At 46.2% G+C, this 72,089-nt stretch overlaps 1 long non-coding RNA gene across 1 annotated transcript; it reads left to right on the plus strand.

Annotated features, from left to right (window-relative positions):
* Positions 1–6,458: 6,458 nt before the first annotated feature.
* On the plus strand, positions 6,459–37,703 carry LOC144605994 (uncharacterized). The gene is made up of 3 exons (XR_013548902.1): positions 6,459–6,544; positions 33,619–33,677; positions 37,671–37,703. It is a non-coding gene; the product is annotated as an uncharacterized LOC144605994 (long non-coding RNA).
* The last annotated feature ends 34,386 nt before the right edge of the window (positions 37,704–72,089 follow it).

Here is a 72,089-nt window from a genome sequence, read left to right on the forward strand (position 1 = left end):
CTCATCAATAACGTAATGCAGTAACAGATTGCTCGATTCAGACACTAAGTGGCATTTCTGGTCGCTGTCTAGGTCGTACCATTCATCCCAGCATCCCAGCAGTAAGGCGCAAAACCGACAGACATCTCCCTGTCTCCCGGTTGCCAAACACTTTAACTCCCCTTTCCCTTCCCATTCCCACACTGATCTTTCTGTCCTGGGCCTGCTCCACTGTCAGAGTGAGGCCAAACGCTAATTGGAGGAACAGCAACTCATATTTCGCTTGGGCAGCTTAATTCAGTGGTATGAATATTCAGTGGTATGAATATTGATTTCTCTAACTTCAAGTAACCCCTGCATTCCCTCTCTCTCCGTACCTCCCCCACCCTAGTCGTACTAGTTTCACTGTCGTCCTGTTGAGTTTCACTGTTTTTGTATAATTTGTGTCACTGTTTGTATCACCTTCCTCCCATGGAGAAAGACCATGTGGGTTTGTGCTCCGTTTTCCTCCCATATTCCAAAGACGTGCGGGTTTTGTAGGTTAATTGGCCGCTGTCAATTGCCCCCAAGTGTGCAGACAGTGGGTGCAGAAGTGGGGTAACAGAGAACTAGTGTGAACGGGTTATCGAGGTTTGGCATGGACCTGGTGGGCCGAAGAGCCTGTTTCCATGCTGTGTCTCTAACCTCAGTTAACCTGGGTTCAACAGTACTGATCTCTCTGTCTGTGCTGAGTTTCCACGTTCACTGCGTGACCTCGATCATTTCTCCGGGGCACTCTGGGTTTCATCCCTCTTCTGGTTGGTAGATTGAGCAAAGCACAAAGTGCTGGAGGAACTCAGCAGGTCAGGCAGCTTCTGTGGAAGGATTGGAAAGACAACGTTTCAACTTTTCAATTGATAGATTAAGTGGGTACTGTTATCTATCGGTAGGGTACATAAAGCATCAGGTGGTTAATGGCCATGTGAAAGGAATTAGGTTATAGGGAAATCAACACTCAAAACAGTCAAGTCAAGAGTGTTTTATTGTCATATGTCCCAAATGGAACATTCTTACTTGCAGCAGCACAACAGAATATGTAAACATCGTACACTGTAAACAATATTAGAAATGAGAAAAAAAGTTCAGTGTGTGTGTGTGTATATGTATATATATATGTACATACATACGCAGCAAATACACACAATATATATATATACAATATATATATATATATATATACAATATATATATATATATACACACACACACATATGTATATATATACACACACACACACATATATATATATATATATATGATATACACACACACATATATATAGATGTATATATATGTACACCCCCCCCCCCCCACACACACACACACGCATATGTATATCTATATATATATATATACCCACACACAGTGCAAAAAGACAATGCCAATGCCCCCAAGTCTATGTAGTTCAGAGCTTATTTGGAGGTTGTAGTGTTTAATACTACAACCTCCAAATACACCCTGATGGTTGTAGGGAATACGCTGCACCTGAACCTGGGCGGTACAGTTTTTGGGTTCCTGTACCGTCTTCCCAATGACAGGTGTGAAATGAGTGTGGCCAGGGTGGTGTGGGTCTCTGATGATGCTGGCTGCCTTTTTGAGGCAGCGACTCCGGTAAATCCCTTCGATGATGGGGTCAGAACCTGTGATGGACTGGCCAGTGTTCACACAAATAAGAGCATTGTTGGGATTGCTCTGCGAGCTGCCATAGACTCGATGGGCTGAAGGGCCTCCTTCTTTATCATCAGAGAACATGGGAAGAGTTTATACGATTCAGCTGCAGGATTCGCAACAGAAATTAAATCACATTGCAACATCAGTTCAAATAATTTGAAAATAACATTTAAAATCACCACCCCACCCTGCCTCGAGGACATAGTCACCTCTCTAAAAATGATGATCACATTCAGAGGAGGGTTTCATAGGTATCTTAGTTCCCTTGTTGATTTTCACACGCAATCACAAGATAAATAGTGTTAGAAAGATGTTCAACTCTAGGGTTAAGCAACTTCCCGTTCTTGTCTGATATTCCCAGCTGGCGTTACTGGGCGACATTCGGGAGGGGATGATTAATAATAATAGTAATAATAATAATAATAATAATAATAATAATAATAATAATAAACATTTATTTTATATAGCGCTTTTCCAAGTGCTCAAAGACGCTTTACAAAACAGTCATGACATAAAAACAAACAGACGAACTGTCCTGACGGAGAAGTGGCGAACAAACAGCGCCAGCGTCCTCTCACGTCAGGGTCCGGCAGTAGACAATAAAGAACACAAGACACACAATTACAATTTTAACACAAACAGCCATCACAGTGATTGCTCCAGGCACTGTGATTGGAAGGCAAAGAAAAGTCTTATCTCCTCCTCATTCTTCTCCCATGGTGCCACGAGGCGATCGAGGCTCCCGACTTTTGAAGCCCCCACCGGGCGATGGTAAGTCCCAGGGCCGAGCCGAGCAGGCCGATGAAGGTCCTGAGCCCCCACCGGGCGATGGAAAGTGCCGCGGCCGAGCCACGCAGGGCGATGAGGGGCCTGCGAGCGGGTCAGTCAAACCTCGCGCTCCGGGGCGGTCGAAGCTGCTACGGCTGGAGCTCCCGAAAGCCGGTCGCCAGCCAGGGACCTGCGAGCTCCCGATGTTGCGGTCTGCAGGGCCCACGGCCGAAGCCTCCGAGATGGTAAGTCCAGGTCCTGCGACCGGAGTCTTCAAGGTCGATCCCAGCTGGAGGCCGCCGACTCCACAGTGTTAGGCCGTAGCACGAACGGAGACACAACACGGTAAAGGTCGCATCTCCGTTGAGGAGGAGATTAGAAAAAAAGGTTTCCCCCACCCTGCACATATACAGAGCTAAAAATAGATCAAAACGTACATTTAAACGATGACAATAGACAAAAAAAAAAAAAAAAGACAGAGAGACTGCCGGTGAGCCACAGCTGCAGAACGCAGCCACGCCCCTCGAATGAAACATTTCCATCCCTGTCTCAGTATGACTGCTGTTATTCAAATTCAAAATTGTGGTCAGAGTCAGTCTAACATCATATAGTTTGGCTTATTATCATCACGTATACCAAAATACAATGAAAATCTTTGTTTCTCGTGTTCTCCTCGCAAATCATAACATGCACGTGGATAGCAGAGACAGGGAGGGTCAAGGGAAGAGCGTTAACGTCGCGGCCCAGTTTCCACCAATATTTCCACCACCACCACGCACAAGAAGCGCAAGACGCCATTGTACGCAGATGCCGAGAAGTATGATCAGCTCTGGCTGAATAATTTCTAATCTTGTGATTATGGACTCAATAAGATGCAGAGAAAGGAAACAGAGTGCAACGTGTAGTGATAAGGCTGTAAAGAAAGTCCAGCCAAATGAAAAGTGCAAGGGGCACAGCAAGGTAGATTGGAAGATCAGGAATTCATCGCTAGCATAAGAGATGTGTGCTCAAAGGTCTGATAACAGCAGGGAAGAAGCGGGGAATTTTATCTGGTGGTACAGGTCCTCTTCTGCCCGATGGGAATGGAAAGAAGGTGGACTGATTGGGGTGTGTGTGGTCCTTGATTGTTTGGGCTGGTTTCCACAGCAGGGTAGTGTGGATGTAGTTTGTGCGTGGGGGGAAGGTGGGGCGAGGTTGCTTTGCATGACATGCAGTGGGATGGGACATGGGAAACTGGAGGAACTTGATCTGTTTTTATTGTGCAGTGCAAATCGAAAGTACTAGATAATAAGTAAGTATAGTCATTAAATTGGATGCCTTCAAGTACAATCATTATCATCACAGCCTCTGCTTTGGCAGAGAGACCTTGGCATGTACTGAACTTGATCATTGTAACACATCCCCCATCTTCTTAACACAAAACACAAAGTGCTGGAGGAACTTAGCAGGTCAGGCAGCATTGAGGAGGAAATGTACAGGTGATGTTTTGGGTCGGGACCCTTCCTCAGTCTGATTGTAGTAGGGGTAGGGGAGAAAGCTGGAAAAGCAAGGTGGGGGCGGGACAAAGCCCGGCAAGTGATAGAAGTGGAGCGAGGAACGACAGATGCTGGTTTACACAAAAGGACACAAAGTGCAGGAGTAACTCAGCAGGTCAGGCAGCATCTCTGGAGAACGTGGATAGGTGACGTTTCGGGTCAGGCGGCATCTTCAGAAGTGTTGATGGAGAATTAAGGTGAACCTCGCGTGGTGAGGAGGTGGAGGGGGTTGGCAACGGTGGCCGATGCTAGACAAAGAACGGTAGAAAGAACTGGGGGTGTCTTGCCATCCGCGCCCTCGAGGTCGGCTGTGGGAGGCACCCCAGGGCACGAAGGTTGAAGATGGCCGGGCAAGGAGAGAAAGGACAGTTTGCCAGACCACCAGATGGAGGCTAGGGGCTGCAATGGACCTTTATGGGCAGTTGGGACTGTGAAATGGTGGCAAAACCTGGCCACTCTTGCAGATGGACTCAGCTGGCTGTTTCTACACATTCTGTACCTAACCGCGGATTGTACATATGTATGGCAATAATCGTACTGATCTGTGTGTAAACTTTGCACACACGGTTATAAAGAAACCATTGAACCATTGAACCATTGAACCATTGAACCATTGAACCATTGAACCAGGAGCTAAATCGGGGACTTCAGTCCCATGGGAGAGGGAAGAATCCTGATTAAGCATGATTAGGATATATTCATGGTCCCTAGCGCTGGTAAATATCATTGACAAATGTTCTCGCTGCCCAACAGTGGAATAGGTAATGTGGGCAAATGTCATTGTGGAGTTGCTGAAACCACATATGAAATGATTTTAACCATTCTGGATTTATCGAGATCAATCATTGATGTCAACATTGAAGCAGACCTAACACCATTCATGTAACTGGGGATTAAGCAAGGGTATTGGTGCAGGAGTAACCCAATGGGTCAGGCAGCAACTCTGGAGAACATGGATAGGGGATTTTTCGTGTCAGGGCCCTTCTTCAGACTGATTGTGATGGGGGTGGGTCATACGGTCATATGGGCTAGGAGTAAAATAAGGCCAATTGGCCCATCATGTCTAGTCCGCCATTCAATCATGGTTGATCTATCTCTCGCTCCTAACCCCAGCCTCCTGCCTTCTCCCCATAACCTCTGACACCCGTACTAATCAAAGGTTGATGAAGGGGATGAAAGTTGGAGGAGGGGCATGGAGAGTGATAGGTGGATACAGGTGGGGGGGGGGGGTTGATAGGCAGATGGTTGGACAAAGTTCAGATCAAAAGCCAATAGGCATGAGATAAGGATAGAAGAAGTGCAAATTGTGAAGCTAGAGGAAGGAATTTAGGTGAAAAGGAAGGGGGAGGGGAGAAATAGGTTAATGTCAAGGTGGAGCATAGAGAAGGGAGGGGAAGAAAGGTGGGGGCAGATGAGGTGGGGGGGGGGGGGGGTGGGGGTGGGGATAGTTTGTAGGTTAATAACCTAAAATTGGAGAATTTGATGCTTATACCATTAGGTTGTAAGCTACCCAAGCAGAATTGGCTAACATACATTCTGCATAAGCAGACCGCTCTGAGTTTATTTACTTTAGTTTAGAGATATAGCATGGAAACAGGCCCTTCGGCCCACCGAGTCCACGCCACCCAACGATCCCCGCAAGTTAACACTATCCTACACACACTGGGGACAATTTACAATTATACCAAGCCAATTAACCTACAAACCTGTCCGTCTTTGGAGTGTGGGAGGAAACCGAAGCTCCTGGAGAAAACCCATGCAGGTCACGGGGAAAACGTACAAACTCCGCACAGACAGCACCGGTTGTCAGAATCGAACCCTGGTCTCTGGCGCTGTGAGGCTGCAACTCTACCACTGCGCCACCCTGCTGCCCCTTGATGTGTTGCCTGTGTAGGTTGCAGCAGCCTTGGTTACCTCATGACGCCTGAAATTCCTTTGGTGTTTTTCCCAATACATTCCATTTTATGTCCTCTAGCCTTAGAAAGAACCACAATTGTTTATCTCTTCGCTTAAGCTATCTTCTTAATGTCACATTTCATGACATAGCTGCATTTTGTTGTGCTTTAAAGAGAAGGAACTTTTGTGCTCCTTGAATCAGTGAGAATCTGTTGCTGTGTGGTAAAGATTTGTGGATTCAGTCTCAGGTCCCCATCTATTTCTGTTTTTCATTAGTGATCTGCTGTGAATCTTACTCTTCCCATTTTTTTCCCCCTGACTAACTCTTGTTTCCCTGCATTTCATTCAATGATCAAGAATACTAATCTGAAACTTACTATTGCAGGGCTTATCTAATTCACACGCGTGGAAACATCCTCGGCTTCACTTGCAGGCACCTCTCTCAGTTGTTAATGGCCACCTATCTGGAATTCCTGCCTTCCAGATGTGCAAAGCGTAACTTTTCATTTGTTCAATAGTGCTGTAATAGTCACATGCAACTGCACACTGAAACTCTTTTTGCATATTTACAGGGGCAGTCGCCACCATGTTTTGGCGCCATTTCCACAGTCCGGTCTGCCCGCACGCTCGATGTACTGGAGTGGCTCCTGATCCAGGTAAACCCCAGGCTGCTGCAGGGCCTCCTCCATCGCCCTTGACCGGCTCAGCCTGCGTACTGACTGACGTTCCTCTCCCCTTTCTCTGTTGCTGTAACTTGCCACTGAAAGCTGCCTTGTGAGGGCTTTCCTAAAAGTGTACATGCTTTGACTCCTTCCCTTAATATCATTGATTTTCTTGATATTATTTGTTAGACCTAAGAGGTCTCTGTCTCAAAACAGTTGACCAGCCCTTAGTTACTTAGACGACCAAATATGGCATTTCTCCGACATCATTAAGGGGCAGCACAGTGGCGCAGCGGTAGAGTTGCTGCCTTACAGTGCTTGAGGCCTGTGTTTGACCCTGACTGTGGGTGCTGTTTTTACTGAGTTTGTACGTTCTCCCCGTGAGCCTCTGGGTTTTATCCGGGTGCTGCGGTTTCCTCCCACACTCCAAAAATGTACAGGTTTGTAGGTTAATTGGCCAGGTTCAGGAACAGCTTCTTCCCTACAGCTATTAGGCTATTAAACACTACGCCCTCAAATAAGCTCTGAACTACATAAACTATTATTGTTACGGGCAGACGAATCAAGGCCTTCTACGCCTGCTCCTCCAGACTCAGGAACAGCTTCATCCCCAGGGCCATAGCTGCTATGAACCGGTCCTGCTGAGCCGGATGGTCACATCGCACAGCGATCCGGCACAGATCTACTTGCAGTTTATTCTGTCTGAAAACTGTTACAATTTGTTTCGTTGGGTTGTTGTTGTCTAAATTAATACTGACTAGCTAATTAAATTATTGCATCGTATGGGAGGCGCATTCCCAATCTCGTTGTACCCCTGTACAATGACAATAAAGATATATTGTATTGTATTGTATTGTATATGTGTGTGTGATATGTTTATATATGTGCATGTGAATGTGTGTGTGTGTGTGTATATATATATGATCTGTATATATGTGTATATGTGAGCATATGTATATATACACACACTGAACATTTTTTTTCTTGTTTTAGCATATTGTTTTCAGTGTGCTGTGTTTACATATTCTGTTGTGCTGCTGCAAGTAAGAATGTCACTGTTTTGCCATTCTCTGTGTGAATCATCTCGGTCCTAAAAGACTTCCCCCGTATCCTTAAACTGTGGGCCTTTCTTCTGGACTTCCCCAACATCGGGAACAATCTTCCTGCATCTAGCCTGTCCAACCCCTTAAGAATTTTGGAGTGAAGGAGAAAGAAGATGGCCGCTGGAAGGATGGGTGTCAGTTGCTCCCTCTCCCCGTTCCCCTCCCCCACCCCATTCCCCCCTCCTCACCGACACCACCCCTCTCCACCCCCCTGTCCTCTCAACCACCACCCCCTCCTCTCCGCCCCCCCTCCTCCTCTCCCCCTCCCCTCAACTGAGATTGATTTTGTTTTAACAGAAAATTTATTTTAAAGAAAAAAGCAATTTCCCCAGGTTACAATGGAAACCCTACGAGGACGGGCCCACTTGGTGTAGTATGACAATAAAACACTCTTGACTCTCTTGAATCTCGAATATGATTTCTCATCAACAAAAAAACATCCCTGGAACCTTTCTACCAAATGGAGCCGTCACCCTGGACCTGCTGGTCTGGGTTGTGCTGCAGGCCTGTAGAGATCAAAGTAAACACCAAGTGATGGGAGTGGGTCTGGATTCTGGGCTTCTGGAATGCTAATAAAAAGTGATTAATTAAATTGAGAGTGAGTGGAAAGCTATTCTTTGAGTTGCAAATGGTGTTGCAGTTTCCAGTTTGCAGCAGAGTCACTTTGAAAGGCAAAAAAAATGCCTCTCCTAGTGTGAACTTTCTGCCTGAAAGCAAATAGCCCATAACCCCACACGTCGTTCACCAACACCTAACATAACAAACGCTGTTGTTAAATTTAATCCCAAGCAAATGCTTTTAACTTGAGGCAGTGTGAAACAATGCAGAGTGCCTGTTCACCGGGCAGGATGATAATGTTGTTTTAAGTGCAAAACAGGGAATTCAGGGGGAAATTCAATCCCCTTGCTGATTTACACCGAGGTGAAATATTTTTGTCACCAGTCACTGTGTGTGACAGTGGGATCAGCTCCCTCTTGTAAGCTGATACTGAGCCACTTGGAAAACCAGACAACTGTGTCCTCGGGGGCATGTACAACGTGACACGTTGTGGGGGGCAGGTTGTGGTGGAGACGCCCCCCAAACAAGGCAAGGGATATCACCCCGGGGGCCACATGAGTGGCAAGGGTGCCTGGTATAATGATAGTTTTTGTGAAGGCTAGCAAATACAACACTAATGAATGTATGTATAGCCACAGAGAATGTCTGCACAGTTCTTGCTTTGTATGTATTTTTTATTCTGAGTGAAGTTTATTTTTCGGAAAAAAACAACGCATTTTGCTTTTTGGTGTGTTAACTGGCCACACATCTGAATCACAACGGGCGGTCACGGTGGCGCAGCGGTAGAGTTGCTGCCTTACAGCGAATGCAGCGCCGGAGACCCGGGTTCGATCCTGACTAAGGGGGCCGTCTGTACGGAGTTTGTACGTTCACCCCGTGATCTGCATGGGTTTTCTCCGAGATCTTCAGTTTCCTCGCACACTCCAAAGACATACAGGTTTGTAGGTTAATTGGCTGGGCAAATGTAATAATTGTAGTGGTTGTAGGATAGTGTTAATGTGCGGGGATCGCTGGTCGGCGCGGACCCGGTGGGCCGAAGGGCCTGTTTCCGCGCTGTATCTCTAAACTAAACTAAACTAAACAACCAATCACAAGTGGCCGCACGGTGGCATAGCGGTAGAGTTGCTGCATCACCGCGCCAGAGACCCGGGTTCGATCCCGACCACGGATGCTGTCTGGACGGAGTTTGTCCGTTTTCTCTGTGACCACGTGGGTTTTCTCTGGGGGCTTCGGTTTCCTCCATCACTCCAAGGATGTACAAGTTTGTAGGTTAATTGGCTTTGTAAATTATCCCTCGTGTGTAGGATAGTGCTAGTGTATGGGGTGATTGCTGGTTGGCGCGGACAAGATATGCCGAAGGGCCTGTTTCTGCACTGTATCTCTGAAGTCTAAAGTCTAAAGCATGTGCATGCAATTGGACAAAATCTACAGGCAAAAGGAACTGCAGATGTTGGTTTACCTAAAAAGACACAAAGCACTGGAGTAACTCAGCAGGTCAGGCAGCATCACTGGAGAATATGGATAGGTGACGTTTCGGGTCTTGACTATATTATCCCACAAACATTCCAATGTACAGCGAATTACAGCACAGGGATAGGGGTATCATTTACAGACCTGAATCAAATGCCTTTCAGGTAGTAGTAAAACTGTGGGCGTCTTTCCTAATTGGAAAGAAAGCTGGAGAAAGGACTTATTCACCATGACTAATGATCAACAAGCATGATTGTATGGTCTGAAAATCACACGCCATTAATTACAGAGTCAGGCAGACATTCCCCTAGTCTTTGTTAACAGAGGAATTTCACTCTCTTGAGATGAACGGTGTTAGTTTGAGAGTGAAGCAAAGAAGCTATCCACACTTTCCAGATAAAATCGAAGAATGGGAACCAAACAGTGGACCTGCTTACAGATATGCCCATGTGGCCAAGAGAATGGGAACCAAACAGTGACCTGCTTACAGATATGCCCATGTGGCCAAGAGAATGGGAACCAAACAGTGACCTGCTTACAGATATGCCCATGTGGCCAAGAGAATGGGAACCAAACAGTGATCTGCTTACAGATATGCCCATGTGGCCAAGAGGAATGTCTTGAAGCTGCCGACTTTTTCTTTGCTCCACGAAGGGGTGAAAGCATCTGGGTTCTGAACGGTCCTTTGGTTGGATGAAGGTTTTGGAGAGATTCCAGAGTAGGATTATGAGAATGATCCCGGGGATGATTGGGTTCCAGAGATTCCAGAGGAGGATTATGGGAATGATCCCAGGGATGATTGGGGTCAGGTATGAGGAGCGCTTGATGGCTCTGGGCCTGTGCTCGCTGGAGTTTAGAAGGATGAGGGGGGGATCTCAATGAAACCGAACAGATAATGAAAGGCCCAGATAGATTGGATGTGGAAAGGATGTTCCAGGGTGGCACAGTGGTAGAGCTGCTGCCACACAGTGCCAGAGACCCGGGTTCGATCAGGTGCTGCCTGTATAGGGTTTTCCATGTCCTCTCTGTGAGGTTTCCTCTGGGTACTCCGGTTTCCTCCCACATTCCAAAGGTGTGCAGGTTATGGGTTAATTGGCTTTGTCCCTCGTGTGTGGGATAGAACGAGTTTACGCTCAACTAGGGGGATCGTTGGTTGCCATGGACCTCATGGACAACAGAGCCTGTTTCCACGCTGCATCTCTAAACTAAACTAGACTAAACTGATGTGAGAGACTAGAATCTGAGAGCACAGCCTCAAAATAAAAGGACGTGCCTTCAAATTGGAGGAGATAAGGAATTTCTCTAGCCAGTGGGTGGTGAATCTATGGAACTCATTGCCATGGACGGCTGTGGAGACCAAGATATTGGGGGATTTTTAAGGCAGAGATTAATAGGTTCTTGATTGGGAAGAGCATCAAAGGTTACGGGGGGAAGGCAGGAGAATGGGAAAAAATAGATCAGCCTTGATTGAATGGCGGAGTAGACTCAATGGGTTGAATTCTTCTCCTATGTCTTATGGTTTCCTGGTCTTATGGTCCTTCCATACGGTTGGGTACTGTTCAATTCATAAGTTTGGGTGAGAAAGGCTTCTCCCAATTAGTACTGGAGCTTCCAAAATACATCACGACTCAATGCAGAATGAAGCCACGCAGTGCTGAATTGCTTTGAGTGTTTTGCAAGCGCTCCTACACAAATATCTTACTGATGATGCATCCAAATAACATTGCTGTTTGTCAACACACGCAGCTCTGGGAGAGGACAACCCCACACACTGCGCTCCAGTGGCACGTACCCACACTGCGCTCCACTGGCACGTCAACCCACACTGCGCTCCACTGGCACGTCAACCCACACTGCGCTCCAGTGGCATGTACCCACACTGCGCTCCAGTGGCATGTACCCACACTGCGCTCCAGTGGCATGTACCCACACTGCGCTCCACTGGCACGTACCCACACACTGCCCTCCAGTGGCACGTCGACACACACTGCGCTCCAGTGGCATGTACCCACACTGCGCTCCACTGGCACGTTGACCCACACTGCGCTCCAGTGGCATGTACTCACACTGCGCTCCGGTGGCACGTCGACCTACACTGCGCTCCACTGGCACGTCGACCCACACTGCGCTCCAGTGGCATGTACCCACACTGCGCTCCAGTGGCATGTACCCACACTGCGCTCCAGTGGCATGTACCAACACTGCGCTCCACTGGCACGTTGACCCACACTGCGCTCCAGTGGCATGTACCCACACTGCGCTCCAGTGGCATGTACCCACACTGCGCTCCAGTGGCATGTACCCACACTGGGCTCCAGTGGCATGTACCCACACACCGCACTCCAGTGGCACATACCCACACACTGCGCTCCAGTGGCACGTACCCACACACTGCGCTCCAGTGGCACGTACCCACACTGCGCTCCAGTGGCACGTACCCACACACTGCGCTCCAGTGGCACGTACCCACACTGCGCTCCAGTGGCACATACCCACACACTGCGCTCCAGTGGCACGTACCCACACACTGCGCTCCAGTGGCATGTACCCACACTGCGCTCCAGTGGCACGTACCCACACTGCGCTCCAGTGGCACTTGTACACATTATCTCCATGCGAGGGAACCAGTTCCTGAAGGAGGTGGTGTGTGGGAAGGAACTGCAGGCACTGGTTTAGACTGGAGTCTGAAGAAGGGCCTCGACCCGAAACGTCACCCATTTCTTCTCTGCAGAGATGCTGCCTGTCCCGCTGAGTTACTCCAGCTTTTTGTGTCTGTCCCGAAGGAACTGGTTTTCATTTGGTCGAGAAGCGTAAGGTCACAATTGAACTGCAAAGCTTTCATGCAAGGCCGCTGTGATTTATAGATTCTCTCCTTGCCAAAGTAAACAGGATACCAGAGGATAGGATCGGAATCTGCTCTGTTTTATCTTTTAATTGTGATATTCCCATTTTTATCCAGGGATAAAAAGCTTTACAACTTCCAGCTAACGACCAGGAACATGCATCATTAGAACTGTTACGTTTTTGAGCATTAAGTGACACTGAGGTGAAGTTATATCGGGGAGTGAGCTGAATTAGTCCATGCCCTTTGGTTAAAGAAAAGAACACAAAGTGCTGGAGTAACTCAGTGGGGCAGGCAGGTTCTGTGGAGAACATGGATAGGTGAAGTTTCAGATCGGGACTCTTCTTCATACTGTTCGGTTGCTACTTTAGGTTTAGGTTTATTATTGTCCCATACTTTGGTGCATTGACAAGCTTTAGTGTGTAAGAAGGAACTGCAGATGTTGCACTATACCGAAGATAGACACAAAATGCTGGAGTAACTCAATGGGCAAGGCAGCATCTCTGGAGAAAAGGAATAGGCGACGTTTCAGGTCGGAAATGTGCGAAGAAGGGTTCTGACATGAAACGTCACCAATTCCTTTTCTCCAGAGATGCTGCCTTACCAGCTGAGTTACTCCAGTGTTTTATGTCTATTTGCAGTGAAAAGCTTTGTTTTGAATGCTATCCAAAAATATCACATGTAGTCGAGAGTCGGCTGAGAAGCTTTACGAAGATGTTGCGAGGTCTTGAGGGCCTGTTATAGGAAGATGTTAAGCAGGCTAGGACTTTATTCCTTGGAGTGCAGGAGGATGAGGGGTGATAGAGATAGATTCATGATTAGTTCAGGTGTCAGAGGCTATGGGGAGAAGGCAGGAGAATGGGGTTAGGAGGGAGAGATAGATCAGCCATGATTGAATGGCGGAGTAGACTTGATGGGCCGAATGGCCTAATTCTATTCCCATCATTTATGAGCTTATGATCTTATAGAGATGCATAGGATCATGAGAGGGATAACATAAAACTAGTGGGATAAGCATAGAGTCATAGATGCATGTTTCCTGCATCTAGCCTGTCCGACCCCTTAAGAATTTTATCTGTTTCCATAAGATCCCCTCTTATCCTTCTAAATTCCGGTGAATATAAGCCCAGTCGATCCATTCTTTCTTCACCATTATCCTGGACAATGCAACTTTGGTCACAATCAACTGTTCCTTTGACTATCCCATCATTTAAGAAACAGTTGGACAGGTACATGGATAGGACAGGTTTGGAGGATTATGGGCCTAGCACAGGCAAGTGGGACGAGGGTAGCTGGGACATTATTGGCCGGTGTGGACGAGTTGGGCTAAAGAGCCTGTTTCCACACTGTATCACTCTATGACTCTGTGACTTAAAGATTGGAAGCAGGTGTAGGCCATTCTGCCTCTCACGTTATTTCTATCGTTCATTAGAATCATGGCTGCTCTTCCTTCTGGCCTGATCACACCTCTTGATGGATTGATTGAAAGATACAGCATGGAAAGAGGCCCATTGGCCCACTGAGTCCACACTGACCATCGATCACTCGTTCACACTAGTTCTATGTTATCCCACTTTCGCATCCACTCCCTACACACTAGGGGCAACTTAAGGGCCTGTCCCACTTAGGCATTTTTAAGGCGACTGCCGGTGACTAGGCTGTCGCCGACAGTTCGCCGGGGTGTCGCGGGCATGATCGTGAGGAGTTTTCAAAGAACCGTAGTGGCTCTCGGCGCGTCGCTGAGAAATCATCCGAAGTGAAATTTCTCGGCGACAGCTGGCTTGTCGCCAGGTATCGTTGCTTATTGCGGACGCTGTCGCATGCTGTCCCCAGGTTTGCTAGGTTCTCTTGGATGCATTTAGAAGCACATTATATTAAAATAAGTAAAGTCATTTCAAGATACCATAAAATACTTGTGTTTAACCAATTTATTTACCGTTAGGACATTTGACAGGTAGATTGGAGGCGACAGTTTGACGGTCAGGTAAGCGTGGGAATTTTTGCGATGTTTATGGCCATCAGCGATCACATTTAAAGTGGGCTCCCAACCCAGATATACAACCCAGAAACCAGATATGCATCTCCCGTACATTTTCAAAGAATGCCCACACACTTTTCACAAAAATCCATTTAACCACTTTTTAAATTAAATTTCTTACTACTGCCATTAGTAAACTGGAAGTCAATGCAGTTTATGCCTTGTTACCGTGAAGCTTGGTCTTTAAGTAACCCATACAAGATGTTATAGTTCAAAACTCTCGAGTACTTACCGACTTGTCAGTGATTTCAGCGAAAATTAGGACGCCGGAGAAGCATTGACAGCGTGGGAATTTCGCGATGTTTCCGAAGACGGTGTCATCTCGACCTGACTCGGCATTGTCGTGGTCATTGTCGTCGGGTAAAAGAAAATTTTGCCGATCTGCTACAACTCTGACAGTCGCCTAAAAAATCGCCTAAGTGGAACAGGCCCTTTACAGAGGCTGATTAACCTACAAACCTGCACAACTTTGGGATGTGGGAGGAAACCAGAGCACCCGGAGGAAACCCAGGTGGTCACAGGGAGAATGTGCAAACTCCACACAGACAGCACCCGAGGTCAAGATGGAACTCGGGTCTCTGGCGCTGGGAGGCAGGGGCTCTACCAGCTATGCCACTGTGCCACTTCTGGTCATACACCAACAGTTTACAAGTTTCTCGTTGACTGAACCAAGAATTAGTTTATCTTAATAACAAGGCAAAGGACCTCATACTTTCCCATAATATACTTGGTCTGCCACTTTCCTCCCTATTTAATTAAATTCCTCAGATCCTACATCATGGTCCATATTCACTTTAGATGTAGGATGTGAAAGTGGGATTACTTAGAACTAGTATATACAGGTTGTGTAGGAAAATAACTGCAGATGCTGGTACAAATCGAAGGTATCACAAAATGCTGGAGTAACTCAGCAGGACAGGCAGCATCTCAGGAGAGAAGGAATGGTGACGTTTCGGGTCGAGACCCTTCTTCAGACATAGTATATACAGGTGATGGATGGTCGGCATGGACTCGGTGGGCCAAAGGGCCTGTTTCATGCTATCTGCAATACAATGCTGAGAACTATATTGTACATTCTGTATCTTCCCCTTTTCACTACCTATTGCACTTAATTTTGACTTGATTGGGTTTATGTATAGTATTATCTGATCTGACTGGATAGCATGAAAAACAAAACTTTTTTCAAGTATACGTGACAATAATAAATCTAGAACTAAATCTATCAAATGTCAACTCTTGGTACCTCTCCATGGGAAAACATCCCGGCTTCCTCTGCAAGTTTTTTACAATGAAATCCATTCCCATCCCACCAACTCACACCAGATCTTTCCTATTGTAGGTGCCCATTATACACTGAGTGTGCAAATGATCCCGTAAGTGTGCAAATTACACACTAAAGCATCCCTCATTTGAATAAATGATGTATAAGAAACTTCAAACCACCTATATTTTGCACTGCTAGAATAGATGAATAATTCACACACAGAAGGTTTCTCTAAGGGTTGAAATCAAATTGACTTTTGCTGAATAAACACTGGATTCAGCAGTACTTTTGGCAACAAAAAGCCTGGTCCTGGTCTGAAATTGCCAGATATCCCAGCTACGTATTAGCAGTTGGACACATTGCAGTACACGCGCACACATACATCCACGAATACACACACACATGCATAAACACACACACATGCACATGCATACCACGCACACACACTCACACACAGACACAAATACATATGTGCGTGTACACACACATACACAAGCACTCACACACACACACATAAAAACAAACACACACGCACACACTGGGACGCATGGACACACTTACACACAAACACACACACACACACACACACCCACAAGCACTCACACACACAAAAACAAACACACGCATGCACACACACACACGGACATACAGGCACCGACACACACACACACACACACACACACACACACACACACACACACACACACACACACACACACACACACACACACACACACACACACACACACACACACACACACACACAGTGTAATGCCTTCAGGCTCTGAGACAGAATGAGAGTGGGTGGAAGCGGAGTCCTTGGAGAGCAGTATAGAAAGAAGAATCTCTGCTTGATGTGAGGGCTAGCTGATCCCGAGAAAAAGGCATCAAAAGGCATCCTACTGAATCAAAGGCTTTTAATCGGAAGTAGCTGAAGGAAATTCCATGCCTGTTTTAAGGAGGAAACTGAAAAACAAAGAGCACTTTACAGAAACAAGAAACTGCAGATGCAGGTCCACAAAAAAGACACCAAGTGCTGAAGTCACACAGCAGATCAGGCAGCATCGCTAGAGAACATGGATACGTGACTTTTAGACTTTTGACTTCAGAGATACAGCGCGGAACCAGGTCATTCGACAACTGAGTCCAACTGTAAGGCAGCAACTCTACCGCTGTGCCACTGTGCCGCCCTAAATATAAATGCAATCATGCCAAATGTCAGTACAACAGCGGAGAAAAGAGATTTAAGAGTGGAGCAATTGTATTGGATGGTCGTAGATGCATCTCTGGGAAGGGCACTCAGAGTCGCCATCTTGCAGGTACATCCTGCTGCTCAATAACCTTTTCAGTAGTTCCACCTAATTTCTCCCCTCCAGCCTCAAGATCAATTTCCCTCATTTATTTCAATATTTTGGGCTGTTTGCATTTTAACGACACAGTGTAAAGGGGAGATCCCGTTAGTGCGTGCTTGTAAGGGCAGCGCAGTGGCACAGCGGTAGAGTTGTTGCCTTAAACCGCCAGAGACACGGGTACAATCCCGACTATGACTTTGCACGTTCTCCCCGTGACCTGCGTGGGTTTTCTCCGGGTGCTCCGGTTTCCTCCCACACTCCAAAGACGTTCAGGTTTGTAGGCTAATTGGCTTTGGTAAAATTGTAAATTATCCCCAGTGTGTGTAGAATAGTGCTTGTGTGCTGTGCGCAGACCTGGTTAGCCCAAGGGCCTGTTTCTGCACTGTATCTCTAAACTAAACTAAAACTATTCTTCGAAGCACAAGGCACAGTGTGCAAGCTCTGGTTTTCTCACTGCATCCAGCTTAGCTGTGAGGCGATCTGAAGAAGGGTCTCGACCCGAAAAAGTCACCTATTCCTTCTCTCCAGAGATGCTGCCTGACCCGCTGAGTTACTCCAGCTTTTTGCGTCTATCTTAGGAAGCTTGTTAAAGGCTACTCCATTCGATAGGCAGCCACCCTGAGATTTGTCCTCCCTGCAGCACACAAATAATTGTCATCTCGAAGAGAGTTCCGCGATATTGCTTAGAGCCACAATTTTCCCTTTTAAACTGAGTTAAGTCCAGAGATGAACACTCCCAACCTAATTGATTAATGGGCATGTGTTACAGGCATCTCACACGGCACCAGTAAGTGATCTGTGGAGGAACTTGCCTATTGTTATTGATGGAGAAGTTTGAATCCTGACCGGATATTGAGTGGGGATCTGGGTGTGTGGTGCTCCTCACTATTGTAAACAAATCTTTTTTATTTATTCACACAAGGATACAGCTTTGCATCTTGGCCATGGAATGTTAAACATCCTAACTAAATTAGGCTATAGAAAAGATGGCTTTCTTGCCTATAATAGTCTTAGAGTCGTGCAGCAGGGAAACAGGCCCTTCGGCCCAACTCGTCCATGACCCATCTACACTAGGCCCCATTTGCCTGCGTTTGGCCCAAATCCCTCTGGACTTTTCCTATCCATGTAACTGTCTTTTTGGCCTCCCAGCAGAGTGAGATGTCCGTCGGGGAATGTTACCGACCGGCCCGCTGCAGACTGCAGGAGTACGTGCTGAGGGACGCACTGAAGCTCAGTGCAGCCAACGCCAAGGCTCTGTGGGGGAGGACGGTCTCGGGTCCTTCTGCTGCTCAATAGTGAGGGGCAGAGTCCAGCGGGGACACCCCTCAAACTGGGGGAGGGATATCACCCCAGGGGCCACATGAGGGGCAAGGGTGCCTGGTTTAAAAATAGGTGCGAACACTGCTGAGTATGACACTATTGAATGTGTGGACTCTGGCAATGTTTGAAGACTTTTTGCACAGTTTTGTTTTATAATTATTTTTTATTCTGAATAAGGTTTATCTTTGGGAAAAATAACTTTAAAAAAATGCTGCTATAGCACTATCCTTAACTACCTCCCCTGGCAGCTCATTCCATGCCCCCACCACCCTCTGAGTGAAAGGCCAAATATTTTGCATTTCAATGTTTTATTATATAAGAGCGAAACTCAGAAATTTCCTTTGAAAAGTGAAGACCCACTATTCACTAATCCCACACTGCCACTCGTGGTCAACTAGTACATCTACATTATATATATATATGTGTGTGTATGTGTATATAATGTAGATGTACCAGTTGATATATATATATATATATATATATATATATATATATGTGTGTGTGTGTGTGTGTGTGTGTATATATGTATATATGTATATATACACACACATATATATATATATCGACCCAAAACGTCACCTGCCTGTCCTGTTGAGTTACTCCAGCATTTTGTGTCTATCTTCGGTTTAGTCCCCTTAGTCCCCATCTGTAATTGAAACCATCATTCAGTTTCTATGGAATAACTCAGTGGGACAGGCAGCATCAGCATCTCAGGAGAGAAGGAATGGGTGATGTTTCGGGTCGAGACCCTTCTTCAGTCTGAAGGTTTTCCCCCGGTGCTCCAGTTTTCTCCCGGATCCCGAAGACTTGCGGGTTTGTAGGTCAATTGGCGCCCTGTAAATTGCCCATACTGTGTAGGGAGTGGATGAGAAAGTGGGATAACATAGAACTGGTTTGAACCGGTGATCGCTGGTCAGCATGGACTCGATGGGCTGAAGGGCCTGTTTTCATGTGAGATCTCTAAAACTAAAACTGAAACCAAAGATCATTGGCTGTTGTGATCACGGACTGCAATTATTGTCAGTCAGAATGGGTGATTGTTGTCGGGGACTGTGATCATCAGTCAGAATGAGTGTCTGTTCAGTTTAGTTTAGAGATACAGAGCGGAAGCAGGCCCTTCAGCCCACCAAGTCTGTGCCGACCAGCGATCCCCACACACTAGCATTATCCTACACACACTGGGGACAATTTACAATTTTACCCAGCCAATTAACCCTACAAACCTGTATGTCTTTGGAGTGTGGGAGGAAACTGGAGCACCCGGAGAAAACCCACGCAGTCACAGGGAGAACATACAAACTCCGTACAGACAGCATCCGTAAGCAGCCCATAAGTTGCCCATCTGCGGTTGAGTGTGAGCATTAGTGTGTAATCGGAGCTGTGATCATTGGTGGGGATGGGTGAACACAGAAGCACCTCCCATCCTTGTTGATATGTCGTGTTTAGGACAGGCAGGAAATCAGATCTCTTACACACTACCAATCACTCACTAAGAATTCGACTTGCAATGAAACAAAACCAGTTTGTAACTTCTCAACCTTCCAAACGAGGCCACATTGAAGTTCTTCCAAACTCATCAATGAATGCGGAAACATTAACATAAACAAAGCATCTCAGTATGAAAGGTTCAGGAACAGTTTCTTCCATACAGCCATCAGGCTGTTAAACACTACAACTTCCAAATAGGCTCGCAGCTACATAAACTTGGGGGCATTGGTTTTGTGTTTATTTGTTTGTCTGATGTATGTGTATGTATGTATATATATTGGCCAGGTGAGCTGAGGAATGGTTGATGGAATTTAATACAAAGAAATGTGAGGTGTTGCAATTTGGGAAGTCTAATATGGACAGAACTACACAGTAAATGGTAGGGCTCTGGGGAGTGTTGTGGACCAGAGGGACCTAGGAATGCAGGTGCATGGTTCCTTGGGAGTGGGTCACAGGTCGATTGGGTGGTCTAGAATGCTTTTGGCACATTGGTCTTCATCAGTCAGAGTAATGAGTATAGAAGTAGGGAGGTCATGTTACAGTTGTATAAGACAACTGAGGTAGCTGAGGCAGGTATTATCGCAACATTTAAGAAAGATTTAGGCAGGAACATGGATATTGTAGTTTTAGAGGGGTAGTGGCAGGTGGGACTAGTGTAGATGGGACATGAATAGGAAGATGTTTGTCCCTGTTCTCAGGAGGTTCTGCCTGACCCGCTGAGTTGGCTCCAGCACTTTGTGTCCTTTTGTGCATTAACTCACAGATGCTGTTCTCTATTTCTTCACTCCTCGACCACTTCAAGAAGAGCTGATGGACGAGATCTCGTTGAAGTCCCAGCAAACTTTCAGACCACATTTGCTGGCTCACATTTGGTCTTAAATTCAAATGATCGGGAAAGGGGCTGATGCAAAGCCACCAAGTGAGTGATGTTTCCTGCCGACTGAAGTGGCTACACACTGTGCCGTCAACCCTCTCTCTGTACTTCTTTATAGACAATGATCTCATTTCCCTGAGTACGCCACTTTATTGTTCTCCCCTTTGTTTCTATACTGGGATGCAAATAGTTTTATACTCAAGCTTCACACGCCGTCCAAAGAAGAATATTTACATTCAGACTGGTGTAACATTTCTAAAGTTTGCTTTTGATTTAGAAAAATGTAAAATAGGGTTTTTAATAGTCAAGAATCAAGAGGGTTTAATTGTCATATGTACCGATAAAATGTGGCAGCGTAACAGGCGCGGTGGCACGGTGGCACGGTGGCGCGGTGGCACGGTGGTATGGTGGCACGGTGGCACGGTGGCGCGGTGGCACAGTGGTATTGTGGCATGGTGGCGCAGTGGCATGGTGGTGTGGTGGCACGGTGGCACAGTGGCACGGTGGCATGGTGGTATGGTGGCGCAGTGGCACAGTGGCATGGTGGCGCGGTGGTGCAGTGGCACGGTGGCACGGTGGCGCAGTGGCACGGTGGCGCGGTGGCATGGTGGCACGGTGGTATGGTGGCATGGTGGCATGGTGGTATGGTGGCACGGTGGTATGGTGGCACGGTGGCACGGTGGCACGGTGGTATGGTGGCACGGTGGCACAGTGGCACGGTGGTATGGTGGCATGGTGGCACAGTGGCACAGTGCGCTGTGGCGCGGTGGCGCAGTGGTAGAGGTGCTGCCTTACAGCGCCAGAGGCCCGGGTTCCATCCTGACCACAGGTATTGTCTGTACAGTGTTTGTACGTTCTCCCCATAATCTGCCTGGGTTTTCTCCGGGTGCTCCGGTTTCCTCCAACTACAGGTTTGTAGGTTAATTGGCTTCGGTAAAATTGTAAATTGCCCCTAGTGTGTGTAGGATAGTGTTAGTGTAAGGGGTGATCGCTGGTCAGCACAGCTCGATGGGCTGAAGGGACTGCTAGATTTTTTTACCTGTTCTGCTGCATACAAACTCTGGCGCCATTTCAGAACAAAAATATGATTATGTAAATGTTATGGTTTCTTTTAATGACAGATGATTTCAATAGGCTCAAGTTAATTATTTTGAAAATGGAAACTATTGGTACATATATTGTTTTTTTTTCTTTACCTCAAATCCAAACACGAAGTTGTTCAAGGTTGCCTTCCTTGATCTCTATTAGGAAATCCCTTCTTACACTTAACAACGTGTTTACACTGTGACATGCTGATGGATCAGACAAAGCAAAGTACAGAGAGCACATAAAATCACAAAAAAACTCGTGTGAGGTTGAGCCTCTGTTCCATTATCTAAGGGAGCTGCTCCTTGCCTTTTGGCTGCATTTCACACCAACCATCCTCATCTTTGGACACTCTGTGCGTGGGGGAGAGGGTAGGGCTGAAAATTATTATGAAGATTACTATTGCATCCGCTGCTCTAGATGTCAACTTATTTACATCGGCGAAACCAAGCGCAGGCTTGGCGATCGCTTCGCTGAACACCTGCGCTCGGTCCGCATTAACGAAACTGATCTCACGGTGGCCGAGCACTTCAACTCCCCCTCCCATTCCCAGTCTGACCTTTCTGTCATGGGCCTCCTCCAGTGCCATAGTGAGGCCCACCGGAAATTGGAGGAACAGCACCTCATATTTTGCCTGGGCAGTTTGCAGCCCAGTGGTATGAACATCGACTTCTCCAACTTTAGATAGTTCCTCTGTCCCTCCTTCCCAGATCTCCCTCTATCTTCCTGTCTCCACCTATATCCTTCCTTTGACCCGCCCCCCCGACATCAGTCTGAAGAAGGGTCTCGACCCGAAACGTCACCCATTCCTTCTCTCCCGAGATGCTGCCTGACCTGCTGAGTTACTCCAGCATTTTGTGAATAAATCGTAGGGCTGAAGATGTTCTGGTTGTGTTGCTACTAGGCTTGGCCAAGCTGGCCATCCGTGAGTCACGGCGCCAGGCGGAAGAGGGCTCTGCCTGAGCCGGCTGCCTGCCCCTTTACCGGGGTCACGTCCATGCCCGGGTGGTACTAGAGAGAGACCACGTGCTGTCCACGGGCACCCTGGGCAGTTTCCGGGACCACTGGGCACCGCTGGGGGTTGGATGAATCCTTAATAAGGATGGAGAAATAGTTGCTTAAGGAAAATGTGTTTTACTTGTATTGTGGTGGTGGGTTGGTTTTGAATAATTTCATATTGTAAATAGTATCGTAAATACTTGAATAAATCTATTTCTGGTTTTTAAAAAAAGCTCAAGGTGCCCGTTTGCTAGAAGCCACCAAATTAATGCCACCATATTTCCATTATTTAAACCACCGCAGAACCAGGATATCCTGGAATTTAACATACTTGAGAACAATTAACTATCTCGATGGTTTACAACAGCTTCTTACCAGCATCCACAGAGATTACAGAATGTGGTGAACACTGCCCGGTCCATCACGGGTACTGACCTCCCCACCACCGATGGGTCCTATAGGAATCGCTGCCTCAAAAATGCAGCCAGCATCATCAGAGACTCACACCACCCTGGCCACGCTCTCATTTTCACTCCTGCCATCGGGAAGAAGGTACAGGAGCCTGAAAACTGTAACGTTCAGGTTCAGGAACAGCTTCTTCCTAACAAGGCAGGGCGGCACAGTGGCGCAGTGGTAGAGTTGCTGTCTCACAGCGCTAGATCATATCATATCATATCATATCATATATATACAGCCGGAAACAGGCCTTTTCGGCCCTCCAAGTCCGTGCCGCCCAGTGATCCCCGTACATTAACACTATCCTACACCCACTAGGGACAATTTTTACATTTACCCAGCCAATTAACCTACATACCTGTACGTCTTTGGAGTGTGGGAGGAAACCGAAGATCTCAGAGAAAACCCACGCAGGTCACGGGGAGAACGTACAAACTCTTTACAGTGCAGCACCCGTAGTCAGGATCGAACCTGAGTCTCCGGCGCTGCATTCGCTGTAAAGCAGCAACTCTACCGCTGCGCTACCGTGCCGTCCAAGACCCGGGTTCGACCATGACCATGTGTGCTGACTGTACGGAGTTTGTATGTTCTCCCTGTGAGGTTTGCAGATTAATTGGCTTTGGTAAAATAAAAATAAAAATTGTCCTAGGGCTGGAATACAGGGCTCACTGGAAGGCCCGGACTCGATGGGCTGAAGGGCCTGTTTTCACACCGTAACTCTAAACTAAACTAGACCATCAAGGCTATTGAACACAACAAACTCCAACTAAGTCAAGTCAAGTCAAGTCAATTTTATTTGTATAGCACATTTAAAAACAACCCACGTTGACCAAAGTGCTGCACATCTGATTAGGAAAAAAAAAAGAAACATACAGTGGAACTCCGAACTCCAAACTGTCTTGTTGCCCCAGGGACTTTGGGCTTTATTTTGTTTTGCACGATATTGGTTGTTTCATTATTGAACCTTTTATGTTTATTATATTATCTATTGGTACTGTGTTGATAAACCAGTTACGCTGCTACGAGTAAGAATTTAATTGTTCCGTTTCAGTACGTATGACAAGTAAACACTCTTGACTCTCAATCTTGTTCAGACTTATTTCCCAAAATTATTTCTGCAGAGAAGGATGAAAAGTGTATGAAAAGATCTAGTTCTGCTGCACTTCTTTTGTGATGGTCTGGCCAAGTTTGAAAGTCAATCCCACCTTAACATCGACACGGAAAGTTATTTTTGTATCTTTAGCACCAGTCAATCTTGACGAAGTGTGCTTGGGAGAGGAGAGGGTGCTTTGCTGAAGTATACAAGTAGATACCTGATCCTCTCTCTCTCTCTCTCTCTCTCTCTCTCTCTCTCTCTCTCTCTCTCTCTCTCTCTCTCTCTCTCTCTCTCTCTCTCTCTCTCTCTCTCTCTCTCTCTCTCTCTCTCTCTCTCTCTCTCTCTCTCTCTCTCTCTCTCTCCCTCTCTCCCTCTCTCCCTCTCTCCCTCTCTCCCTCTCCCTCTCCCTCTCCCTCTCCCTCTCCCTCTCCCTCTCCCTCTCCCTCTCCCTCTCCCTCTCCCTCTCCCTCTCCCTCTCCCTCTCCCTCTCCCTCTCCCTCTCCCTCTCCCTCTCCTCTGTCTCTCCCTCTCCCTCCCCCTCTCCTGTCTTCCTGTCCCTCTCTCTCCTCCCACCTCCCTCTCTCCCCCTCCTTTCCTCCCCTCTCTCCATCTCTCTCCCCTCCCTCCTTTCTCTCTTCCCCTCTCGTCTCTCTCTCCCTCTCTCCCCCTCCCTCCTTTCTCTCTCCCCCTCTCCCCGTCTCTCTCCGCAGCAGGAGGTGCTGACAGTCGGCTGTGTGAAGCGGTTCAGTGTGACAGCCAAGGCTTGTGTGGCTCAGCCCAGCTGGACGGGGTGTGACAGATGCGAGGATGGCTGCTTTCAGTGGGGCGGCTGCTGTCCACTTTGATCTCGCTCGGGAGGGAAATGATGGGGTGCCCCGGCAAATCCTGCCAGCTTATCTTGATAGGGTGTGAGCACGAAGAACAGAAGAGAGACACAAAGTGTTTAAAAAGCCTTGCAGAGATTAAGTGGGTTCGAAAGGCAGCGATTTTGCAGGCGGGATGTATGGTTGACTCAACATGAATAATTCACTCCTAATTCACTCCTACACTAAACATAAATGTAAAGACATAGGCAGTTATCAGATTCATTTCAATTACAACAGCATTATCATAAAATGAATGAAAATCGAAATCTTTAAACCGCTTTAATGATGCAGTAAAATAATAAATCCAGACATTAAAGACAACTGAGGCGGAGAAAAATTACAGTGACTTAGGAAGTGCCTCGTCATTATGTCTTGAATAAACCTAGGATTACTTTGACTCTAAATTAACAACCACCATACTTGTTATTTAAACCCACGTTTCAGGTCTCGATTATTGAGTGCGTGTGAAATCCAAAGGAAGCTTCGAATTTTATCTGATTTTGCATCATTTTTGCTCCTTGCTACGTCAAGTGTCCATCACAAAACAGCAGAGAAAAGTTTTGCAAAACTTTTTTTTCCAACATGTTCACATCGTTTCAATGAACAAAATGTACACCACCCTGGGCGATTTCTGGGACCTCTGGGCACCACGGGGGGTGGGATGTCTCCTCAATAAGGATGGGGAGATAGTGATTTAAGAAGGTATTTATTCACAAAATGCTGGAGTAACTCAGCAGGTCAGGCAGCATCTCAGGAGAGTAGGAATGGGTGACGTTTCGGGTCGAGACCCTTCTTCAGACTCGACCCCAAACGTCACCCATTCCTTCTCTCCTGAGATGCTGCCTGACCTGCTGAGGTTTGGGGTCAGCAAATACTCCAGCAAACCTCCAGCTGAGGTTTGGAAATACCTCCAGCAAATACTCCAGCATTTTGTGAATAAATACCTTCGATTTGTACCAGCATCTGCAGTTATTTTCGTTATACCACTGATTTAAGAATATTTGTTTTACTTGTACTCTGGTGGTGGGTCTTGTTTTGAACCATTTAGTACACTACATATTATTGTAAATAATTGAATAAGTTATTTTGGGTTAAAAAAAAATCCCATTGCTTACCGCTCAAAATGAACAGTGATGCACTTTCTGCTGCAGATGTACGCAGTGAGAAAGCGACACAACTTTGTACACTACGACTAAATCATGAGAGGTAATGTCAAAGATTAGAGGGCATAACTTTAAGGTGAGAGGGGAAATATTTAAAGGTGACTTGACCAAGTGGACCCGTTGGGCCCAAACCTCTTCTGCATTGGTGCAGCACCTTGTGCTCCCCCCCTCCCCTCCCCCACCCCCCCTCCCTTCCCCCTCCCTCTCCCCTCCCTCTCCCCTCCCCTCCCCCACTCCCCCTCCCTTCCCCCTCCCTCTCCCCTCCCTCTCCCCTCCCCTCCCCCACTCCCCCTCCCTTCCCCCTCCCTCTCCCCTCCCTCTCCCCTCCCTTCCCCCTCCCCCCTCACCCCCTCCCTCCCTCCCCTCTCCCTCCCCCTCCCCTCCCCCCCACTGCAGCCCCCTCAAACCCCCTTTTCCTCCCTCCTCCCCCCTCCCCCGCTATGAGGCAGATTTAGACTTAAAAATGTGAATAACTTTTAAAATATCACACCGATTTCAATGAAACTTCTTCCATTGGCACCAAAGGGGACGACGGTGAGTAAGGTGGGTCTAAAATTGTTGCGCTATCGTGTACCGTTTTGGCTGTAGTTCAGGAACAAATAAACAAACAAACGAGAGTTTTAGTATATAGATGTGCGGAGCAAGTCTTTTACACAGAGAGTGGTGGGGGCCTGGAATGCGCTGCCAAGGGTGATGGTGGAGATGTATATGTTAGTGGCATCACAGAGGCTTTTAGACAGGCACGCGGGTATGCAGGGAATGGAGGGATATGGATCATTGGCAAGCAGAGAAGATTAGTTTAACCTGGCGTTGGGGGTGACACAATGGCGCAGCGGTAGAGTTGCCGCCTCGCAGCGTCAGGTTCCCGGGTTCGATCATGACTATGCTGTCTGTACGGAGTTTGTACGTTCTCCCTGTGACCACGTGGGTTTTCTCCGGGTGCCCCAGTTTCCTCCCACACTCCAAGGACATACAAGTCGCAGCCTCTAAAAGGCAGCCAGCATCATCAGAGACACACACCACCCTGGCCACACATTCATTTCACCCCTGCCATCAGGAAGGAGGTACAGGAGCCTGAAAACTACAACGACCAGGTTCAGGAACAGCTTCTTCCCTACAGCCATCAGGCTGTTAACCACTACAACCTCAAATAAGCTCTGAACTACGAAGACTGTTATTGTTATTATTGCACACACACCTATGTGTGCATGCACATAAAACGTTTTGCAACCAAACTTTTTTTCCTCATTGATCATATTGTTTACAGTGTGCTGCTATGTTTACACATTCCATTGTTCTGCCTGAGACATATGACAATAAAAAACTCTCTTGGCTCTTGAAGTTTGCAGATTAATTGGCTTCAGTAAAAATTGTGAAAATTGTAGCCTGACGCTGGAACAGAGGTGTGCTCCTGCAAACAGCTGCCAGGATGTTGAGTTATTCCCCATTCACGCTTGCATGCCTGGGAATCTCAAACTTGCTGGAAAGTGCCGGGCAATTATTTGAAAAGGTGTTGCTCAGTGTCAAATTCTGTTTGCTGTTGCTCCTGTGAAGTGCTTTGGGATTGTTCTCACGCTGAAAGCCCAACACAAACACAAGTTCTTTATTGTTGCTTTATAAAACACACTCCTCTTCTTTAGCTTATGATGTCATCCAAAGAAATCATTAGATCTCCTGCCAACCGCATGCGACTAGAATTTTTCCGGGAATTAAGTTTGTGTTGTTTCAGTTAAATTTACCCGTTTGATGTTGCTGCACATTTGCACTTCAACTCGTGGTAACTTGGAAACATGGAAAATAGGTGCAGGAGGAGGCCATTCAGCCCTTCGAGCCAGCACCGCCATTCATTGTGATCATGGCTGATCGTCCCCAATCAATATGTTCCCAAAGTTGGGGGAGTCCAGAACCAAGGACCACAGTTTAAGAATAAGGGGTAGGCCATTTAGAACGGAGATGAGGAAAAACCTTTTCAGTCAGAGAGTTGTGAATCTGTGGAATTCTCTGCCTCAGAAGGCATAGAAACATAGAAACATAGAAAATAGGTGCAGGAGTAGGCCATTCGGCCCTTCGAGCCTGCACCACCATTCAATATGATCATGGCTGATCATCCAGCTCAGTACCTGCCTTCTCTCCATACCCCCTGATCCCTTTAGCAAAAAGGGCCAGATCTAACTCCCTCTTAAATATAGCCAATGAACTGGCCTCAACTACCTTCTGTGGCAGAGAATTCCACAGACTCACCACTCTCTGTGTGAAGAAATGTTTTCTCATCTCGGTCCTAAAAGACTTCCCCCTTATCCTTAAGCTGTGACCCCTGGTTCTGGACTCCCCCAACATCGGGAACAATCTTCCCGCATCTAGCCTCTCCAACCCCTTAAGAATTTTATATGTTTCTATAAGATCCCCCCTCAGTCTTCTAAATTCCAGCGAGTACAAGCCCAGTCTATCCAGTCTTTCCTCATATGCAAGTCCCGCCATCCCAGGGATTAATCTGGTGAACCTTCTCTGTACTCCCTCTAAGGCAAGAACGTCTTTCCTCAGGTTAGGAGACCAAAACTGCACACAATACTCCAGGTGCGGTCTCACCATGGCCCTGTACAACTGCAGCAGAACCTCCCTGCTCCTAAACTCAAATCCTCTTGCTATGCATGCCAACATACCATTCGCTTTCTTCACTGCCTGCTGCACCTGCATGCTTGCTTTCAATGACTGGTGCACCATGACACCCAGGTCACGTTGCATCTCCCCTTCTCCCAATCGGTCACCATTCAGGTAATACTCTGCTTTCCTGTTCTTGCCGCCAAAGTGGATAACCTCACATTTATCCACATTATGTTGCATCTGCCATGCATTTGCCCACTCGCCTAATCTATCCAAGTCACTCTGCAGCCTCCTAGCATCCTCCTCGCAGCTAACACTGCCACCCAGCTTCGTGTCATCCGCAAACTTAGAGATGTTGCATTCAATTCCCTCGTCCAAATCATTAATATACACTGTAAATAACTGGGGTCCCAGCACTGAGCCTTGCGGTACCCCACTAGTCACTGCCTGCCATTCCGAAAAGGACCCGTTTATTCCTACTCTTTGCTTCCTGTCCGCCAACCAATTTTCTATCCACCTCAACACTGAACCCTCAATACCGTGTGCTTTAAGTTTGTACACCAATCTCCTATGTGGGACCTTGTCGAAGGCCTTCTGAAAGTCCAGATATAACACATCGACTGGTTCTCCCTTATCCACTCTACTAGTTACATCCTCGAAAAATTCTATAAGATTCGTCAGACATGATTTGCCTTTGGTAAATCCATGCTGACTTTGTCCGATGATTTCACCACTTTACAAATGTAATGCTATCACATCTTTAATAACTGACTCTAGCATTTTCCCCACTACCGATGTTAGGCTAACTGGTCTATAATTCCCCGTTTTCTCTCTCCTTCCCTTTTTAAAAAGTGGGGTTACATTAGCTACCCTCCAGTCCTCAGGAACTACTCCAGAATCTAAAGGGTTTTGAAAAATTATCACTAATGCATCCACTATTTCTGAGGCTACTTCCTTAAGCACTCTGGGATGCAGCCTATCTGGCCCTGGGGATTTATCTGCCTTTAATCCATTTAATTTACCTAACACCACTTCCCGACTAACCTGGATTTCCCTCAGTTCCTCCATCTCATTAGACCACCGGTCCCCCGCTATTTCCGGCAGACGGTTTATAGACAATAGACAATAGACAATAGGTGCAGGAGTAGGCCATTCAGCCCTTCGAGCCAGCACCGCCATTCAATGCGATCATGGCTGATCACTATCAATCAGTACCCCGTTCCTGCCTTCTCCCCATACCCCCTCACTCCGCTATCCTTAAGAGCTCTATCCAGCTCTCTCTTGAAAGCATCCAACGAACTGGCCTCCACTGCCTTCTGAGGCAGAGAATTCCACACCTTCACCACCCTCTGACTGAAAAAGTTCTTCCTCATCTCCGTTCTAAATGGCCTACCCCTTATTCTCAAACTGTGGCCCCTTGTTCTGGACTCCCCCAACATTGGGAACATGTTATCTGCCTCTAATGTGTCCAATCCCCTAATTATCTTATATGTTTCAATAAGATCCCCCCTCATCCTTCTAAATTCCAGTGTATACAAGCCCAATCGCTCCAGCCTTTCAACATACGACAGTCCCGCCATTCCGGGAATTAATCTAGTGAACCTACGCTGCACGCCCTCCATAGCAAGAATATCCTTCCTCAAATTTGGAGACCAAAACTGCACACAGTACTCCAGGTGCGGTCTCACCAGGGCCCGGTACAACTGTAGAAGGACCTCTTTGCTCCTATACTCAACTCCTCTTGTTACGAAGGCCAACATTCCATTGGCTTTCTTCACTGCCTGCTGAACCTGCATGCTTCCTTTCATTGACTGATGCACTAGGACACCCAGATCTCGTTGAACCCCCCCTCCTCCTAACTTGACACCATTCAGATAATAATCTGCCTTTCTATTCTTACTTCCAAAGTGAATAACCTCACACTTATCTACATTAAACTGCATCTGCCATGTATCCGCCCACTCACACAACCTGTCCAGGTCACCCTGCAGCCTTATTGCATCTTCCTCACAATTCACACTACCCCCCAACTTAGTATCATCTGCAAATTTGCTAATGGTACTTTTAATCCCTTCGTCTAAGTCATTAATGTATATCGTAAATAGCTGGGGTCCCAGCACCGAACCTTGCGGTACCCCACTGGTCACTGCCTGCCATTCCGAAAGGGACCCATTTATCCCCACTCTTTGCTTTCTTCGTGAAGACAGAACCAAAGTATTTGTTCAATTGGTCTGCCATCTCCTTGTTCCCTATGATCAATTCACCTGTTTCCGACTGCAAGGGACCTACATTTGCCTTAACTAATCTTTTTCTCTTGACATATCTATAAAAGCTTTTGCAGTCTGTTTTTATGTTCCTTGCCAGTTTATGTTCCTTGCCAGTTTTCCCTCATAGTCTATTTTCCCTTTCCTAATTAAGCCCTTTGTCCTCCTCTGCTGGACTCTGAATTTCTCCCAGTCCTCTGGTATGCTAATTTTTCTGGCTAATCTGTATGCTTCATCTTTTGTTTTAATACTATCCTTGATTTCCCTTGTTAGCCACGGATGCACTACCTTTCCTGGTTTGTTCTTTTGCCAAACTGGGATGAACATTTGTTGTAGTTCATCCATGCGACCTTTAAATGCCTTCCATTTCATGTCCACCGTCAACCCTTTCAGCATCAATCGCCAGTCTATCTTGGACAATTCACGCCTCATACCCTCAAAGGCAGTGGAGGCCAATTCTCTGAATGCATTCAAGAGAGAGCTAGATAGAGCTCTTAAAGATAGCGGAGTCAGGGGATATGGGGAGAAGGCAGGAACAGGGTACTGATTGAGAATGATCAGCCATGATCACATTGAATGGCGGTGCTGGTTCGAAGGGCCGAATGGCCTACTCCTGCACCTATTGTCTATTGTCTAATAACCCGTGCCTGCCTTCTCCCCTTATCCCTCGATTCCACTAGCCCCGAGAGCTCTATCTCACTCTCTCTTAAATCCATCCAGTGATTTGGCTTCCACTGCCCTCTGTGGCAGAGAATTCCACAAATTCACAACTCTCTGGGTGAAAACTTCAACTATTACAACACCTCAAACGTCACCTGCTCGATCAAAATGGCCAGAAGGTCACAACCACTTTAGTTTGGTTTTGGGACACAGCGCGGAAACAGTCCCTTTGGCTCAACGAGTCCGCACCGACCTGCGATCCCCACACATTAACACTATCCTACACACACTGGGGACAATTTAGAATTATACCAAGCCAATTAGCCTACATATCTGCACGTCCTTGGAGTATGAGAGGAAACCGGAGATACCGGAGAAAACCCACACAGGTCACGGGGAGAACGTACAAACTCCATACAGACAGCACCCGTAGTCAGGATCGAACCCGGGTTTCTGGCGCTGTGTGCAGTGCCTTGCTATCACATGGATGTCAGTGTGACTTCTGTTCCATATCAGGTGTATTTGTTACAGAGTTTTTACAACATTTTCAACTTCTGAATATTAAGAAACCAGAGCAGTCAATTGAAACTCAAGGCTGCAGAATAACATTGATTCTACATTTAATATCTGGCATATTTAGTGTGATAGACATAAATAACTTGGATGTGAATGTAGATGGGTTTGTGAGTAAGTTTGCTGCTGACATAAAAATTGAAGGAGTTGCAGACAGTGAAGAGGCCATCAGAAGATACAGTGGTATAAGATCAGCCTCAGAAATGGGCAGAGACATGACAGATGGAGTTGAGTCCGAGCAAGTGGGAGGTGTTGCACTTTGCAAAGAGTGAGTATACAGTTAATGGCAAGCTGTACAGAGGGATCTTGGAGTCCAAATTCATGGCTCACTGAAGGTGGCAGTACAAATAGATAGGGTGGTAGAGCAGGAGTATGGTGTGCTTGCCTTCATTGCTAGGGGCATTGAGTATCAGAGTCAGGATGTCATGATGCAGGTCGAAAAGACTTTGGTTAGGGCACATTTGGAGTTGTGCATGCAGTCCTGGTCACCTCATTGCTGGAAGGATGTGCATGTTTTGGAGAGGAGGTTTACCAGAGTGCTGCCTGGACCAGAGGGTTTCAGCTGCAGGGAGAGGCTGGATAAACGGACTGCTTTCTCTGGAACGTTGGTGGTTGAGGGGAGACTCGATAGAAGTGTATAAAATTATCAAGAGACATAGATAGGGTAGACAATCAGAACCTTTTTCCCAAGGTGGAAGTGTCTAACAGCAGAGTGCACAGCCATAAGGTGAGAGGGGCGAAGTTTAATGGAGTTCTGCGGGGCATGTTATTTTGCACAGAGAGTAGTGGGGGCCTGGAACGCATTGCTAGGGGGGTGGCGGTGAAGGCAGATATGATAGTGGCCTGTAAGAGGCTTTTAGCAAGGCACATAGAACAGTGTCAAGGGTGATCAATGTTCAGCATGAACTCGGTGGGCCGAAGGGCCTGTTTCCAAGTTGTATCTCTAAACTAAACATATCTAATTCTAACCATCCCCATTATTTGCCCTTTGACAGCCTGTTTCCAAGGGGAAATCACAATGGGAGCTTATGATGTGATAAAGCACTTCATAAATGTGAGTATCACTTCCAATCTTCTCTTTGATCGTGATGAACTTGTTATTGTGTTATCAGAAGGACAATGTTAGAACTGATTTTCCAGTTAGAAGCTAGAATAGAATCATTTTAGTGTCTGTTATTTTGCTAGGTAGTTTAGAAACACAGCATGGAAACAGGCCCTTCGGCCCACCTAGTCCACACCGACCATCGATCACCCGTTCACACTCGTTCTATGTTATCCCACTTTCGAGTCCATTCCATAGACATTTTGTTTTACAGAAGCCAATTAACCTACAAACCTGCATGTCTTTGGGAGGTGGCAGGAAACCAGAGCACCCGGAGGAAACCCATGCGGCCACTGGGAGAACGTGCAAACTCCACAAAGAGAGTATCCGAAGTTAGGATCAAACCTGGGTCTGTGGCGCAGTGCGGCAGCGGCTCTACCCGCTGCACCACTGTTTGGGGCAATTTACAGAAGCCAATTAACCTACAAACGTGCACGTCTTTGGGATATGAGAGGAAACCAGGCGAAAACCCATGCGCTCACAGGGAGAAGGTACGAACTCCGTACACACAGCACCCATAGTCAGGATCGAACCCGGGCCTCTGGGGCTGTAAGGCAGCAACTCTACCGCTGCATCACCATGCCACCCTGGGTGACGTTTCGGGACCCTTCTTCAGACTTCGAAAAGCGGGACAATAGCAGGAATCGCAGGGGAGGAGCAGAGAGGGTTTCACAGAACTCCCATCGGAGAGAGGAGGGGAACTTCTTCAAAGTCAACATATGTTGAGGAATATTCGCAGTGGAGCGGTACAAAAGAGAAACTAGGAACTGTAGATACTGGTTTACAAAAAAAGATGCAAAATGCTGGAACAACTCAATGGGTCAGGCAGCATCTCTGGATAAGTGAGGTTTCGAGTCGGGACCCTTCTTCAGACTAACACACCAAACGTTTGTTGTTCCAATGTACCTGCCACAGAACAAAGACATCCTTACTTGTTGCAGCTTAACAGGCCTGTTAATGCAAAAACAAATAGATAAATAAACAATAACCAATAATACAATAAATTGGTATTGTATTAATAGTGCAAAACTGAGGTACGTAGTGTAACTAAATAGTGCAAAACTGAGGTACGTCGTGTAACCAAAGACAGTCCATGGTAGATCATAGTTGCTGAGGTAGCAGTTAGTGTTGTGTGGTGTTTAAGAGCCTGATAGTTGTTGGGAAGAAGCTGTTCTTGAATGTTAATGGTCATGGTTCTCGGGCTCCTGCACCTTCTTGAAACTGTAGGAAGGAACTGCAGATGCTGCTTTACACCGAAGATAGACACAAAATGCTGGAGTAACTCAGCGGGCCAGGCAGCATCGCTGGAGGGAAGGAATAGGTGACGTTTCAGGTCGAGACCCTTCTTCAGTCTGAAGGGACAGTCAGGGACAGGCATGGTTCTTTCTCTTCTTCCTTCTCACAGGGTGGTTCTGTTGAGTCCAGCGTTAGTACTCTGCCTGACACCTCTGGTGATGGTTCCTCATTAGTTGCTGCATTAAAGCTCTTTGCACGGTGCAGCCTGACGTAGATACTGATTATAAAAATACCCCATTCAGTCGAGCAGGTAAATCTTGTCATGATTATATTTCCCCGAAACAAAATCGAGGCTGTCGTGAGGAGAGACGCACGAATTCCAACTTAATTAGTACATCTGCCAAACCCAAACTGCCGAGCCTTAGCAACCTGCAGGAATGCACAAGAGATACGTGGAACCACAGATACTGACATTTTATTCAGCCCGTCTTTCACAAACTGCATTCAAAAGTGCAAATCTCAAACTTCTTTGTACTTTCATTTCTTAGGAAAAGGGGTGCTTTTCAGATCTCACGATAATTCAGCAGCCCAGCTTGCTGAACCTTTTGTCCATGAGCCCATAACGTGCTATTTTGCGAACGTTTGAAGCTTTAATCTTAACGCACAGAACCATCGCCTGGTGAAAAGATTTAGCACAGAAGAGGCCACAATAGGAATGACAGGATTATAGGGTGGCAAGGTGGCGCAGCTGGTAGAGCTGCTGCCTCACAGTGTTGGAGACCAGGTTCGATCCTAACCTTGGGTGCTGGATGTATGGAGTTTGCACGTTCTCACTGTGACCACATGGGTTTCCTCCGGGTGCTCCAGCTTCCTCCACATCCCAAAGACGTACAGGCTTGTAGGTTAATTGGCTCTTTGTAAATTGCCCCTTGTGTGTAACAAAAGTGTTCTAACATAGAACTAGTGTGATCGATGGTCGGTGTGGACTCGGTGTGCCGAAGGGCCTGTTTCTATGCTGTATCTTTTAATTGGTTCAATCAATATTGACATTTCTGACACAGAATGAAAGTAATTTGGCCTATCAAGTCCATACTGGTCAATTATTGATCTATTCAAGCTAACTTCTAACCTTCTTCTAACTTGACTTCTCATTGGCTATCTATGCAAGTGGCTGCCCAATTTGCTATTCAAATGTTCATTATTGTTTAGTTTAGTTTATTATTTCCACATGTACCGAGGTGCAGTGAAAGCTTTTTGGTATTTATGCAGTCAGCAAATTGACCTTACATGATTATAATCATGTTGTCCACAGTGGACAGATACAGGATCAAGGATATAATGTTTATTGCAAGATAAAAGTCCAATATAATTTAGTTTAGTTTTGTGATGTTTATTGCCACATGTACAGTGAAAAGCTTTTTTGTTGCGAGCTATCCAGTCAGCGGAAAGACTGTACATGATTATAATCCAGCCTTACACAGTGTACAGATACAGGGTAAAGGGAATAACGTTTAGTGCAAGATAAAGTCCAGTAAAGTCTGATTAAAGATAGACTGGGGGGTCTCCCATGAAATCTGAGGGTCTCCAATGATTAAAGGCTGATTAAAGATAGTCTGAAGAACACCACTGAGGTAGATGGGAGGTCAGAGCCACAATCTAGTTGGTGAGAGGACGGTTCAGTTGCTGATAACAGCTGGGAAGGAACTGTCCCTGAATCTGGAGGTGTGTATTTTCAAACTTCTATACCTCTTGCGTGAGGGGGGAAAAGGGAGTGAACGGGGTGAGACATCCTTGATTATGCTGGTGGCCTCATTGAGGCAGCGTGAAGTGTGGATGGAGTCAATGGAAGGTAGGTTGGTTTAGATTTAGATTTAGAGATACAACGCGGAAACAGGCCCTTCGGCCCACCGAGTCCGCGCCGCCCAGCGATCCCCGCACATTAACACTATCCTACACACACTAGGGACAATTTTTACATTTACCCAGTCAATTTGGAGTGTGGGAGGAAACCGAAGATCTCGGAGAAAACCCACGCTGGTCACGGGGAGAACGTACAAACTCCGTGCAGACGGAGCCCGTAGTCAGGATCGAACCTGAGTCTCCGGCGCTGCATTCGCTGTAAGGCAGCAACTCTACCGCTGCGCCACCGTGCCGCCCTTTGTGCGATGGTCTGGGCTGCGTCCACAACACTTTGCATTTTGTTGCGGTCTTGGATGGAGCTGTTCCCAAATGAGGCTGGAGGCATCCTGATAGAATGCTTTCCACTGCGCATCTGTAGAACGTGGTGAGAGTTGTTGGGGACATGCCGAACTTCCTAAGCCTTCTGAGGAAGTAGAGATGTGATGTGATGGGATGTTCATTCACACGTGTTGGCTATATCTGCAGTGTTCCATACCGTCGTTACCACTCATTCTTATTTCTTTCTACCTTAACTTCATCTGCTTCTCTGCTAACTCGTTTATTAAAAATATATATTATTGCATTCAGTGCTCACAAGGTAATCTACTCTACACTGGAGAAACCAAATGCCTGCAAGTTAAATCCAAGGTCTAAGGTGCTTTTCTCACTATCTACAACACTGCCAAGTTTGGAACCATTGGCAAACTGTTCCCACGAGAGTTCATTAATACATCCCCCACGAGAGGCAAGTTCCAACACCTCAGTCCCAAAGTCACTAAAGAGTCTTCAAACATTTGCTTTCTCTCACAGCAGGACTCTCTGCAGAGGGCTCTCTGATTTACGGGCTGTTCCCGGGGACACATTTGGAGACGGACATCAAGTGCTGCTGGAAGGTCATCAACTCGTTGGAAGCCACTCTTCGGTCTGCCCGAAACCCGTGGGTCTCCCAGCAGAGCGAGATGTTGCCGACTAGCCCGTTCCAGACTGCAGAAGTACGCGCTGAGGGCCGCACTGAAGCTCGGTGCCGCCAACGCCAAGGCTCTGTGGGGGAGGACCGCAGTCTAGGGTCCTTCCGCCGCTGGACACTGAGGGGCAGCGTCCGATGGGGACACCCTACAAGCAAGGGGAGGGATATCGCCCCAGGGGACCACATGAGTGGCGAGTGTTTCTTCAAAGATAGATGTAAACACTGCTGAGATTGACACTATTGAATGTATTGACATTAAGAATATGTGAAGTTTTGGCATGATTATTGTTTTGTATTTACTTTAGATTTTAGAGATTCACCTTTGGCCCACCGAGCCCGCACCGACCAGCGATCACCTCATACACCACACACTAGGGACAATTTACAATTTTACCAAAGCCAAATAACCTACAAACGTGTACATCTTTGGAGTGTGGGAGGAAACCGGAGCACCCAGAGAAAACCCACGTGGTCCCCACTCCGTACAGATAACTCTCATAGTCAGGATTGAACCCGGGTCTCTGGCGCTGTGAGGCAGCAACTCTACCGCTAAACTAAACTAAACTAAACTAAACTAAACTAAACTAAACTAAACTAAACTAAACTAAACTAAACTAAACTAAACTAAACTAAACTAAACTAAACTAAACTAAACATGTGGGTCGGTGGGTTGATTGGCTTCTGTAAAAGAATTGCCCCCAATGTGTAGGATGCGAAACTGGGATAATAGAACTAGTGTGAACGAGTATAGATACAAAAAGCTGGAGTAACTCAGCGGGACAGGCAGCATCTCTGGGGAGAAGGAATGGGTGACGTTTCGGGTCGAGACCCTTCTTCAGACTGACAAGTGATCGATAGTTGGGGTGGACTCGGTTGGCCGAAGGGCCTGTTTCAATGCTGTATCTCAAAACTAAAGGAGAGCCAATTGTCTCCGTTTTTGAGCACAAAGAAAATGATAAACTTTGCAAGTACAGGTTTGGCAACCCACCCCACTTTGCCCCGGTAGTTCTCTCGTTTATTCGCGAGGTAGCTTAATGTCAATGATACTATCAGTAAATTCCATAAACAATGGACGGCTCTTGATAAAACGCTTTAGCTGTTATTTGAAACCTTAGAAGCTGAAAAGAAAACAAAGGTTATTGAATATCTGTTTGCATTTCCAGAAGGGCAGCAAGCGTGGAAAAACAGAAGCCGTCATTAACAAGTTTATTGCATCTTATCACACTTCAGGCTTCAGTGACACCATCACAGACACAAAGACTCAAGGGGAAAAATAGATTAAACTCTGCACCTTGTGTATTAAATGGAGGTGAACTACAAGCTGTGGACTTGTCTGGCATTGGCTGTCATAAAGAATGTCACACTGTTCGTAGGACAGGTGTGGCAGCTTCACCCGTAGGCGTGTCCTCTCAGCTTTCTGTCACGTTTCCAGAGCATGGAGGCTTTCTGGATTAAATTCTTCAGAAGGGGACTCTCTCTTCATTTTCTACTTATTAAATGCTGTGTTAACCTGGGTCTGATTTCACAGCTGGCAACTGGATCGGGTTTGCTTGCTCTGCATCCAGTTGCAGTGCAAGAGTGTTTTTGAGGTCATCCGTTCAACAACCTTGTCCAGTGGATTTATTCACAAAATGCTGGAGTAACTCAGCAGGTCAGGCAGCATCTCGGGAGAGAAGGAATGGGTGACGTTTCGGGTCACCCGTTCCTTCTCTCCCGAGATGCTGCCTGACCTGCTGAGTTACTCCAGCATTTTGTGAATAAATCGATTTGTACCAGCATTTGCAGTTATTTTCTTATATAACCTTGTCCAGTGGTGCCAATGTGTTAAAGGTGAAAGGCTGCAGGGGTTTCCCTCCTTGGTCACTTCAACGCCCAGCTGGTGCCCACCTTGACAGGTCGACATAGTGGGATGGTGAGCTCCCTGTACATTTAGGCTTTAGACCTGAGAGGTACAGCGTGGAAACAGTCCCTTCAGCCCACCGAGCCCACGCTGACCAGCGATCACCCCGCACACTAACACTATCCTTCGCACCCAGGGGCATTTTACAATTTTACCAAATCCAATTAAACTACAGCGTGGGAGGAAAACCCTCGCACCCGGAGAAAACCCTCGCGGTCACAGGGAGAATGTACAAACTCCGTAGAGACGGCACCTGCTGTCAGGATCGAACCCAGGTCTGTGGCGCTGTAAGGCAGCAACTCTAGTGCTGCACCACTGTGCCACCCACAAAAGTACCTGTTAAAAGGCAGGTAGAATGGTGACTGCAGCACCTGCTTGCAGGCCCTCCATAATGAAAGAAATTGCAGAGAGTTGTAGTGGTAACCCAGTCCATCGCACAGAACAGACTTCCCACCATTGACTCCATCTACACCTCACACTTCCTTGGCAAAGCTGCCGACGGAAAGTCTGAAAGAAATGTCTCGACCTGAAACGCAGCCTATCCATGTTCTCCAGAGATGCTGCTTAACCCGCTGAGGTGCTCCAGCATTTTGTGTCTATCCTTAACATAATCAAAGGCTTGTCTCACTCTGGGCATTCCTTCTTCTCCTTGCTCCCATCCAGAGGAAGGTACAGAAGCTTGAAAGCGCGCACCACCAGACAAAGGGAACAGCTTCTTTCCTTCTGCCATCAGGCTTCTGAACGGTCCTTCCATGAGCGTGGGCACTGTCCGATTCACCTCCACCCCATCCTGGACATTTGACGTTGTCTCTGGAACTGATGCAGTACAACGCTAAGTACAACGCTAAGAACTACATAGTGCACTCTGTCTCTGCCCCTTTGCTCCATCTATTGACCTTGAGCTTGATCTGATTGCACTTATGTACATTATATATGATCTGTTTAGATGGCATACAAAACAAAGCTTTTCGCTATACCTCAGTACACACTACAATAATAAAACTAGACCCAAACCTAAAGGTGACCTGGGGAAGCAACACAGTGCAGTGGCACAAACACGCGGAAAGCATTCTTCAAGAAACTGGGCTGTTGTAATAGATAGTGCAAAGAAGGAACCGTGCCTGGTGTTGAGATGCATTGGAGGAGGTCCTGCTCTACGTATACACTGCAGGGGGAGCAGTCAGCCCTGGTGGTCATTGTTGAGATTGATGAGCGAAGGACCAAGGCTCGCAGCCAAAAGACGTTTAACAACCTCACACAAATGGTGAAGCAAAATGAATGGGGCGGCATAGTGGCGCAGCCGTAGAGTTGCTGCCTCACAGCGCCAGTGACCCGTGTACGTTCCTGACTACAGGTGCTGTCCGTATGGAGTTTGTACGTTCTCCCTGTAATGGCCAGGGTTTTCCCCGGGTGCTCCAGTTTTCTCCCACACTCCAAAGACGTGCAGGTGTGTAGGTTGATTGGCTTCGGTAAAATTGTAAATTGTCCTACTGTGTAGGACAGTGCTAGTTTAGTTTAGTTTGGAGATGCAGCGCAGAAACAGGCCCTTCGGCCCACCGAGTCTGTGCCGACCAGCGATAACCCCATACACTAGCACTATCACACTAGAGATAATTTACAATCTTTACAGGTACAGTGCACAGGGATCGCTGGTTAGCACGGACGCGATGGGCCGAAAGACCTGTTTCCACACTGTATCTCTAAAACCTAAAGAATGCATCGTCAAATGCAAAATTCTACGAAATACACCACTAGCCTCTGGCAAAGCTTGGATCACCCCGCCCGATTACTCATCTGCCAACAATCTTTAACAGGGCCAATACCTCAAGTGTCACTACACCCAAATATTACTGCACAACTCAAACCCATCGCATGCACACCGCACGCTAGTCAACCCTGTTCCGGGCACTCACCACCCTCTGACTGCCACATCACCTAAACCGATGAACAGGGATGGAGTGGGTTAACATATGAAGAGCGTTTGATAGCACCGGGCCTGTACTCGCTGGAGTTTAGAAGGATGAGTGGGGGACCTCATTGAAACATACCAAATAGTGAAAGGCCTGGATAAAGTGAATGTGGAGAGGATGTTTCCACTAGTGGGAGAGTCTAGGACCAGAGCCCCAGAATAAAAGAACCTACCTTTAGAAAGAAGATGAGGAGGAATTTCTTTAGTCAGAGGGTGGTGAATCTGTGGAATTCTTTACCACAGATGGCTGCGGAGGCCAAACCAATGCATATTTCTAAGGCAGAGATTGACAGATACTTGATTAGTACGGGTGTCAGGGATTATGGGGAGAAGGCAGGAGAATGGGGTTGAGAGGGAAAGATAGATCAGCCATGATTGAATGGCGGAGTACACGATAGGCCGAGTGGCCTAATTCTGCTCCATGAACTAATGAAGTTATGCCGTGGAATTAGAGTTGCCAACTTCCTCACTCCCAAATAAGGGACAAAGGGTGACGTCATCGCCCCCCGCCCCATGTGACCTCACCCAGTCAGCGGCCACGTGCTCCTGCACCACCAACGGAGGCCGCCCAGGCCGGGAGGCGGGTTGCCACGCAACCTCCGTTAGGCCTACACTGTTCAGGACTACAGCAGGCCCCGGGCTACAGCATCAGGGCTGCAGTGTCGGGGCCTACAGTGTCTGGGCCTACAGCGTCCGGGCCTACAGCGCCGTCCATGCATAATATGGGACAAGGGTGGTCCCGTACGGGACAAACCAATTTAGCCCAAAATACCGGATGTCCCGGCTAATACAGGACAGTTGGCAACCCTTTGTGGAATGGAGGTTTCTCATTCATTGTGTTACTGTGTGGGATTCTTCCGGGTGCTCTGGTTTCCTCTGACATCCCAAAGATATGCACGGTGGTGGGTTAATTGGCCTCTGTTAGTTGCTCTAGTGTGGGAGAGTGAACAGGGAACATACAACAGTACAACTCAGGAACAGGCCCTTCGGCCCACAATGCCCCTACCGAACATGATGCCAAGCTAAGATGATCGCTGCCTGCAAGTGATCCATATCCCTCCATTCCCTGCACATCCTAAACGTCACTATTGCATCTGCCTCCATCACCACCCCTGGCAACCTGTTCCGGGCACTCACCACCCTCTGCGTAAAAAACTTCCCTCATATATCACCTTTAAACTTTGCCCCTCTCACTTTAAAGGTTTATTTTGTTGTTGGGAATAAAACTTTTAAATTATGGGTGGACCTTCAAATTCCTAATCTTGCACACTTGTTAATATGCAGAAATCTCCTCAGAGATTCCACTTCCAGACTCAGGTATGCAAGGTGCCTGTTTGCACACATTTCTGATCTGTTGAAAGAACTGGTTTGCAAGTTGCATTGATCTCAACTCCCTGTACGTTCAGGCTAAGGTTAATTGACTTCAAATACGAGCACTTTCTAAAGTGCTGGATTTACCGCTCACATGTAAGACAAAGCCAGAGTATAAACCTTTGAAGAATGTTTCTTGACACCTGGCTGGAGAGAGATCAGACACAAAACCCAGTCACTGGTGTGACCTTGCACAAACTCTAAACCGGAGTGTAAACACTAGTGAAAGTGATATGCATCAGAGAATCAGAAGGAAACCAGAATGGGATGTGTGAGTGTTTTAGAGGCCGTTAATGCCTCAAATGTTTCAGAATGCAAGGAAGGTGAGATGGTCTCTGGAGGGGAAAAGAATCAGAGGCTGTTAATGATAGATTTCAATACAGTCTACCCTCACTATATAGTTTAGTTTAGCTTAGAGATACAGCATAGAATGAGGCTCTTTGGCCCACTGGGTCCACGCCGACCAGCGATCTCCACTCACAAACACTAACTGCAGTTGTACCGGGCCCTGGTGAGACCCCACCTGGAGTACTGTGTGCAGTTTTGGTCTCCAAATTTGAGGAAGGACATTCTTGCTATTGAGGGCGTGCAGCGTAGGTTCACTAGGTTAATTCCCGGAATGGCAGGACTGTCATATATTGAAAGACTGGAGCGACTAGGCTTGTATACACTGGAATTTAGAAGGATGAGAGGGGATCTTATTGGAACATATAAGATTATTAAGGGATTGGACACACTAGAGGCAGGAAACATGGTCCCAATGTTGGGGGGAGTCCAGAACCAGGGGCCACAGTTTAAGAATAAGAGGTAGGCCATTTAGAACGGATATGAGGAAAAACTTTTTCACTCAGAGAGTTGTAAATATGGGGAATTCTCTGCTTCAGAAGGCAGTGGAGGCCAATTCTCTGGATGCTTTCAAGAGAGAGTTAGATAGAGCTCTTAATGATAGTGGAGTCAGGGAGTATGGGGAGAAGGCAGGAACGGGGTACTGGTTGTGAATGATCAGCCCTGATCACATTGAATGGCGGTGCTGGCTCGAAGAGCCGAATGGCCTACTCCTGCACCTATTGTCTATTGTTATGCTACACACACTAGGGACAATTTACAATTTTACCAAGCCAATTAGCCTACAAACCTGTACGTCTTTGGAATGTGGGAGGAAACCAGAGCACCCTGGGAAAACCCAGGCATGTCACAGGGAGAACGTACAAACTCCACACAAACAGCACCCGTAGTCAGGATCGAGCTCGAGTATCTGGCACTGTAAAACATCATCTATTCTGGTGAAATCTGTAATTAATGACGTGTGATTTTCAGGCTGTACAATTATGCTTGTTGTCCATTAGTCATGGTGAATTAGTCCTTTCTCCAGCATTCCAATGAGGAAAGACGCCCACAGTTTTACTACTACCTGAAAGGCATTTGATTCAGGTCTGTACATGATACCCCTATCCCTGTGCTGTAACTCACAGAACATTGGGATGTTTGTGGAATAATACAGTCGATGTCTAACAGTCAAGACCCAAAACGTCACCTATCCATGTTCTCCAGAGATGCCGCCTGACCCGCTGAGTTACTCCAGCATTGGCTGTTGTTTCTTTCTATGCAAATATCCTCTACCTCCCACCCATTGCTAAACAGATGAGGTATTTTATAATCTGCATCTTGACAAAAACAGTCCACATTTGACTGACACTTCTAGGAGATGCTTCAGATCTTACAAGCGGCAAGAGTACAAAGTCAGAGAGATAAAAGCAAACAGCAAGTCAAAGATCCTACCTGTTTTACATTATGCCTGCTTGAGAAGCCAGGCATATATTTTTGCTCAGCTCTCTGTATTCTTTTGAAATGTAATATTCCTCACCTTAATCTCTTCTGTACTTTCAGTGAAAAGCCTATTATTACATTCAGATAACTTTAGTTGAAGGAATTGTCAAAGTCAACTCTTTGCCTTTTCACATCCTTATTCAATTGCCAATACTGATATGGAAACAACCAACTGAGATATTAGTTCAGATAGATGTTCGGTTTGGAGGCTAATAATCAGCCTCTGCAAAATTGCCCCTGGAGTATGAGTTTAGTTTAGAGACACAGCGCGGAAACAGGCCCTTTCGGCCCACCGGGTCTGCACCGACCAGCGATCCCCGCACATTAACACTATCCTACACCCACTAGGGACAGTTTTTACATTTACCAAGCCAATTAACCTGCACGTCTTTGGAGTGTGGGAGGAAACCGAAGATCTCTCGGAGAAAACCCACGTAGGTCACGGGGAGAAGGTACAAACTCCGTACGGACGGCACCCGTAGTCGGGATCGAACCCGGATCTCCGGCGCTGCATTCTCTGTCAGCAACTCTACCGCTGCGCCACGGTGGTGTGAACGGGGAGGGTGCGAAAGTGGGATAATATAGAACTAGTGTGAACGAGTGATCGATGGTCGGCGTGGACTCAGTGGGTAAAAGGGCGTATATCCATGCTGTACTTTTAAACAATCAATCAATCAATAGGGGGCAGCACAGTGGCACAGCGGTAGAGTTGCTGCTTTACAGCGGCAGAGACAAGGGTTCAATCCTGACGGGTGCTGTTATGGGAGATAATACGATATTATTTTATGCATGATATTATTTGATATTATTTTATACATTAGACATTGTTACGGTATTATTTTATACATTGTTGTTTAAGGTTTGTAACTACTTAGGCATTAGGCGCCTCTCTGTAACTAATTAAGGCGCTCTAGACATTCTAGTCTCTGTAACATAACACTCCTTTGCTTTAGCCTAGATGATAAGGGTAGCAGAATCCGAAGAGATGCAGACATTCATCAATGAATAGGATTTAATGGTGGCAAGAGAAGAGATAAGGAAAAACATAGGCCTTGGGGTGATGGATGGGTGTGAGGGATGGACTAGCAGGAAATAAGGGAGGCGAAATATGAAGGGATGTGAGCATTGAGATAAGGATATATTACTAAATGGGATTTAATGGTGGCGGGACAAACAGGTACTACAAAGCAATGAAGGACTGAAGAAAGGAGTGTGGGTATGAGGTAATGCAAAGGAGATAAGGTTTAGAATAATCCTATAAAAATAGGCTGCCCGGTGTACTAAGTGGGCAGTCAGATGGTTGACATCCTGATTGTTCCAGCCGTTGTTTGCAAATAAAGGCTTTTAACTTCTTGAAGAATTCTCTGTGTCATCTGCTTCATTTTGAACACCGGTAACCACGACACTGTCTCTGTACAGAGTCTGTACATTTTCTCCGTGACCGCATGGGTTTTCTCCGGGAGCTCCAGTTTCCTCCCGCACTCCAAAGACGTTCAAGACTGTAGGTTAATTGGCTTCGGTAAAGATTGTAAATTGTCCCGAGTGTGCGTAGGATAGAGCTAGCGTACAGGGTTTGCTGGTCAGCACAGACCCGATGGGCCGAAGGGCCTGTTTCCGCGTTGTACCTCTAAAACTAAAACTATACACTAAAAGCAATCAATAGATTTAGCTTTTTTTGGTTTAGAGATACAGTGTGGAAACAGGCTCTTTGGCCCACACTGACCGTCAGTCACTAAATTCACACTAGTTTTATGTTATCCCACTTTCCCATCCACATTCGGGGCAATTTTAAAGGGACCAATTAACCTACAAACTTGCTCTTCTTTGGGCTGTGGGAGGAAACCGGAGCGCCCGGAGAAAACCCACTCGGTCACAGAGAGAACGTGCAAACTGCAGACAGACAGCATCTGAGGTCGGGATTAAACCCGGGTCTCTGGCGCTGTCAGTCAGCAGCTCCACCAGCTGCACCATTGTGCCGCCCTTATTGATCTTCTCCACAAAATCTTTGAACTAAAAGGCAGGGAGCATGCTTTCGATCATTTGTTATCACTGAGAATCAGTATTACGTGTGTTATAAACACAGCCAGTTAGAAATATCCGATGAATGTTTATTCTCGTTGGTCCTCTGGTGAGTATTTGGTCGACAGATAGATTATGGCCTTTTCCTACCTCCAGTTCCCCCCACCCCCCCTCTACTTTCAGTCTGAAGAAGGAGGATTCCAACCCGAATCGTCACCCATCCATGCTCTCCAGAGATGCTGCATGACCCGCTGAGTTACTCCAGCACTTTGTGGCTGTCTTCGGTATAAACCAGCATCTGCAGTTCCTTCCCACACAGATAGATTATTAACGAGCATGCAAAGCTGGGATCCCATGCTGATATAAATTCACTTATGAAGCTACAGGTTCTCTACTCATTGATCACTTGGAAATTGTACCATCCTTTTGAAAATCAGTAGCTTCTAGTTTCAAACTCATGCCAAGGTGTGCAGATGAGGAGCAAGCAATCCTGACTCCAAGCCAAATTAATGCAGCACTTTGGTTGGGAATGAATACCGATGTACTCTTTTAATTTTGCCTTTATGTTGCCATTCATGTTTTTACACGTTTCCTGTAACTTGGAAGCTCTGGATGGCTTTTCCTTTTATACAGTGCCGGGCTCCTGATTTACAGACACAGCCAATAAAAGTGAGGAGGAACACAGACACGCTCAACTTTAAGACATCTCTGCATTTAAATGAGACAGCCGAGGTAAAATTAATAAAGAAAAGAAAGTTAGGAACAGTTTCTTTGTTGTTGTTGCAGGGTTTAGGAATTCTATTAGACAGCGATAGTTTCTATATTAATTCATCTGAAAACAGTTGGTGTTTTAAGGGGAAAAAAAGCCTCAGTAAGCAGAAAATTGCAATGAAAGGGATGGCTGACAACTCACGGAACCCCTGTTGCACTACAACACTTCACAGTGTTTTCAGAAGTTATTTATTTTCTTTACAGGTGGCCGATTTGCCTTCATGTGATGGATTGAAAACTCACATCAAACTCACCACAGAGTAGCTCACACTCGGAGTACATGGAAATGGAAACAAACATCAAAGGAGCTGCCTGTGGTCAACGCCACCTAAAGAGGCATGTCGGAGCCGGGCCGCTCCTCCCGTTCCCTTGTGAAGGGCTTCTGCAAGTCTCGACCAACTTACTCCCACAGCCCACGTGGTCCGCCCGCCCGCACGGGAGAAATATGACCTGTCTCCTTCCTTGTCATTGACATGCAGCAAATATCTGTGCACAGCGGACAGTATTAGCAGTCAGAGATACCAGGACATCTACAGTCTGCTCAGCAAGCCAAGTTATCAGGCCACTGAACCATCCTATCAACAACTAGAGGGCAGTCCTGACCTACCATCTACCTCATTGGGGACCCTCGGACTATCTTTAATCGGACTTTACTGGACTTTACCTTGCACGTTACACCCTTTATCGTTTTTTAGAGATACAGCGCGGAAAGAGGCCCTTCGGCCCACCGAGTCCGCGCCGCCCAGCGATCCCCGCACATTAACACTATCCTACACACACTAGGGACAATTTTTACATTTACCCAGTCAATTAACCTACATACCTGTACGTCTTTGGAGTGTGGGAGGAAACCGAAGATCTCGGAGAAAACCCACGCAGGTCACGGGGAGAACGTACAAACTCCATACAGACGGCGCCCGTAGTCAGGATCGAACCTGAGTCTCCGGCGCTGCATTCGCTGTAAGGCTGCAACTCTACCGCTGCGCCACCGTGCCATTCCAATGTATCTGTACACTGTGGATGGCTCGATTGTAATCATGTATCGTCTTTCCGCTGACTGGACACAGAAGCTTTTCACTGTACCTCGGTTCACATGACAATAAACTAAACTAAACTAGGTGGATGTGGACTATTAAATGATATGGCAAGAAAGATAGATTTTTCGCTACAAAAAGTCAGCATAATTAATAGAGTAATTCCTCATCTGTGCAGGAAGGAACTGCAGATGCTGATTTATACCAAAGATAGACAAAAAACGCTGGAGTACCTCAGTGGGACAGGCAACATCTCTGGGCGGCACGGTAGCGCAGCGGTAGAGTTGCTGCTTTACAGCGAATGCAGCGCCGGAGACACAGGTTCGATCCTGACTACGGGTGCTGCACTGTAAGGAGTTTGTACGTTCTCCCCGTGACCTGCGTGGGTTTTCTCCGAGATCTTCGGTTTCCTCCCACACTCCAAAGACGTACAGGTATGTAGGTTAATTGGCTGGGTAAATGTAAAAATTGTCCCTAGTGGGTGTAGGATAGTGTTAATGTACGGGGATCACTGGGCGGCACGGACTTGGAGGGCCGAAAAGGCCTGTTTCCGGCTGTAGATATATGATATGATATATGATATGATAGAAGGAATAGGTGAGGTTTTGGGTCGAGACCCTTCTATCTGATTCCTAGCATTAATATATAGGTTTGATTCTCATCTTAACTGGTTTGGTGATCTTGATTCTTTCACTAAATTAACCCAACTGGCTTTCTTCTTATTTTAGAGGTGGGAACAGCTTCTTTCCCTGTGTTATCAGGCTTCTGATCAGTCCTTCCATAATCGAGGGTTCTGTCCGATTCACCTCTACCACACTACGGACATTGGACTTTGGTGTCTGTGGAACTGATGCGCTACAATGCTGAGAACTAATTCTGCACTCTGTATCTTCCCCTTTTCTCTACCTATTGACCATGAGTTTGACTTGATTGTATTTAAGTACAGTATATCTGATATGTTTGGATGGCATGTAAAACAACGATTTTCTCTGTACCTCGGTACATGCTACAATAATAAACCTAAACCTAAAGGTGACCTAGGGAACACTGTGGCACAATCATGTGCAAAACATTCTCAAAACAACTGGGCTGTTGTAATAGATCTTCGTGCAAAGAAAGAAATGTCCCAGTTGTGAAATGCATTAGGAGAGGTCCTTCTACACTTCATAATAAACCTAAATCAAAACTAAACCTAAGGTTGCCCCGTCTGCTCGCTTTGTGATCTTGTTCATTTAAGCTTAGTTTGAAAAGATCCAAAGATATTGATTATCTTGGCTGATGTCGATGTGCACATCACTGCGTGGTATTTTAAAGATATTCACAAGCAGACTACTTGGCAATAGAATAGTCAGAACCTTCTTTCCAGTCACACACACACAGGCACGAATACACACACATGCACGAACACACACACGCACACATACATGCACGAATACACACACACACACACACACACACACACACACACATGCACGAATACACACATGCATGCACAAATACACACACACACACGCACAAATACACACACACATGCACGAATATACACACACACACATGCACGAACACACACACGAACACATACATGCACGAATACACACACACACATGCACGAATACACACACACGCACGAATACACACACACATGCACACACACATGCACAAATACACACACACATGCACAAATACACACACACACACGCACAAATACACACACACATGCACGAATACACACACACATGGACGAATACACACACACACATGCACGGACACACACACACACACACACATGCACGAATACACACACATACTCACACATGCACACACACACGTACACATGCAGGAATAAGCACACACACACACACACACATACATGCACAAATACACACACACACACTCACACATGTACACACTCACACACACACAAATACACACACATGCACACCCACACACATGCATGAATGCAAACACACACACACACACACACGTGTACACACCCTCACACGCACATTCACCCACGTGCACGAATGCACACACACGCACAATCATGGAAAGAAGGTTCTGAATATCTATCGTTGCCGCTCATAGTTTTATATACAACTATTGGGTCTCCCCTCAACCTACGGCATTCCGGAGTGAACAATCCAAGTCTGTCCAACCTCTCCTAACTGCTAATACTCCTAGTTGATGCAGCGATCTGGTGTAAACCTCCTCTTGACATTGTGGGCTGAAGGGCCTGTTCTTGTGCTGGACTGTTCTATGCTTTTTATCCCAGGACCAATTACCAACACTTCAGATGGTCCCACACCAGACAAAAGCTGGGACATCGACCTGGTTACAACTGCCTTCAATTGCACCCGGGTTCTTTGGTCACGAGTGAAGAGTATTCCACAGTCATTTGTACTGACAACGGAACAATTAAAATCTTACTTGGATCAGCACAGTGGGCTTGTAAACACAGCGATAATATATATTAAACAAAACTTCAATAAATCAGTGACCACAAACCTAGTGCATAAAAACCACCAAAATCAAAAAACCAAAGACAGTCCATGGAAGTTCATACTGGGGTTAGTATTGTGTGGTGTTCATGAGCTCGGTCATTGTTGAGAAGAAGCTATTCTTGAACCCGGTGGTCTCCGTGGTCTTTAGGTAAAGAAGCAACATTTAGGTGGAAGTAGGACAATATCACTGGATGTGTCAGAAGGAACTGCAGATGCTGGTTTACACCGAAAATAGACACAAAATGCTGGAGTAACTCAGCGGGACAGGCAGCACCTCTGGATAGAAGGAATGGGTGACATTTCGGGCCGCCGAGACCGAAGAAGGATCTCGACCTGAAACGTCAGGCAGCATCTTTTTTTCTCCAGAGATGCTGCCTGACTCGCTGAGTTACTGCAGCACTTTGTGTCTATCTCTAATAAAAATGTTTGTCTTATGTACAATGGAGCTTACTCTTTGATAAACAGAAACAATTGCTAGATGTAGCCACCAGATGCTACATATTCCCACTTTGTACTTTGGACTACACTAGGTTTATTGTTTAGCAATCAGCATTATATCACCTTCTCGAAACAGCCTCAAAATTCAATGTCATATTTCATGCCTACAGACACATTATAATTGTCTGGTTTATATGCAACTTTCTCAGCTAGATTTGCATTCGATTCATTCAAATCTAGAGTCAAAACCAGCATCGTGTCTAACGGAAGCTGTGCTCACACCATGGACTTTTCATCTCTTTTAAGTCTACTTCTCAGATTACTGCAAGCACAGTGTGAGAGCTTCTGCTAATACAGCCACAAAGCACTAGTGTGGCAGAGAGCTGCCTCTGCCCATTATGGGCAAGTTACTGAATTATCAGTCAATTAAATTATCCTCAAACTCAGCAAAGTGTATACAATTCCCACTTGGGAAGAGTTGAAACACAAAGCTCACTGCTTCCAAGTAACGTAAAATCAGCTCTAATTGCACTCTAGATTTTAAACTAAAGATGCTGTTGGTGAAATCTTTTCAACTTTTAAGTTATGCAAATTGCCATATTTACAGCACTTGTCCATTGTGCAAAGCAGTAATGGAGAGATGATTCCAGAACTGGCGGCTGACAGAATGCCATTGTTCAGCGGAATATGAGTCACTTCTTTCGTGCAAGTATATGAAAATCATTTATTTGAACCCATAAGTTCCTGCCAATCAAATGAAAGCAGCCTCTCAATAAACTTGTAACAATGACACTGCAATGAGTGATCTTGTTGTACGGACATCTTCAATTCTATTTAGAATGGATTTACAGCTGCCGTAACAAACCAAAGTTGAATATTAACCTCTGCTCCGCCAACAGTGAACAGATTATATAGATAATGATGGTACAACACGGGGAAAATTCAAAGCACTCTAAAATGGTGGTTTGAAACTCGTTAAGGCGCAGTCACAGTAATGAAAAACTCTCAGAAATTATCACTGCTTTAAAATAATTTCCTTATCTACATTGTTTAATTCATACAAAAGACAATGCTTCCATACGCTTATGCCGAAGATAGACACAAAATGCTGAAGTAACTCAGCGAGTCCAGCAGCATCTCTGGAGAAAAGAAATAGGTGATGTTTCGGGTCGAGACCGAAAAAGGGTCTCGACCCGAAATGTCACCTTTTCTTTTTCTCCAGAAATGCTGCCTAACTTGTTGAGTTACTCCAGCATTTTGTGTCTATCTTTGGTGTAAACCAGCATCTCCAGTTCCTTCCTACACATCCTATATATTAATCCTGTCTGACCAGCTGTGTTACTCCAGTACTTTGTGTTTTACTTCCTGAAAGTGTAGTTTCGTAGCTTAGTTTAGAGATACAGAGATAGTAAGGAAACAGGCCCTTCGGCCCACCGAGTCCGATTTGATGTACACTATGCGATCATATGAACACTAGTTCTACCCGACACACTAGGGGCAATAGGGCAATTAACCTACAAACCTGCACGTCTTTGGGTTGTGGGAAAAAACCCACGTGGTCACAGGGAGAGCGGACAAACTCCGTACAGACAGCACCCGTAGTCAGGATCGAATCTGGGTCTCTGGTGCTGTAAGGTGGCAACTCAATTGCTGCGCCACTGTGCCGTCCTTCCATTTTATCCAATGGGAAATTATTTCCCCTCTTTTTTATTGCAACTGAGTATTTCTTTTATGTGAAGAAACTACAGCACAGGAGACACAGGTCCCAAAACATGATGAACAAACATTTCATATAAGGTTCTTCCACACAAACTGGAGGAATAGAACATCATCTTCTGCTTGGACAGCTTACAACATAACAGTATGAACATTGACTTCCCCAATTTTAGATACCTCACCAACAAACAATGCCCCTCTCCTCTCCCCCTTTCGTCCCCCCTCTCTTCCCCACCTAGATTCGTACCCATCCCCTCCATCCCCCCTCGACCCGTCTCCTTCCGCCTATATTCCATCCTCTGGCTTCACAATTTACACCTCTTACATCCTTATTTCACCCTTTTTGTCTTTTCATCAGTGGCCTTTGTCCAACCGTCTGTATATCACAATCTCCCCTCACCTGTATCCACCCATCTCATATTTTGCTTGGGCAGCTTACAGCCCAGTGGTGTGAATATTGATTTCTCTAACTTCAAGTAACCCCGGCATTCCCTCTCTCTCCATCCCTCCCCCACCCAAGTCGCACCAGCTTCTCGTTTTCACCCAACAAACAGCTAACTATGTAGATGTAGATTATGGGGAGAAGGCAGGAGAATGGGGTTGAGAGGAGAAGATAGATCAGCCATGGTTGAATGGCGGAGTAGACTTGATGGGTCTAATTTTGCTCCTATGACTTATGAACATGAGAACTTGTGTTTTTTGCTGCAGTTTAATAATGTTATTAATCCGAAGACGGGTCCTGACCCGAAGCTTCGTCTGTCCAGATGCGGCTTGACCCGCTGAGTTACTCCAGCACTTTGTGTTTTGCTCAAGATTCCAGCATCTGCAGTTCCTGGTGTCGCTCTTAATAAAGTTGACCTCGCCTTCCCCCTGCTGGTCAGGGGCCATACTGCAGCTCTGAGGCCTTTTCAAATTTTGCGGTAAAAATGAGTGCAGAATGATAGGAGAATGCAGATATTGCAAATGCAGGCAGTCTGAGAGAAAGAAGTAAAAGCCAAATGATACACGCAGAATATCCTACTGTCCTGTTACAGCACTTCAGTCTTATTCTTATTCACATGAACTAATGTACTGCAGGAATGTCCATGAGTTTGTTGAAAGTAAATTTAGTTCAGTTTAGAGACAGAGCGTGGAACAGGCCCTTTGGCCCAACCGAGTCGATGCCAACCATCGATCACCTGTTCACTAGTTCTATCCTACACGCTTGGAACAATTTACAGAAGCCAATGAGCATGCAAACATGCACGCCTTTGGAATGTGGGAGCACCCGGAGAAAACCCACGTGGTCTCAGGGAGAATGTACAAACTCCGTACAGACAGCACCCGTGGGCAGGATCGAACCCGGGTCTCTGGCGCTGTAAGGCAGCAACTCTACCGCTGCGCCACCATGTTTTAAAAGCATCTTTAAGAGCACCTGTGGAGGAAATGAACATGCGATGTTTCAGGTCGGGACCCATTCTTCAGCCTGACTGTTACTCTAATAAACACACAGTGATGACTGTATAATGGTAACATTGACAGTTTCAAGTGTTTGTCCTACAGTGCCATCATGTGGGGAGAATGCCTTTATTCCATCAACCGTTGAGGACCTGGATGTTGTCGGGAGGCTGGGAACTGAGTCAAGAATCAAGAGTGTTTAATTGTCATCTGAACAAAAAACAGAACAGTGAAATACTTACTTGCAGCAGCATAACGGGCCAGCAACACAGTACTCACAGACAACAGTCTGAAGAAGGGTCTCGACCCGAAATGTCACCCATTCCTTCTCTCCCGAGATGCTGCCTGTCTTGCTGAGTTACTCCAGCATTTGGTGTCTATCTTTGGGGTAAACAAGCATCTGCAGGTCCTTCCTTCACAATAAACAAATGTATTGTTATCTCCGGGTGGCACGGTGGCGCAACGGCAGAGTTGATGGCTTACAGCGCCAGAGACCCGGGTTCAATCCTGACTACGGGTACTGTCTGAGGAGTTTGGACGTTCTCCCTGTGGCTGCGTGGGTTTTCCCCGGGTGCTCCGGCTTCCTTCCAAATACAAGAATTGATAAATCGTACTGTAATTATATACCATGTTGGTGAGAGTGACTGTTGTGTAGGCGTCTAAGATCGCTTCTGAAGGAAGGAGATATTGTTGATAGGGTAGGCATGGGGCATAGAGATCAAAGATAAGGTCAATCTAGATACTAAAACTCTCGTTTGTTTGTTTGTTTTGTTCCTGAACTACAGCCAAAACGGTACACGATAGTGTGACAATTTTAGGCCCACCTTACTCACCGTCGTCCCTTTGGTGTTAATGGAAGAAGTTTCATTGAAATCGGTGTTATATTATTCACATTTTAGTTTAAATCTATCTCCTAGGGAGGGAGGGGGGGGGAGGGAGGGAGGGGGTGGAGGGAGGATAAGAGGGGTTGAGGCGGATGGAGTGGGGGGGGTGGGGAAGGGGGAAGGAGAAGGGGGGAGTGGAGGGGGAGGGAGGAGGGAGGGGGTGGGTAGGAGGGGGGGGGTTGAGGGGAAGGGGAAGGAGGGGAGGGGGAGGGAGGGGGGAGGGGAGGGGGAGAGGGTGGGGGGGGGGAGGGGGAGAGGGGAGGGGGAGAGGGGAGGGGGGGAGGAGAGGGTGCTGCACCAATGCAGGAGAGGTTTGGGCCCAACGGGTCCACTTGGTCTAGTATACACTAATATTCCATTTGCCTTCCTAATTACATTACTTTAGACTTGATACTTTAGATATATCCTTCTGTCCGCACTGATCACCCCGGACACTAGCACTATCCTACACACACTAGGGACAGTTTTACAATTTTACCGTAGCCAATTAATCTACAAACCTGTATGTCTTTGGAGTGTGGGAGGAAACCGGAGCGCCCGGAGAAAATCCACTTGGTCACAGGGAGAACGTGCAAACTCTGCGCAGACAGCACCCGTAGTGAGGATCGAACCCGGACCTCTGGCGCTGTGAGGCAGCAACTCTACCGCTGCGCCACTGTGCCGCCCTCTCTTCGCCACTGGGCATTCGCTGCAGTTAATGGGGGCTGGACCAGCCACACATTAGAAAAAAACACTTTGCACCCTGTAAATTAATTTCTTGCCCTCAGTCTCGCAGTTGAACTTGGGGAGATATTACTTACTATAACCTTACAGAGCGTGCCTGCTTCTTTTTGCCCTCTGGATGTCATTAACTTTGTTTACGACTCGATTCAACAACAGAGGCTTATCTTGAAGTAGTCTGGGAGATGAATCTTTGCAAGAGTTGTGCGGTCACGATGTGTGGAAGTAAGAATAAGTGATGAGCTGTGTTCTCTACTCATTCCTTGATATTGTGTCAAATTATTTTAAAAGCTAATTGCTCTCTGATTCCCATTTATCAGCGGTAGATGCAGCTATTATCCACTATTGTTTATTACAGTGACTATAAGTCGCTCCCTGCAGTTCATCACACAGCAAAGAGTACTCACAGATATTTCTCATTAGGTTACAAGTTCTGCTTTTTAATTACACTGGTGTCAGTGAAAGTACGCAGCATGGTATTTCATTTGAATTTTTTAATACAATTGTGCCTAATGAATTCTCAAAGCAATGATTGTGAGCAGGGCAATATTTCACTTCCTGATAGTAATCAATGACTTTTGTAATGGCAAATCGCAGCAGAATGTTTCAATACTTTGCTTTAGCTGCCCTGATGGGGAAACAAGACAAACTGTGTGTGACTGTTCATTCTGAGGTGGGTAGGATGCATTGGTCACCAGTGCGAAAGATCTGAGTTTCTGACTGCAGCCATAGAAACTGAATGTGTAGGAAGGAACTGCAGATGCTGGTTTAAACCGAAGATAAACACAAGACGCTGGAGTAACTCAGCGGGACAGGCAGCATCTCTGGAGAGAAGGAATGGGTGATGTTCCGCGTCGAGACCCTTCTTCAGTCTTCAGTCTGAAGAAGGGTCTCGACCCGAAAACTCACCCATTCCTGCTCTCCAGAGATGTTGCCTGTCCCGCTGAGTTACTCCAGCGTTCTGTGTCTGTCATAGCAACTGAATGATGGTTTCAATTAAAGATGGGGACTAAGGTCATAGGTTAGTGGAGAGACGGGTCAGCACAGTGGGCAAGAGTACTGTCCTTTCACCTCTGGAAACAGTGTTCAAGTCATACCCTAGTCTGATTGGAGGGAAAATACTCTTTGATATCTACAAGGCTCTTAAAGTGAAATGACCTTCTGCGCACTTAACCAGGAATCTGCAGCAATCCTTAAACATTGCTGAACTCATTCGGAGAAACCAAAAAAGTTGTCTGAAATGGAATTAAAGTGTTGGGCAAGATCGTATTGGTTGCTTCAAGGCAAACGCTTTACCTCGGCTAAGTTCCGAAGGCCAATGAGAGAAGGGAGAGAGACCTAAATGACTAATAGGCTGCCGATAGTTGGTGCAGAACACACCAACTGTGACAAACTCTGACAAACTTTGAAAAGAACTGTTTATAAGCACAGAAGCAACATTTAGGTGGAAGTAGGACAATATTACTGGATGTGTAGGAAGTAAACTGCAGATGCTGGTTTACACCGAAGATAGACACAAAATGCTGGAGTAACTCAGCGGGACAGGCAGCATCTCTGGAGAGAAGGAATGGGTGACGTTTCGGGTTGAGACCCTTCTTCCGACTGCTGCCCTTCCTCAACTCCGATCGAACCTGTCCTGAGTTTTAACCAATTTCAGGAGTCTTCTTTAAATTAAAAAGTAATTGATTTTTTTATAGATAGGATGGACAGTCAAAACCTTTTTCCCCATGATGAAAAAATCAAATACTCGAGGGTTTATCTTTAATGTGATAGGCGGAAAGGAGATGAGCGGGGCAATCTTTGGAATCAAAGGGTAGTGAGTGCCTGGATCGCACTGCTGGGGCTGGTGGGTGGTTGATGAAAATACCATGGTGGCATTTAAGAGGCCATGGGATAAGCACATGGCTATGCAGGGAATGCAGGGGTACGGATTACCCACGTACACCACGCTGCCTCCACCAAGCCACCTGCATAATCAAGGACCAGTCTCACCCCGGACACTCCCTCTCCTCTCCTCTCCCATCAGGCCAGAGGTACAGCAGTGTGAAAATGCACCTGTTCACACTAGTTCTATGCTATCCCACTTTCGCATCCACTCCATACACACTCAGGGCAATTTACAGAGGGTCAATTAACCTACAAACCCACAGGTCTTTGGGATATGGGAGGAAACCGGAGCACCCGGAGGGAAGCAATGTGGTCACAGGGAGAAGGTGTGAACTCCACACAGGCAGCGTCCGAGGTCAGGATTGAACCCGGGTCTCTCGCACTGTGAGGCAGTAGTTCTACCCGCTGCGCCACTGTGCCGGCATGACTTCCCGGCAAGGTTTCACTGTAAAGCGCGGTGCCAGTGGTTTGGACCGATTGAACTGAGCTCAACTCACCTGGATCTGAGTTCCCACCCCCCGATAGTGTCACTGCTAGGGACACCCACAGTGCCAGATTGTCTATAACCCCGCCTCTCCCCCCCCCCCCCCACCCCCCCCGAATGCGTTCAGATTAACCTTCTACTGTGCTGCAGACATTCACCAATAACTGCCATATCCTTGGAATTTGCAAGCTGTCGGTAGTAACGAAGGAAAATGCGCTGTTAGCATTTATTTTGTGAGGACTAGAGTATAACAACAGGAATGTAATGCTAAGGCTTTATAAGGCACTGGTCAGACCTCATTTGGAGTATTGTGAGCAGTTTTGGGCCCCATATCAGAGGAAGGATGTGCTGCTGTATTATATATATATATATATTTAAAAAAAAATAATATATATATATATATATATAATAATAATAATAATAATCCATTTATTTTATATAGCGCCTTATCGCATGCTCAAAGCGCTTTACAAAAACAATTAACATAAAAACAAACAGACAAACTATCCTGACGGAAAAGCGGCGAATACTCAACGCCAGCGTCCTCTCACGTCAGGGTCCGGCAGTAGACATTAAAAAGCACAAGACACACAGATATAATTTTTTTTACACAAAACAGCCATCACAGTGATTGCTCTAGGCATACCCTCACTGTGATGGAAGGCAAAGTCTTATCTCCTCCTCATTTTTCTCCCGTGGTGCCACGAGGTGATCGAGGCTCCCAACTTTTTGAAGCCCCCACCGGGCGATGGAAAGTCCCAGGGCCGAGCCGAGCAGGCCGATGAAAGTCCTGATCCCCCACCGGGCGATGGAAAGTGCTGCGGCCGAGCCACGCAGGGCGATGAAAGTCCTGAGCCCCCACCGGGCGATGGAAAGTGCTGCGGCCGAGCCACGCAGGGCGATGAAGGGCCTGCGGGCGGGTTGATCATACCTCGCGCTTCGGGGCGGTCGAAGCTGCTACGGCTGGAGCTCCCGAAAGCCGGTCGCCAGCCAGGGACCTGCGAGCTCCCGATGTTGCGGTCTGCAGGGCCCACGGCCGAAGCCTCCGAGATGGTAAGTCCAGGCCCTGCGACCGGAGTCTTTGAGGTCGATCCCAGCTGGAGGCCGCCGACTCCACGATGTTAGGCCGTAGCGTGAACGGAGATACGACACGGTAAAGGTCGCATCTCCGTTGAGGAGGAGATTTGAAAAAAAAGGTTTCCCCCAACCCCCCCACCACCCCCCTACATACACAGAATTAAAAATAAAACAAAACGTACATTTAACAATGACAATGACAAAAAAACCGAAAAAAAACCGGAGAGACTGCCGGTGAGCCGCAGCTGCAGAACACAGCCACGCCCCCAATGAATATATATATATACGTGTGTGTGTGTATGTGTGTGTGTATATATATATATTAGTTTATTTGTTTATTAATTGTTAGTTTATTATATATATATATACACACACACACACACATGTATATAACACACACAAATACATATATATAATTTACAATTTTCACTGATATATATATCAGTGAAAATTGTAAATTATATATATATGTATATATATGTGTTATATACGTGTGTGTGTATATATCAATAAATAAACAATTCAATAAATATATATATATATATGTAATATATATGTGTGTGTGTGTGTGTGTGTGCGTGCGTGCGTGCGTGCGTGCGTGTGTGTGTGCGTGCGTGCGTGCGTGCGTGTGTGCATGCGTGTATTCACATATTGGTAGAGAGCATATTGACTGGTTGCATCGTGGCCTGGTTCAGAAACTCAAAAAGCCCTGGAAGAAGGGAGATTGCAAATAGTGGCGAACATTGCCCAGTCCATGACAGGTACTGATCCCCCACCATGAACAAGATCTACAGGAGGCCCTGCCTCAAAAAGGCAGCCGCTAGCATCAAAGACCTCCACCACTGTGGCCACGCTCTCATTTCACTCCTGCCATCGGGAAGAATGTATCGGAGTCTGAAAAGCAAGACCTTCATGTTCAAGCATCACTTCATCCCAACAGCTATCAGGCTCTTGAACATTGCACAACACTACTGTAACTCATCAGTTATGGACTGTTGTTGAACAAAGGATTTTTTTTCCCCTCTAGTGTGGGTGTTATTAGTTTATTGAATTGTTTGTTTGTTATATATTATCTATGTGTATTGTGTTTACAAGTCTGTTATGCTGCTGCAAGTAAGACTAATTGTTCCATTGTCAGTACGTTAGACGATTAAACATTCTTGACTCTTTTCTTGGTTCTCTTGTAGTATGAGCTATCAGTGCAAATGATGCAAGCAACAAGTGGTGGAAGTAACATCTAAAATTGGCACCCAACTCTTGTCAACTCTCACTTGACTCTATTAATCCTGTTTCTTTTATTCTATTCCTCATCTAGAGTCAATGCCTGGATTTGTAAATGCTCCCGTTTGCAACTTGATGGATTTGATCATTATTTGCAGGAGCCTTGAAAGCTGCCTTTGTGAGCTACATTACTTTTTTATATCCTTTTCTCCTATAGGGACATTAGTTCAGATGAAAATTTCTTACATCAGTTTAAAACCAAGGCAAGAAATAGCAATATGATTTGCAACTAAAACGAAAGAGACCAAGGCAGTGGAGATGGAGTGAGAAGGCAGTCACAACTTCCCCAGTTTAGTTTAGTTTAGTTTAGAGATACAGCGTGGATACGGGCACTTTGGCCCACCAAGCCCGCGTTGACCTGCGATTCCCGTACACTAGCACTATCCGACACACAAGAGACAATTTACAATTCTTACTGAAGACAATTAACCGACAAACCTGCACGTCTTTGGAATGTGGGAGGAAACCGGAGCTTCCAGAGAAAACTCTCGCAGGTCACGGGGAGAACGTACAAACTCCGTACAGACAGCACCCGTGGTCAGGATCGAACCTGGGTCTCTGGCGCTGTAAGGCAGCAACTCTACCACTGCACCACAGTGCCGCCCTTTCCTTGCCACCTTATTCATTGAATTCTATACCTAATATTCTTGAAAACAATGAAAATGTGCATTTAGAGAAGCTTGGGGATAAAGGCTAATGGTTCTCTAACAGCACCATTACTAGTTTGACAGGCACTGACCATGTATCACATTGCAGAAATAATCTCACACCACACTGCCAATGGACTCATCAACTAATGGGCTGGGGTCAAAAAATCCCATTGTAGAAATAAGATTGGAGTTTCACAGATCTACTCAAGTATTACTTTCCTGAACCGTGTAACAATCTCATCATATACCATCCAGCCACTTTTACAAAGGAGACAGGAGACATTTTCAGCTCAGTTAGAAATGAAGTGGATTAAAGGCTGGAGAATTCTAGATATAGCTATAAATAAATGTGAAATGTTTGGCAAAGATCATTTTGACAGTTAATTTATCTTCTGTCTCTTTGAGGGTGGGACATTGGTGCAGCGGGTGGAGCTGCTGCCTCGCAGTGCCAGAGACCCGGAATCGATCCTGACCTCGGATGCTGCCTGTGGAGTTTGCACGCTGGCCTGTGAGGTTGAGTTTGCACGTTCCCACTGTGACCGCGTGGGTTTCCGGTTTCCACTCACTTCCTAAAGATGTGCGGGTTTGTAAATTGATGGGCGTGTGTCAATTACCCTGAGTGTGTAAGGTGTGGATGTGAAAGTGGGAGAAGATGGTGTGATATTTTTTTTTAGATTTAGATTTAGAGATACAGCGCGGAAACAGGCCCTTCGGCCCACCGAGTCCGCGCCGCCCAGCGATCCCCGCACATTAACACTATCCTACACACACTAGGGACAATTTTTACATATTACCCAGTCAATTAACCTACATACCTGTACGTCTTTGGAGTGTGGGAGGAAACCGAAGATCTCGGAGAAAACCCACGCAGGTCACGGGGAGAACGTACAAACTCTGTACAGTACAGCACCCGTAGTCAGGATCGAACCTGAGTCTCCGGCACTGCATTCGCTGTAAGGCAGCATGATAGATGGCATGGACTCAGTGGGCCAAAGGGCCTGTCTCCATGCTGCATTTTTCAATCGAAAAGCAGAACTACTGTGCACTTGTACTGCATTTGAGATGGTTATCGAAGATGTATCTCAGTTCTTATGTATAGTGATATTTGTACTGAACTGTACCCAAAAAGGAATAAATTTCAAAGAACCTCGGTACATGTGACAATAAAGTATTGAACCATTAACAAATGGGGAAAACCATCAGTGTTACCATCAATGAGCCACTTTCAGGGCTTGAAACTGGTTTAATTTACCGTTTTTGTAAAAAATATACCTCCTGTTTTCAAGTGCCCAATGGTTGTGGATTGTTCCCAGCTTCTGACTGGGATTCGATTAAAGTCCAAGCGCTGAGATTTCTCCCTTACCTTTGGGCAGGTTAGTGTTGTTGGCAGATAAGTCTGAAGAAGGGTCTCGACCCGAAACGTCACCCATTCTTTCTCTCCTGAGATGCTGCCTGACCTGCTGAGTTACTCCAGCATTTTGTGAATAAATGGCAGATAAGTTACTTGTTTTACAGCCCACCTGACCTTGGATTTACTGTCTTGACCAGAAGTGAAATTCAGCAGTAAACCAATTCCTGCTTGTTAAATGTGGCCCTTTCAAATGGCAAGATAGATATTGCTTATCCGGACATGACTTTAATATGTTGGTAAAGATGCTGTCTTTACAACTTAAAAATACAAGCACATATTCAAATGTACATTCTTTTGCCTGGACAAGCTGGACTTTTGCAACTCCTTCTATTAGTTTATTCATGAGGGGCGATGGGCTGGCATCAGTTGATTTATTTATATATGTATCGGAATGGTAGCATGGCCTTGTGAGGAATAGATTTGATCGGTGACGGCCTAGGAATAACCATGATTGTGATAAAGAGAGCCAGAAGCTAATAGTGTGGGGACCAGTACAATGACCTGTTTCATTGCATGCATCACTAGACATCACATAATTGGGTCGGGTCTGTCTAAAATGCTTTATGTGGTTGAAGCAGCTTCACAAGGTCAGGTAGCAGTTTGACTGACATTCCATACATATCTTAGTATAAGAAAATAACTGCAGATGCTGGTACAAATCGAAGGTATTTATTCACAAAGTGCTGGAGTAACTCAGCAGGTCAGGCAGCATCTCGGGAGAGAAGGAATGGGTGAGGGGCTTGTCCTTGATTCTACTGCTGGCCTTGCTGAGGCAGTGTGAGGTGTACGTTGAGTAAATGGAAGGGAGGGACACTTTCTTCCCACCTATTATCAGGCAACTCAACCAACCTACCAAAAACTGAAGAGCAGTGCTGAGTTACTACCCACCTCATTTGAGTACTTAGGAATATCTTTGACCGGACTTTACTGGACTTTATCTTGCACTAAACATTATTCACGTTATTCTCTTTATCATGCATTTGTGCACTGTGGACGGCTCGATTGTAATCATGGATTGTCTTTCCGCTGGCTGGTTAGCACACGACAAAAGCCTTTCACTGTACTTCGGTACACGTGACAATAAATTGAACAAAAGCTAAACGCGCATTGATCTCCAACTCACTGCAGATAAACACCTCGTGTTCAAAGGCAAGTCCAAAGGAAATGAATCCCTCAGCTGCCTCTGGTGTCACTGCTTTAAGACTGGATAACAGGAACTGTGTGACCCCAGCAAATGTATGAATTGCCCGAGGGGAGTCTGTGTTAAATTGGATGCAGCTTTTAGTGCTGGCCAAACCTACGCTGAATCTCAACCCCCCCCCTGAGAGTCAAAGGTTGCCATCAAGTGTTACATTTTCCCACTGATCCTATCACCTCCATTTCACCAGTTTCCGAAACCCAGCAAAAAGAAAAGATTATCCTGGTGTGTTTCCTTCATGGTGACTTATTTCATTTGGCTTAAAAGACAGGACATTGTCTTTTGTTCTGGGCCAAGATGGGGTGCATTTGTGACGGGTTGGTGTTGCCTGGGTCACAGGGCACTCAAGCATCGGGTTGGCGTTGCCTGGGTCACAGGGTAAGGCACTCAAGCATCTGCACCGAGCTTCATCAGGGCAGCTGCTCGGATATGCAGTGATTTTTTCTTTCCCCCCACCCACCAAAAAAAGCTTTATTTCGAATAATAAATATATACAATGTGCAAAAACGCACATCTCGACATTCTCAGCGGCTCCACGTACATCAATTAGCATTGCCAGACACAAAATGCTGGAGTAACTCAGCAGGTCAGGCAGCATCTCTGGAGAAAAGGACCCTTCTTCAGACCTTCTTTAGCGTTGTATTTGGTAGTGTTGACAAAACCATCTGTTTACCAGGCACCCCTTGCCACTCTTTAGAGTTCAGACTTTAGAGATACAGCGTGGTAAAAAGCCCTTCAGCCCAGCGAGTCCGTGCTGACCCGGCGAGAGCTCTGTGAACTAACCTACACGCATTAGGATCAATTTTACAACTTACCAAAGCCGATTGACCTACAAATCTGCACATCTTTGGAGTGTGGGAGGAAACCGGAGCACCCGGAGAAAACACACATGGTCACAGGGAGAACATTCATTCTCCGTATGGACAGGACTCGTAGTATGGATCTAACCCTGGTGTCTGGAGTTGTAAGGCAGCAACTCTACCACTGCGCTGTGTGTATATATATCTAAATAGTTACTTTCTTTGAAGCAGCATAACAAATCTGGAAACACAATACACATAGACAATATGTGTGTATGGATATATTGGTGTCTATATATATATACATATATATATATAGTTATCAGCCAAAACATTATGACCTGATGAGCCAAAACATTATGACCACCTGCCTAATATGCTGTTGGTCCTCCGTGTGCAGCCCCATACGCAGCAGGGTGCGATGCACTGTGTATTGTGACACATTCCTCCCGTGACCACCATTAAAATCTTCTGTGACTTGTGCCACAGTAGACCTGTCAGTTCGGACCAGACGGGATAGCCTTCGTTGCCCTCGTGCATCGATGAGCCTTGGGCGTCCAACACCCTGTCGCCGGTTTGTGGTTTGTCCCTCCTCGGACCACTGTCGGTAGGTACTCACCATTGCTGACCGGGAGCGCCCCACAAGCCTTGCTGTTTCAGAGATGCTCTGACCCAGTCGTCTGGTCATAACAATTTGGCCCCTGTCAAAGTCGCTCAGGTCTTTACTCCTGCCCCTTTCTCCTGCATCCAACACGTCAACTTCAAGAACTGACTGTTCACTTGCTGCCTAATATATCCCACCCCTTGACAGGTGCCATTGCAACAAGATAATCAACGTTGTTCACTTTGCCTGTCAGTGGTCATAATGTTTTGGCTGATCGGTGTATATATAAAACTATATATCTATAATACAACATAAATATAAACCTGCATATCTATAATGTGTACGGGTGTGAACCTATATATCCAGGTTTGTGTGTCGCTAAACATACATACAAATACACACACTCACACACACACACTCACACATACAAATATGGGTGTGTGAGTTGGTGTAAGACAGCTGAAGGCTCTATTTTTCACAAGGGTCAGCCCCAAGTACATTGTGATAAAATATTTCATGAACCATCTCACGTTCGTGGGCTTCTGTCCCTGACTGTGTGAATGCCAAGGACTCGGAAGTCCCCTAGAAAATGTGGTGCCGAGACCGGGAGAGGCGGTCGATCTCGACCTCATCGGGCCATCCGCGGCCGATTGGCGGGTCGAATTTGGACCCTGTGGCCGGCGCCCTGGAACTCTGGCCTGGCCGGAGCCGGCAAATCCGTTCCCATAGCTGACTTCCGCGGCCGACCTTGCGGGCCATGTCTTGGACCCCCCCCCCCACAAGGCTGTGACCTCTGCTGGTCCGGCAAAACAGAGAATATGGCAAAGTTCTGCAACCAAGGGTGCTGGGTAATCGTTGGTGGACCTATATATAACGTTATGATAGGCACAGATACAGTAAACAGTCAGAACCTTTCCCCCAAGGTGCAATTATCAATTACTAGAGGACACAGCTTTAAGGTGAGAAGGGCACAGTTTTAGAGGAGATATGTGGGGTAAGTTATTTTTTACACAGAGTGGTGGGTGCCTGGAACATGCTGCCATGGGTAATGGTGGAGGCAGGTACGATAATGGCGTTTAAAAGGCCTTTTGATAGGGATTGGAGGGATTATGGATCAGATGCAGGGAGAGGAAATGAGTTTGAGTTTGAATTTAGTTTATCATTACGTGTACTGAGGTACAGTGAAAAGCTTTTGTCGCTTGCTAAACAGGCAGCAGAAAGACTATACGTGATTACAATCAATCCATCCACATTGTACAGATGCATTATAAAGGGAATAACGTGAATATTGTTTAGTGCAAGATAAGGTTCAGTAAAGATAGTCCGAGGGTCTCCAATGAGGTAGATAGTAGGTCAGGACGGCTCTCTAGTTGTTGGTGGGATGGTGCCAAGTTTAACTCAGTATGAACATTGTGGGCCGAAAGGCCTATTTGTGTGCTCTATGTTCAACGTTCTAATTCTGAGCTACTATCCATCTCATTGGTGACCCTCATTGGACTATCTTTGATCAGACTTTACTGGACGTTATCTTGCACTAAACATTATATCCTTCCCATCTATCTGTACACTGTGAATGGCTCGATTGTAATCATGTATTGTCTTTCCGCTGACTGGTCAGCACGCAACAAAGCTTTTCACTGTACCTCGCTCGGTACACGTGACAGTAAACTACACTGAACTGAACTATGTTAAATCAGCGTCTGTACAGCCAGACTCAACCTGCTGTTTGCACCAGCAGTTAAAGAACACATTTTGCACAAATAGAAGTGAGATGAAACTTCCCATGAATTGGATGGTGTGAAACAATCCTGTTTTCTCAGAGTAGTTGGCTTTGTGAGGTCAGATATGTCTGACAGTTGGGAATATATTATCTGATAAAACAACGAGAAAATGATTGATCCTTTAACACTGACACTGGAAGCCTTTGGAGATATAACTGGACTAATGCAATCTGCCCATAAAAAAAACCCCATCTCCACACACCTCATGAAGTGAACATGTGCAAATCCTTGGCCTCAAAATTTCATCGCAATTTATTGAGCAGCGCGTGACGTTTTACCAGAGATGTCTCACATCCTTTTGCCATGTAATGGATGGGAGCGAAGCTCCTCACACTAAAAGTCAGGCCATGGGAGTGAAAGTAAAAGAGATTACCTTAAATTGGCAAAATCTTTCATTAACTTTCAGCTTAGTTTTGGCCATTCATAACTCATCGGCATCTTCCTGGACTCCATTTGTCACGGCTTGACGTTCCCCGTTGAAAAATATAGCCCTCATGAAATAACGTGGCCATAAAATAAATGGATGCCAAGTGATTTAGTGAGATTAAACGGGCTGGTCTTTGGAACTTATCCTGTGTGCTGTAATGTATCATCCTGGAGTACAGCAGAATTGCAAAGTTGAGAAATGTTAAGGCCATTTATCAGTTCTCAGATGTAACTGGAGTATAGAATAATGACAAAGGGTGATGAAATATAGAATATTATTTTGCATGACCCATACTTTAAGAGACTATGCTTTTTCCCCGATAACAAAGAAAGAGATGTACTGTATTTCTCTAAAATAACATTTCTTACACGGGCATCTTTCTACTCTCAAACTGTAAAGTTTTCTCTGCTTTGTGGTGGCACGGTGGCGCAGCGGTAGAGTTGCTGCCTTACAGCACCAGAGACCCGTGTTCAATCCTGACTACAGGTGCTTGTCTGTTTCTTAGCTCCCCAGTTGATTTTCACACGCAATCACAAGATAAATAGTGTTAGAAAGATGTTCAACTTAGGGCAGACATGGTGGTGCAGCGGTAGAGTTGCTGCCTTACAGCGCCAGAGACCCGGGTTCAATCCCGACTACGGGTGCCGTCTGTACGGAGTTTGTACCTTCTCCCCGTGACCTGCGTGGGTTTTTCTCCAAGATCTTCGGTTTCCTCCCAATGACGTAGAGGTTTGTAGGTTAATTGGCTTGGCGTAAATGTAAATTGTCGTGTGTTGAGTGTGTTTAGGATAGTGTTAGTGTGCGGGGATCGCTGGTCGGTGCAGACTCGGTGAGCCAAAGTGGCCTGTATCTAAACTACTGATGGGAGAGGGGAGAAGAGGGAGTGACCGGGTTGAGACTGGGTCCTTGATTAGGCTGGTGGCCTTGCCGAGGCAGTGTGAGGTGTAGATGGAGATGGCGGAAGGGAGGTTGGTTTGCGTGACGGTCTGGGCCTGCAATGGCAACTCTCTGCAAATACTTGCAGTCTTGGATGGAGCTGTTCCCAAACCATGCTGTGGTGCTTCCTGATAAAATGCTTTCCACAGCACAGTAAGTGATGGGATTTGGGACAAGATAATGGGAACGTGCGGAGAAAAAATGGGATTGATGTTGGATTAGTGTAAGAGGGTGCTGACAGCAACAAATAACTGCGGCTATAATTATCCAGAGCCGATTTCTGTCCTCAGTCACCAGAAAAATAGTTAACTCTGTGATAATTGGACATACCTTGGTGTTTATTTGACAGGTATTGATTTGAGGTTAGGGTTCTTTGTTACTCAGCACAACACCTTCTTTGTTAGTAGCAATTCTAACTGCCAAATGCATGAACACAAACATCAATCAATCTGTATGATTGAGACATTGATTTGAAAATAACATACTGTAACTGCTAGGTTTGGTTGAAAGCTCTTCTAACAGGTTGTGAACCATGTCAATTAACCACAGTTTCTATGTATTTTCAAGTGCATTTAGTGTGCAGGAAGGAACTGCAGATGCTGGCTTACACCGACGATAGGCTCAAAATATTGGAGTAACTCAGCGGCTCAGGCAGCATCTCTGGAGGAAAAGAATAGGTGATGTTTTGGGTTGAGACCCTTCTTCTGTAAGTAGTTTTGTTTACTTTAGTTTAGATCAATTTAGTTTATTGATCCATATCCCTCCATTCCCTGCATATCCATGTACCTATCCAAAAGTCGCTTAAACACCACTATCGTACCTACTCCCCACCACCATCCCTGGCAGCCCGTTCCAGGCACCCAGCACCCTCTTTGCAAATAAAACTTGCCTCGTCCTGTTGTGATATTTGTTGGGACTACTTTGTTGTATCCCAAGGACTACTTTCTTTGCCTGTGTAGTAATGTGTATATAAGAGATTGGTGTGATTTGGTGGTCACTCTGGTTCCAGGTGGCCACGGAATAAACAGCCTGGAGTTAAGCTCCAGCATTGTAACCTTTTACACACGTGTACTTGTGGTCCGTCCAGAGTCTCAACAAAGGTACAACAGGTACCGGACCACGAAGTACAACACATCCACCTGTGTGGAGTTTGCACGTTCTCCCCTGTGACCGTTTGGATTTCCTTCGGGAGCTCCAATTCTTAGACGTTGCACTTTAGAGATACAGACCAGAAACTGGCCCTTCGGCCCCTCCGATTCTGCCCAGACCAGCGATCACCCCACACACCAGCACGATTCTACACACTGTGGACAGTTTACAATTCTTTAACAGCAGCGAATTAACTTACAAACCTGTGCGTCTTTGAAGTGTGGGAGGAAACCGGAGCACTCGGAGAAACCTTAGGCGGTCAGGGGGAGAACGTACAAAATCCTTACAGCCAGCACCTGTAGTCAGGATAGAACTGGGTCCCTGACGCTGTGAGGCAGCAACTCTACCGCTGCGCCACCGTGACGCCTCCATGGACATCTCCCACATCCACAAGACGTACAGGTTTATGGGTTGATTGGCCGCTGTAAAATGGCCCCTCGTGTGCAGGGAGTGGATGCGAATGTGGGATAACTTAGATCTGGTGTGAATGGGGATTTGTGGTCATAGTGGACTAGATGGGCCGAAGGGCCTGTTTCCATTAAAAAATCTCATTTAAACTCTCCTTTCATGCCTTGGTTGAGAGAGCAGGGTTGCATGGTCATGGTTATGACTCTCATCCTGATGAAATACAGCGGTGATGGTCGATTTATGCTGATATATACACTGACCTTGATAAACCCTTACGGCTTTCTTTGACTATTTCCTAGCTTTGTCTGCTCATTAGGATGTGAAAAGTCCAACGTCTAAGCATGTTTGGCCTCTATTAACAGCTTTAATTGGTGAAAATGGCTGGTACTCTAGAGATAGGTTTGTAATGAGTTTAAAATCAACCTTGTTTTGCCAACAGTGTACTCAATAGGTCTCTCTTTCTGGCACGTTAGAAACAGCTTGCAACCCAGCGGTATGAATATTAATTTCTCTAATTTCAAGTAACTCTTGCACTCCCTCTCTCTCCGTCCCTCCCCCACCCTAGACGTCCCACTAGTTTCACTGTCGTCCTGCTTTGTTCCGCTGTTTATACCCCCTCGTTGTCATCTTTTCCACAGCCAACAATGGACCATTGTGGGCTCCACCTTTGCTTGATGATCGTTGCTGGCTTTGATTTGTCTTTTCATACATTTCATTAATTTGTTCTTTGTATCTTTTCATACCTCTAGTTTCCCTCTCCCCTGACTCTCAGTCTGAAGAATGGTCTCGACCCGAAGCATTACCTAGTCCTTTTCTCCTGAGATGCTGCCTGGCCCGTTGTGTGACTCGAGCCTTTTGTGTCCATCCCAAGCACTTCATGGATTTTCACCCCTGTTAAGCTTGGTACTATTGAACTAAAGAATATGAGACCGTTGCAAACCAAAGTGCTGCTCGAGTCTACCTTCGAACACCTCCTGCAGTGGGTGATGTGTGTTGGGAGCTGCTGAGGGGAACTCATGGCCTGTGTATCAGTAATGCCACGTGTTTAAGGCCAAATACGCTCCACCAGTGGGGGGGGTTCCTCTGGCGTTTTGTGTCTGGAAATTGACTCAAGTTCTATTCAATCTTCTCCATAAAGAATGGATCTTATTTTGTGAAAATTGGTCCCTCTTTGTTTTAGTCACAAACCGGATGCTCAGTGTTTGTGGCATTTCACTGTGATTGCTGGCCGGTTCTGCCCTGAGATGTCATGCGCCCAGCTTGGCAATTAGATCTCGAGGCAATCAATTGAATCAATTTGATGCATGGCCAAGCTCTGAATAAGATGTGGCGCACGCCAATCCACAGCCCTCAAAGTGGCCGTGTTACCAATGACAGATTTTCCCGTTATCTGTGTAGAACTGTTTATTTCCACTATCTGGAACTCTCAAAATGTCCAGACCGAAATAAATGTAATACTAAACTGTCAAGTGCTCCGTGTAAAAGGTGCATTGATCATTGGAGGGCAGTTCTTTGCAGAGTAAGTAATGATTTTGGATGCTGTCGAGTGTTTGTGTTGATAAGTGTTAATAGATGTAAGAGT

The sequence above is a fragment of the Rhinoraja longicauda genome, chromosome 25 (genome assembly GCF_053455715.1).
Source record: "Rhinoraja longicauda isolate Sanriku21f chromosome 25, sRhiLon1.1, whole genome shotgun sequence".
Taxonomy (NCBI): Eukaryota; Metazoa; Chordata; class Chondrichthyes; order Rajiformes; family Arhynchobatidae; genus Rhinoraja; species Rhinoraja longicauda.